This window comes from Acinonyx jubatus, chromosome A1, assembly GCF_027475565.1.
Source record: "Acinonyx jubatus isolate Ajub_Pintada_27869175 chromosome A1, VMU_Ajub_asm_v1.0, whole genome shotgun sequence".
Classification (NCBI taxonomy): Eukaryota; Metazoa; Chordata; class Mammalia; order Carnivora; family Felidae; genus Acinonyx; species Acinonyx jubatus.
Window position 1 is genome coordinate 192,531,484 of NC_069380.1, and position 71,361 is coordinate 192,602,844.

At 42.6% G+C, this 71,361-nt stretch overlaps 2 protein-coding genes and 2 long non-coding RNA genes across 6 annotated transcripts; 2 read left to right on the plus strand and 2 right to left on the minus strand.

Moving 5' to 3' along the window:
• Positions 1–550: 550 nt before the first annotated feature.
• Positions 551–36,409, minus strand: G3BP1 (G3BP stress granule assembly factor 1). Of its 3 annotated transcripts, XM_027077506.2 has the most exons (13): positions 35,623–36,157; positions 32,862–32,974; positions 25,146–25,258; positions 19,954–20,035; positions 19,317–19,490; positions 17,477–17,567; positions 15,983–16,076; positions 13,945–14,146; positions 12,592–12,693; positions 11,848–11,959; positions 11,514–11,642; positions 10,746–10,855; positions 551–7,640 (listed from the first exon to the last, which is right to left on the minus strand). In XM_027077506.2, the coding sequence occupies exons 3-13, from the start codon at positions 25,238–25,240 to the stop codon at positions 7,434–7,436; spliced, it is 1,398 nt and encodes a 465-aa protein (XP_026933307.1). In that variant the 5' UTR covers positions 25,241–25,258; positions 32,862–32,974; positions 35,623–36,157; the 3' UTR covers positions 551–7,433. The 3 variants fall into 3 exon arrangements, with proteins under 3 accessions (XP_026933307.1, XP_026933304.1, XP_026933308.1); XM_027077503.2 differs by lacking the exons at positions 32,862–32,974; positions 35,623–36,157 and adding an exon at positions 36,271–36,409; XM_027077507.2 differs by lacking the exon at positions 32,862–32,974.
• Positions 36,410–36,450: 41 nt separating this feature from the next.
• Positions 36,451–43,586, plus strand: LOC113604764 (uncharacterized). Its single transcript, XR_003426778.2, has 3 exons — positions 36,451–36,590; positions 42,654–42,712; positions 43,272–43,586. It is a non-coding gene; the product is annotated as an uncharacterized LOC113604764 (long non-coding RNA).
• LOC128311112 (uncharacterized) lies at positions 39,485–50,970 on the minus strand. The gene is made up of 4 exons (XR_008289086.1): positions 49,585–50,970; positions 48,653–48,734; positions 45,937–46,169; positions 39,485–40,345 (listed from the first exon to the last, which is right to left on the minus strand). It is a non-coding gene; the product is annotated as an uncharacterized LOC128311112 (long non-coding RNA).
• Positions 50,971–53,508: 2,538 nt separating this feature from the next.
• Positions 53,509–63,750, plus strand: ATOX1 (antioxidant 1 copper chaperone). Its single transcript, XM_053223193.1, has 4 exons — positions 53,509–53,619; positions 57,362–57,437; positions 61,069–61,237; positions 63,612–63,750. The coding sequence occupies exons 1-3, from the start codon at positions 53,509–53,511 to the stop codon at positions 61,191–61,193; spliced, it is 312 nt and encodes a 103-aa protein (XP_053079168.1). The 3' UTR covers positions 61,194–61,237; positions 63,612–63,750.
• The last annotated feature ends 7,611 nt before the right edge of the window (positions 63,751–71,361 follow it).

Consider the following 71,361-nt stretch of genomic DNA (forward strand, 5'->3'; position numbering starts at 1 on the left):
GCTCCTCATCCTTTCCCAGAAGAAAATGTGATAGTATGTCTTTTATATGGAAATTTCTTTGTATATATGTATAAACTTGGTATGGCCTTAATGCTGCAGTTAAGGATTTGTCTGGCTACCACCTTAAGCAGCGTGTTAAGCAATCGCTTCCTTAATGTAACATTTTTACTTCTTACTGGACTCTTAACCTGAAACAACCAATTCCCTTTTGCCCCTTCCTCTTCGCCCTTTTTTGCATGGAATCATAAAAGTTATGGCAGTTATTTTTTGGCTTATAAAAAAATCTATTTCTGCAGTTTGGAGATGTAATGTAAAATTTCTGTGATACATGTATATAAAAATATATTTATTGAACCATCCATATACACATATCCACGCTGATTCCAATGGAAAAAAATTAAAGTTTTCTGAAATTTTCTCTGTGGTCAACTCATAGTTGTCACTATTTAACCAACTTTATCTGTGAAAAAACTTTTGAAGTACTGTGATTATCCCAGAGAGGAACCTACATATAATCTAGAAAACATCATTTCACTAAGACAAGGCTGTGTGTTGTTCATTCAAGAAACATTTATTGATAGGTACTACGGAAGATACAAAGATGACTCCAACACAGACCCTGCCCGTAAGGAGCTTACAGTCTAGTAGGGGAGACAGAACACATCCACGGGATACATGGTCAGAGCTACGTTTCAGTAAGATGAATCTAATATTGTGTATAAGGTAGGCTGGGGGTAAGAACAGGTAAAGGAAGCTGAGAGGCCACTGAAATCATCTAAATGGGGAGGAAAGAGGTGTGAAAGCCTTGAGGTAGCACTGACAGGACTTAGCTAGAATGAGAAAAAAAAGCAGAGGACTTAGACTTTTGGCATGGGTGAGGACACAGAGAGAACAATGGACTAGGTCTGGGAAAAGAAATGAAAGTTGGCACATAAAATTCTGCACAGGAACAAAGTGGGATATACTGGGCACAATCAGAAAGAAATGGCTAATCACCCAGACCAAGGATGGAAGTACCTCTGAGTGTCCCCAGTGACTTCCTCCCTCCTGTGCCCACCCCTCAAAATTTCCCAACAATCCCCTCCACTATGAATTGTGATAGTGCCTAAAAATGTAAGTCCTATCTCTAGGCATGTCCTTACTTGTGAGAATAAAAACAACAAATACATTAATTTATTCAACTCAATGAGTCCTCTTTTAAGGACTCTTTTCATGGAGGTCACTGTACCTTCTGGTGAAATACAGGGATAATGAACCAGTCAGTCCTTGTCCTCGAGGAGCTTATGGTCTAGTAAAGGAGGAGCTGATGGTAGTAAAACTCATACAGGTCATTCTAATTGTAGGTTGAAGGGTAAGTTATATGAGCGAGGAGAAAGGTTAAAAGTGCTCTATGAACACACATTTTTAAAAATGAAGGCTGGGACAGAATCTCACACAGGAAGGACGACGTAGGAGGGAAGGAGATGAGAATGAATTTGCTCCCCACTTCAAATTCTGGCCAAACCAGACCCAAAAAAAGGGGTTCCTCACTCCTGTTGCAAATCTTTTCTCTTAGGGAAAAGGAAAATGGTCTTGAACTGGGTTTTGAAAAAAGCAATTTCGATGGCAAGAGCTTTGGGGACGGGGGGTGTGGATACAAATCTATCTTCAGGGAAGAAAGAAGGCACTTGAAGCCACGAAAATCAGCAATGCCAGGCTTATTAGAAAAACCGTAAGTAGTTCAGCTGGCGCATCACCTCCATGAAGAATGGGAGAAATCACCGCAAAGGAAGATTAGGACCCTGACAGGTATGTGGCGTTGCCAGGCACTGAACAGGGTACATGCCTAAGACCAAATTGCTGCCCCTTAGGAGCTTACAGTTATAACATTACAAGGTGGGAAAAGCACCACAATGTACAGAACGCAAACTGCCGAAGGATTCAGGAGAAAATTACAGCTGAGTTTCAGCTATTAACATTAGGATACCCAATAGCTTTCTGACAGCTAGTAGTAAACCCATCCCTGAGGGGAGCACAAGGTAATAATGTCCTTAGACAACAGGCCCTGGTAGAAGTGGGCATTAAGACAGTTCGAAGAAAACTGAGAACAAGTGGGTATGAAAACTGAGCTACAGAAGCAACCGAGTATGCATATAAAATGTGGCTCCTTCCCTTTTCTCCCCACATCCTGACCTTTAAACAGCTCTGGCTTCCTTCAGTGAACCTAGGGCAGAGTGGTGACCCTCAAGGTGATCCATGTTACTTCTACAAGCCAATGTAGGACTCTGCGCGGATAATCTATTCTCTGAGCCATTTAGCTTTTGAAAAATGAAGAGGCTGTACAAACTTTAGTCCTTCCCAGCACTAACATTCTATGACTCAGAGAATTCTAGGAGTCTCTCCTGTCTCTTATGGCAATAATCAGAATGGGAAGAAACACTTTAAATATTCTGATGTGTCTCACTTAAAATTATGATTTTTTCGTACAAATCACAATGATCCTTATCCCACCAGCTAACTTCTACCTCCACCCATTCTTCATAAACTAACATCTAACGACATGAATTTATTTTCAACATCATGTGTTCTACATAATCTACTTAAGCATACACTGAATCTTCAGAGAAAGGAAGACCCGTTCTTCTCCGCTACTTCCGTATGCCAGCTTTTTGGTATAACGACTTCATTTAAAAGGGCAAAATCAGGGATAAGATATCATAAAAATTTCCTAAAACTATTTAAGAATTTAAACCAAATCCAAACTCAAACAGGTGACATCAAAGCTTGGGGAGAAAATCAGTAACCAAAGTAGTTAATTACATCATATAGTTGAAAGTGTTTATATCCACATTAAACAAGATATAATCATCCCTAACTTACGACCAGAAATGTATGCAAACTTCCCATAAGCAGGTTTCTAAAAAGTAAATACTCGTTAAAGTAATTCAATAGTGAATTTTTGGTAAACATTTGCTTTTTTAAAAGACAAAGACACACCAGATGACTGCAAGTCCCTTATGAATCTGTGACACTGGCCACATTCCAAGGTACTCATATGGATTTCTGTAACTGGCCAGGTCACGTGGTCTATGGAAGTAACCGTGAAATTGATTTCCAATACTATTTTCCTCTCGTAGAGAGCTAAGAAAAGCTACCAGGTTCAAGTGGAAACTGGAGAAGCAGAGACCGTCCGAAGTTTTCAAAACAAGTCATATAATCAAAAAGTGAACAACTTTAATTCTAAGCCAAGACAGAAGTATAATCAAACCAAAGCTGGTTATGGACTTTTTTTAGACCACTGCTAACCAACTTCTTACTTTTTATTCAGGTCATTATGAGACCGTTTCATGAAAGCATTAGCAAAGCACATGAATTTCAGCATTATCCTGAAATAGCTACATAACCACTAAGAAGTAAATAAGTTTCAGCTCACATGTGCTACCATTTCTCCTTTAACATAGTCTCATAAGAGTTCACAAGCCCACCTATGGTCCCCAGAACCTCAGTATCACAGTACAAATCCTAAAACATATTACTATCTTAAAACCATAAATCCTTACTTATCTAGTGCCACATGGCCATTACTTGATCAGCAACTTCCCACGCAAAATGTTGCTAAGTTTCTAAAACTCTAAAAACATTAGGGTTTCTAAAACATTTGTGGAAGACTATCTCTAACTGTCCACTGCCCATCCGTGGCATATTAGGCAGTTCACTAAAACCTCATATTCGAAGAAAAGTTGAAGTTACTTTTTTTAAAAGGTTCATAACTACTGAACCAAAGGTCTTCTCTGTACGCAGTTCCTGCAGAGATTTCTCTTAAGTAGCACAAAAATAAAACTTCAATATAAAGTTATCTTTAGATCAGTAGATTTGACAAATGCAACCATATAGATTCTAACAAATTGCTTTCTATAAAGTGCCACGTTTTCCCACTAAATTATTAAACTCTACAAGGATTTTCAAATAAAAGGATGAAGAAAAGTATCCGAGGATGGCAGTTACAAGCACAAAACACAACTGCTATAAACCCACCTAGATTAAGGTACTACAAAATTATTGTTACCTTCCACATGTAGGTTCAAGGTTATACTACATGTATCAAAAATTCAGGTGAGAAAATAACCCAAGAACAAATCATGATTACTGTTACCACAGTCTATAAACCAAAGTAGCTCTACAAAATCAATGTTTCCTTATCTTGTTTACCTTAAAGGAAATGGAGAAGAGTAATGCTAACCTTTCTCTGAATGTTTTACAGACTCAGGTCTCTGTATTGTGGTAACTTATTATGGTCACGTCTTATTTAATATGTCACTCAAATGTAAAATAGGTAGGCATTAGGGTTCTAGAGAAAAAGCATCAGTTTTGGAGGCCAAGCTGCTTCCTGCTACTTGGATGACTTAGAGGCCTAGTCATTTAACTGCTCTACGCGATTTCTTCTTCATCTATTACTTTGGGAAAAATAGCACCTAATCCACAGGGTAATTGTGAAAATTAGTTTTCTAATCTGAAACTAAAGTGCAGTTCAACTAATACTGCGGTAAGTAACCTACCCATCCAAAGCCAAACAATGATTTTTGGGTTCTCCATTTCACTGCTCCCAGCAAAAGCTCACAAAGTTGACAACACAGGAATACAAGAGCAAAAGAAAACAATGTACTTTTGTAAGGCCCAAGATGTGCTTGCTTTCAAAAGGTCTTACAAGACTAAGACTCACTGACCCAAACTAATCTTACTTAGCTAAAATACTCATGGGTAAAGGGTTTAAAGCTCAATAGAAAAGAACTGTACATTGGGGCATTCTTACAGATGAGAAAAGTACTTTAAAACCCGAAAAGCTTAAATTTGACGAGTTGGTGCTTGCCTAGAGACAATCTTGCCCTAACCTAGTTTCACTTTCTACCTGTGGGAATATATGTGTATCTAGGGTATCGTGCTTATTCTATTGGCAATAATGTAAACAATGATATTGGGATTCTTCATAGTGTTAACCATGATCCTAAATCTGATATATAAAGTCCAATGCTATTTAAAACGCCACAATCATCCCAATTCTGAGGACTTGAAATTACTAAAGCAACCCTTCCCTTCCTAAGCTTATGCAACAAGTTACAAAAAGCACCTAGCATATTACTACCTGTCCAAATGTTTCTTTAAACCCACACATGGGTAAAGGAAAAGTGAGATTATTAATTACCTGCAGATGTAATTCCTGAAAGAGATCTGTTTCATAATTCATTTAATTCATCTAAGGCTAGTTTTCAAATGAAGGAGGCTTCAAGTTGTCCTCATCCACCCCACCCTCCATCCTCCATGCATTATAGGGAATGAGGAATATCCATGATCTCAATGGGGGGGTTGCTTCATTTTTATGGAACATTTAGCGTTGTCAGCCCCACCCACTAAATGGCAGATGTGTGTGGTGTCTCTTCTCCCCTCCCCCCCAAATCTCACCCATTTCCAATGTCCTCTAGGAGGTATTAACAGCCCCAGTTGAGAATCACTGCATCCAGTTAGTGCCCTTAAACCATGGAGTAGGAAAAACACCTATTGTGAAATGTATGGTTTAGCATTTATTTGTGAAAAAGGATTTCTAGGTTATCCATAATTTATGACTTTACAGTTACTACAACTTAAAATTTTTTTTCAAAAATATCTCCAGCTAAGTTTTTTTCTTTCCACCACAGGCTTAATATAAGCTACAAAAGTACAAGCTGAATGTCTTCCAATTATCACTGGCCTGGCCCAAATGAAGTGGTTACCAAATAGTTATTTAAACTAACCCAAAAAACAGTCATGTGACTCAATTATGCAATTTTCTTTATGTGAAGGAGATGTTCCCAATTTTCAAATATTTGAGGTACTGAGGACCGATAATATCAAACTTCATTTTAGTTTAAGACTACACCCTTCAGCAAACCTAGAGTTTCCCAGTAACAACAAAACAAACATTCCTATACCTACTCATATACTGTCCTCAAACAGTCCAAAGGATTGAACACTGTTAAGAAAATAAATAAGTTAAATTTGACAACCTCATTGCCCTTCAGATTAGTAGGACAAGTTATCACACAAAGGCTTGCTTCACAAATGTGCACACAAAACCTTCACCCACCTCACACCCAGCACTCAAGAAATTAACATACTATGTAAAACGAATATTAGTCTATATTGCCAGATTAATTTTTCTTCCAGAAATATTTTAATAAAAATTGGCCATTTCCAAGGAACACCCACTGCATGCCCATCAATAAAAGAGAACCATAACAAAATAGAAAATTTACCATATGCCTATGATTTAAGAAAAAAACTGGCAGACACTCAAGCACAAAGTCCAATATTAAAGTCATATTCCTTCTTACGGGCTATGATTAGGATTCTGAATAGATACCGAAATAAAATACAAATGCTGGACTATTTAGGTCAAAGGACCTCTAAAGAAGCATGTCTGTCCTCAAAGGCATTCCAGTTTGAGACTCAATTTAAGAATAAGGCATAAAACAAAGAACAGAAGACATACAAGGTGAAAGAGGGATTCTTCAATTCCCAACATACTCTACACCTGGTAAAACAAATCTATAGACTTTTTTTTCTTTTTTATTTTTCTTTAAACAATTGCCAAGGCTGGAATCAAAGATAAATAGAAGGCACAACAGTTTTGCTCTGGGTTTTGTGTTCTTCGGATTTTGGGGTTCCTTTTTTTGTCGTTTTTTTGGTTTTTTTTTTTTAAATACAAATTAAACATAAAAGACCCTACTTCAAAAGAAATCTAAATTAGTTGCATCCTAGACATTTAAAACCTATCTCACAAATTTAAATGATAAAAACAGTAGGTTTATAATTGTTTTGTGATCACATATCCAAAGGAAAAAAAAACTCTACTAACACCTTTTATTCAGTTTTTAACCAGACCAGCAAGAATCAAACTGTCAATTTTTCCAATGGCAATTTCTACACACCAGAAGGTAGTCATGACTCTCAAAGAAGAAACAATTTAGATTTTTCCTGCCTTCAAAATGTTTATCAAATCCTGTGTTTCTCACAGGCTTTTGAAACACATAGAAAATAAGAAATATTCCAATGAATGAAACATACCAAATGTCAGTAATAAGGTAAGACACATTCCTTTGGGGAAACGGCTGTTAAAAAAAATCCAGTCTGTATATGCAAAAGTAAAGCAAGGAAATTCAGTCTTTTTCTCTTCTTTAAAAATCTGTTTTTCCTAAAATATCATTCCACAAAATTGGAAGTGAAGGACTAAAAGGTGAGGAGAGGGAAGGGAGGGAGAGGGAGCACACATCATTAACACAAAAAGTAAAATTGTACAAACTTAAGCAGTTTATAATAGACTAGGGTCATACTCCAGGATACCAAACGCTGGTATAAGAAATTCACCATTCTGCAGGAGCTAGAAGATTTGTACTGCTGCGTGAAGATCGACGAAGAGCAATTCACTGCCTTGGGGCAATTCCCCTTCCCACTCCAAATCCTGGTTTCTGCACCATGCCTCCACGGGGCGGGCCTCTCATTCCACCACCCAGCCCACCTCGAGGACCTCCAGGTCCCCGCAGGCGGTTATCTCGACGGTCCCCTTCCCGGGCAGCTCGAGTCTTCTTCTCTTCCACATTCAGACGGACCTCACCTCTGAACATGATGGGCTGTAGAAACAAAGGGGAGCAGACTTAAAGAGTGCTTATGGGATACCAACTACCAAAGATAAAACCAACAAAGCTATCATAAAGAAGCAGCAACTTACACATCAGCTACATTCTCAGTTGTTATTTCAAGCTTAGAACACATCATTAAATAACATGGAAAGGTGGAGCTAGGCATGCAAACTGGTTCAAAAAAAGGACAATTTAAACAACACAGCAGTGCAAGTAACTCTCATTGTACTTCTATGAACAAAACGTATTTTCCCATAGAATTATATAAATAGAACAATATAAGAACGGCCAAAAAAAAAAAAATTGCCACCTTCACCATGGATTTGAAGGCTTAGAATAAACCCCTATCATCACCTAATGTGGAAAGATGGGGCTACACATACTTCTGCAAAGTACATATACATCTCAAAAACATTATTAATTTCATCTTAATAAAACTGTAACAAAATGCTATTTACCTTAACAAAATTTGGGACAATACTGAAGATAATAAAGAGGACCTTAGTGAAGAATAAAAAGATACATCCACACTAAATCTTGGGCCTTGCTTTTAGCCCAATAGATCTGAAGTAGAAAACAAAGGGTTACTCGAGATTTCAACAAATTCAATTTATGCTCCTCATTGGCACACACTGGTTTTCTAAGTGACTTTTTTTTTTTTAACTTATTTTTGAGAGGGGGGCAGAGGGAGAAAGAGAGGGAGGGAGATGGGGAAGGGGCAAAAGGAGAGAGGGAGAATCCCAAGTAGGCTTCCACGCTATCAGCACGGAGCCCAACATGGGGCTTGAACTCTCCATCCATGAGATCATGACCTGAGCTATAAGAGTCGAACGTTTAACAAACTAAGCCACCCAGACACCCCAGTGGCATTTTTTTTTTAAACAAATACCTAAAAGTACTGACTCTAATAAGAAGTGTTCTATATGCCTCACATTTATTTAATGCTCACAACCACCCTTCAAGGGCTGTCATTATACCACTTTAGAGGCCAGCCAACTAAGGGCCAGGAATGTTCAGGAACTTAATGGGTCACAACATAAAGAGCAATGGAAGGAGGAGGAAATGAAGGGATCCTGACAGGCAAGTAAAAGCTCTGAACCATGAGGCTAAACTACAGCGTGTCAAACACCATGGTCAGTCTTACATAAGCTATTTCTGTACTCATAAAAAATTACTGAAGGGAGTATGGCAGAGGTCTGCCAATACAGTAAGAAGGAGGCAAAAGACAAGCTACACCTGAAGCTCCCAAAGTACAAAGGGGTGATGTGAAAGTACACATGAGGAAAGCTACGTAAAGGGTAGGGTGGGGAGGGGAGGCCCCTTTGAGTTGATTTATATTTAAAATTCTGATTAAATACATAAATTTGTATTTGTACATTCATAAATATACTTAACACTAAAACATTTATGTAATGTTTTAATATTCACACTATATTAAATCACTCCACACACATGAATCTGATGCACTGTTCCAGGCAATATTCTACATACAATGGGGAAAATAAAACCATACTAAAGTCTAAAAAGGTAAGAGAAGTTGGAGAGGTTTTAAAAGGCAGTGATTAAAGACATCTCTGGGTAGTTATCACAAGGGTAGAAGCAATTTGAATGAGAAAAAGGTCTCAGACATACAGCCTCTGAGAAAATTTCAAAAAGTTCTTATGCATAAAGATGCCATGGCTTATCCATGTGCATTAAATGAAACAAACCCCCCTTACCTTGGACAATTAACTAAAAAGCCAGTTATCAGGTCTGACCTCTTTTGGCCCACTGGGAGTATCCTACCCTCTAAGGATGAATTCAAGGCTGCACCACAAAGGTGCACTGGACCTTTTGCATGCTAAATTATGGATTTCTGCACAAGACCTCTGGGACATTTCTAGGTTCAGTATTCTGTGCCTATGCTAAGAAAAGCCACTGTTCTCTCCTTACTTCTAAGTGTTTTTGCAGGAGATGCATCATAAAAATACTGGTGAAATAGTTTGAAAGATTAAATACACATTTGCAGATTAAGGCTCACTTAATGTTATGACCACAACAGTAAACTGGACAGTATAACAATCAACATTCTGAAGAACATCAGAAGTTCTACAGAACCTCTGGGAAATAATGACCTACAAGATTTTTATTACATGGTTAAGACAATGTGTAGTTTTAATCTGCAGAGACTGAAAGATGAGTTGTTGTGGGCAACTTTTGATGCAAATGCTTTGTAGACAGACAGGTGATGACGGCGCATCACGTATTACAAGCCATTAATTTTTATACTTTACAATAATGGGAGGCCTGGGTGGCTCAGTCAGATAAGTGTCCAACTCTTGACTTAGGCTCAGGTCATGATCTCTCAGGGTTCATGGCTTCGAGCTCTGCGCTGACATCAGGTACCCTGCTTGGGATGCTCTCTCCCCCTTTCTCTCTGCCCCTCTCCCTCCGGCACTCTCTCAAACTTAAAATGATTAACTTTATGTTATACGAATTTCACCTCAATTTTTTTTTAAGTGAGATTTTTTAAAATCCCACACCCATCACAATAAATTAACAGTATTTATACTTTTGTTCTCTACTACTATTACAGAAAGTGTTTTGTGCTAATGAAAGATGTGGAGGAAGGGAAGGGTTTCTTAAGAACCACACAGTAGTAAGATTCCAAATCTACCAAATCCCTCTATTATTAGAAAGTACCTGTAGGAAGAAGTACTGTTAACAAAATTGGTCCAGGCTGGGTGACTCCAAACCTACACACCTGCCCCGGGAAAATTGGCTCTTAAGTTATCTTAGTTAAAAGCAACACTGTATTTCATCTCCTAAACCAAAAATCACCAAGGAAAGAAATCTGCATAAATTTCAGTGCACTGGTAACTATTAGTTATCTCATTCTCATCATTCGACTCAAAAATAAAGTTATTTAGACAGAAGTTTTGTTACTCTCAACTCCCAGGCAAGTCTTTTAACAATAATGGCCCATCACAATGGAACATACTACCAAAACATGTTGGAATAAATTGTACTTTCCATGTAAGAGATATTTGTAAAACGAATATATTCAAAGATCCAAGTTATACTTATAAAAAAAAAAAAAGATGAAAAACTGCTTACCCTGTTGCTAAGGACCTTCTGAACAGGCTCAGAATCATCAAACACAACAAAACCAAAATTGGGTAATTTCCCGCCACTGTTAATGCGTAGCTCCACCACATTCCCATAACCTGCAAAGGAAACAAAGACTCTCAAGTAACATCTTAGAACATTTCCTTTAAATATTATACACACACTAATCAATGACAGCCGCCAGTCAACATGGGGCTACAGACCGCTTGTAATGTGGCTAGTCCAAAATAAGAAGTGCCGTAAAGATTTAATATGGAAAAATGTAAAACAGCTCTTATTTTTACACATTGAAATGATGTTTTTGACACACTGGGTTAAATCAAATATTAAAATTAAATTATCCAGTTTCTTTTTACCTTTTAAAATGTAACCAGTAAAAAAAATTAATTAAATAAAATAACCACCAGAAAACTTAAAATTACATATGTAATTCACTTAGATGAATGAATCTAGTGTTTAAATCTCAACAGATAGATGTATTAGGTAAATCTAGCACTTAAAACTCAGGAACTTAGGGGCGCCTGGGTGGCTCAGTTGGTTGGGCATCCAACTTCAGCTCAGGTCATGACCTCGCGGTCCATGAGTTCGAGCCCCACATCGGGCTCTGTGCTGACAGCTCAGAGCCTGGAGCCTGTTTCGGATTCTGTGTCTCCCTCTCTCTCTGACCTTCCCCCATTCATGCTCTGTCTCTCTCTGTCTCAAAAATGAATAAACGTTAAAAAAAAAAATTTTTTTTTTAAAAACTCAGGAACTTACTTTGAAAAAAATCTTTAAGTTCCGATTTATCCACTTCATGTGGCAGATTGCCAATGAAAAGTTGGTGACTATCAGGGTGTCTCACAATTCTTCGGGGTTCAACATCACCTTGCTCACCAGCCTCACGGACTTAAGAAAATAAAAAACAGCAGCAATGAAAGAGAAAGACATTTTCAGTGGCTATTTCAATGATTTTTTTCTCCACCCCCAAACACAGGTAATTCCATCAGCCCCATAATTTATTTTTAAAGTAGAAAATATCAACCACCCCTAAAGAACAAGCTCTCACCTCAAAATCCCCCAAACCAGAGAAGTCACCCTTCTGAGCTCTTACTTGGTCTAGGTCCCCTCTGGGGAGGAATATTTATTCGTTGTTCTCGCACTCTTTGATCCCTCTGAGGCCTCTGCGGTGGAATCTGAGATTCAGGCTTAGACTCCGGACGAGGCTGAAAAAATTGTAAGTTAACCTCTGTGTAAAAAGAAAGCAAGCTTACCTTTTTTCCTGTAAAGTTTCTTAGCTAACAATAAGGTTTAAAGAGAAAATGATAGGGGTGCCTGGCTGGCTGAGTCGGTTAAGCGTCCGACTCTTGGTTTCAGGTCATGATCTCACGGCTTTGTGGGTTTGAGCCCCACGTTGGGCTCTGTGCTGGCAATGTGAAGCCTGCTTGAGATTCTCTCTCTCACCCTCTCTCTCTGCCTCTCCCCAACTTGTACTATCTCTGTCTCTCTCAAAATAAACTTTCAGCGTCCAACTTTGGCTCAGATCATGATCTCACAGTTCGTGAGTTCAAGCCCTGCATCGGGCTCTGTGCTCACAGCTCAGAGCCTGGGCCTACTTCAGATTCTGAGTCTTCCTCTCTTTCTCTCTTGAAACTAATTAAACATTAAAAAAAAAAAATTGTTTTAATAAAAATAAAAATAAAAATTGACAACTCTCCAAAAAAGGAAATTATTAATTAAAAACCACCCTGTACTCTTCTCTGCTCTGTGTACCAGTTCCCACATTCTCCAAACCTATGTGAACCACATTGCATGAAATACAAGCAAATGTGCCCAATATACAAGCTTAGAAACCCACCTGCGAAGCTGGTACTTTAACAACGTGAGGTGGTATCCCAGTAACCGGAACAGCTCCACTGGGTGGAAGGTTCTTACTGGTCACAGATGCCCAAGAAAATGTCTAAGGGAACAACATTACTTGATTACCCCTTTCAAAATAATATAAAAGCTATTAGTCCTTAATTTCTTGTACATAATATATGCGTCACATTTTCATACTAGGTAGGATGTTGTTCGTTAAGTATCTTGAGATTCCTTTTTTTCCCCTACTTACAAATTTAGTTTTAAAATCCCCTAGGACTAGTCATCAAGTATCAGCAAAGTAAGAAAAGGTTTAAGGTCTAAGAAGCTACTTTCACTCAATTTCAGGTTTGTGTATCAAAGAAAATTCTCTCTCCTTCAAAACCAGCTTCCTTCTAGGATTCTCCCAATTAATGGTACAAACATCAACCCTGTTACATCAACTTTAGAATTCCCTTGAACACCTTTTTAATCCGTATCAAACTTCCCAATTCTTACTATTTACGGCTTAACTACCTTCACTGCCACAACCTTAATCCCAGGTGTCAAGATTTCTCTCCAGGGCTACAATAGCAGTCACCTAACTAGTCATTCCTTCTCAATCCAGCCAACCTACTTTTCTCCCTGCAAGCTCAAGTCATTTCCTACTCACTTAATCACTGCCCTCTAGAGAGAGACCAAGAACCCTACCTGTTTTACCAATATCTCCCACACCCAAAACAATGACCAGCAGAGATGCTTGAACTATTAAATAAATGATATAAGAAAGAACCTTAAGAATCCTGACCCCATAAATACAGCACAAAACACATTCCTTCACAGAACACCAAATGTAAATGTTCTGTGATCCCAGTTAACATCACCCTGAAATGCCTCAGCAGTAACAGAAAAGCTTTGAACTTTGAAATCAAGTATTCTAATTAGAAAAGTAGCTGTAGTTTGGCAATTTGTTTCTACTTCTACTGTAAAGTTATCCTCAATTAGAGTCAGAAAAAAAGCAGGAAAAAGTCTGTTGTGCCATGATATATTTTTAAAAGGTACATTATCACTTGTTTTTAACAAGCATTATTTTGAAACAAAATATTTAAAAAATGTGAGGTTGTTGATATGGTGATAAAAGAGCACCTGAAATTTCTGGTCTAAAAGTATTCAAGTTTCCTTGGGTGGGGAGGAGAATTACTTTCAGAAAACAATATGCGTCTTAATTCCTATCTGAGGTATGGCTCATTAGGTAGTAAGTTTCCCTGAACAAATGAAAACATACCCATAAAGTCCACCAAACAGTACTATAAAGGAAGAGAGGTTTTTAAAAATCACCTAGAAACAGGAAGAAGGAAGACATACTACATACCCTCAGGTCTTCCTGTACTGTCTGTGCTATGTCTGCAGGTGCTGGGGAAGAACTCTTCTGGGCATCCTCAGGAGCAGTTTCTTCCAACACTGGCTCAGACTTTTCCTCTTGGATTTCAGAAACAGGTTCTTGTTCCGGTTCTGGTTCAGGATCAGGCTCTGGTTCAGCAACAGGTTCCTCTAAATGTTCTTCCAAATCATTGCTTTGGAAAATTTGAGAAACATCATTCTGCCTCCACTGATTTAGCAAGAAACTCCCAAGTATTTATTAACTATAGAGACCTGAACCAAAAAATAGCTCCCTGTCTCCAAAAAAAGATCTGAGTATTAAAACAAGACAACTCCTTAGAAAAGCATTCAATGAGCAAATCAGATTTGCTAAATTCTCCTAAGCAAATACATCAAAAACAGATCAAAATGAACCAAATCGTGGTTTCTGTTACAATCCTGAAACTATCACAATTCACTTAGCTAACCACACATACAAAAAGACTAACAGCTTGTGGGGAAGGGGAAAAGAGTTGTTCAAAGGTTACAGTTTTACTTTTGCAAGATGAAAAGTTCTAGAGACCTGTTGTACAAATATTTGCATATAGTTAACATTACTACTCTGGGGCGGCGCCTGGGTGGCTCAGTCAGTTAAGCGTCCCACTCTTGATTTCAGCTCAGGTCATGATCTCATGGCTTTGTGGGTTTGAGCCCGGCATGGGGCTCCATGCTCACAGAGTGGAGCCTGCTTGGGATTCTCTCTCTCTCTCTCTCTCTCTCTCTCTCTCTCTCTCTGTCCCTACCTGGCTTGCACTGTCAAAATAAACAAACTTTAAAAAGGAAAAAACAAATATTACTACACAGTGCACTTAAAAATGGTTAACAAGGTAAAATTTGTATTACGCAGTTTTTAACATCAAAAAAACCTCTCAGAACTTTAAAAAAAAAAAAAATCACACCAGTAATTCTCGAGAAAGAAGTTATGATTCAGAAGACTTCTTAAACCTTCCAGAAAAATCACAAGGAATGTTTGTTAATGCTGCAAATGATTTCCCCCTGAAATTCTAATTTGGCAGGTTTGTGGTGGGACAACAGATCTTTTTCAACTTGCAACCCAGGTGAGTAATGTGGTTAGTTTGTCACCACACCTGGAGAAACAGGAAAACATCCTTTAAACACTAAGTACTAAGAGTTTCATATCAGATGACAAGTAAATATTTCTATTCCTATCATATTTCTGTTCCGTTGCAGATTAAAAAAAGTTTAAGATATAGTCACACATTTAGTGTCTGAGTTAATGAAATTATTTAATTCATGTCTGAATTTCTATCAAATTATGCTTGATCTCTAAATAAGTCTTTGAATATATTTATTCCCCACAAAGCACTTAATGCAATGCCTTGATGTGTTAAATACTTGATAAGAAATCCCCCAAATCAGGGGCACCTGTCTGTCTCAGTTGGTAAAGCATGAGACTCCTGACAGAGGTTGTGAGTTCCAGCCCCAGGATGGGTATGGAGATTTACTTAAAAATAAAATCTTTGAGGGGCACCTGGGTGGCTCAGTTAGTTAAACGTCCAACTTGACTTCAACTCAGGTCATGATCTCAGGGTTCCTGGGTTCAATCCCCACATTGGGCTCTGTGCGGACAGCATGGAACCTGCTTGGGATTCTCTCCCTCTCTCTCTGCACCCTGACCCCTGAGCTTATGCTCTCTCCCTCTCAAAAAAAAAAAAAAATAATAAACATTTAAAAAAAATAAAATCTTGGAGGAAAAAAAAATTCCAAAATCTATTTTTCACTTATGGCCAAGAAAAAAATGAAACCAAAAAGCAACTGATGGATACTATTTAAGTAAGTTCTCATTGTGCAATAGGAATTAAAACAAGTTATAACATTTTTGTTAGCTCAGAGATACCAAAAGCAAAACCTTTCTTTTAGGAAATTCGTTATTTTCAGAGATAATTCTGAGAATATACGACTGCCCTCCAACAAAGGGAAAGACTAGACAACCCAAATTCTCATGCAGCTCTGGATAAAGTTTTTCTTACCTGACAGTCTGATCATAGAAAGTTCCAGATTCATCAGGTACTACCTCAGGTGTCTGCTGTCTTTCTTCAGGTTCCTCTACCTCTTCCTCAGATTCTAAATGAGTAAAGAAACTTAATTTGTGCTTAATTCTCAAATACAACTGACCCTTAAACAAGACAGGTTTCAACTGTGTGGGTCCACTTATATGTAGATTTTTCTCATTAAATACAGTACGGTACTGTAAATGAATTCTCTTCCTTATGATTTTAATAACATTTCCTTTTCTCTAGCTTACTTTAAGAATACAGCACATAATACATTTAACATACAAAATACATGTTAATCGACTTATATTATCAGTAGTTTCCAGTCAACAGTAGGCTATTAGTAGTTAACAAGTTTATAGAGAGTCTAAAGTTCTATGCAGATTTTTGACTGGGGGGGGGGGGTTAGCACCCCAACACTCATATTGTTCAAAGGTCAACATTATATTCATTTTTACAGTGTTCATCACCATCAAAAAAGTAGTGAGTGGGGGGATGAGTTAAATAGGTGATGGGGATTAAGGGGTACACTTGTACTGAGCACCTAACGTTATATGGAAGTGTGGAATCACTACGGTGTACACATGAAATTAATATTACACTGCATGTTAACTGGAATTTAAATAAAAACTTTAAGAGAAAAAATGAAATAAAAACATATATATAGAAAGTAAATAAAACACAGAAATTTGGTAAAATCATGGGAAAAGCTGTAAGGACAGAATTAAGGCTAATGTAGTAGCTGGGTTAAGAATAAGAACATGGAATCTGAGGTCATTTTGAGGCCCATAATCCAATGCAGGCTCTACCACGTAACTAGCTATATACAACATCAGGCAAATTACTGCTCTGTGTCTCAGTGGCCTCATCTATAAAATGAGAACAGTACTTAAAGTACTTATCTATAAGGCAGTTGTATTATACAATAAATATACAGTACTTAAATTTTTATTTCAGCCATATAAGAAGTACTGATATACTAATTATTATTAGTGTTTAGAGACCATTCTTCAGGTGTCTCTCATGTTTCTTCTGCACATCTTACAACTAAGGCAATGGCTACCTTTTGCTCCAGACTATCCTTTAGAAATATTTATACAGCAGCCTCAGAAAAGCGTCTCCCTCCAGAGCAAAGGGAGCACTTACTCCCTATTGTAAAAGGTTTTGATCCTTGAACTTAAGGTTCTACTCTTGCAATGCACCCTGCTACAATGCAGGTGCCGTGCAGTTCATGAGATCTACCATTGTTGCAGTGAGTAATTACCTACTACTGACTTTGGAGTTTTAGGTCTTCCGTGAAGCAGGTTGACCTGTTAGATTCGAGTAGGTTAAAAACTCAGACATTCCCCTGTCTTGACAATTAGAAGTTATTAATAAAGAATACAGAGTATAATAAACACACTCAAGAAACCCATACTCTCTTCAGGTCAACTTGATGCCATCAAAAAAAAATTTAGACAAGTAACTTACCCTCCTGAGGCTCAGTGACAAAGCCACCAAAGACCTCATCTTGGTATCTGAAGATATCATTGTGAACGTAGAACTTATTTGCAACAGAGCCCTGCAATGCCAACAAAAACTTTTCATTTATTCAGATCTTCACCAAAAGCCAAATCACCCTACACCAATGGTTCTCGACTAAGAGCAATATTGCACCACCCAGACACATCTGGCAATGTCTGAAGATACTTCAGTTTTCACATGGGAGAGTGCAACTGAGAGCTATTGCTTGAGTAGAGGGCAGGGATGCTGCTGAACATCCTACAATGCACAGAACAGCCAGCCACAACAAAGAATTATCTGGTCCAAAATGTTACTAACACCAAGAATGAAAAACCCTGCTCTGCATTATAGCCATTAAAAACTACACTCAAATATATTGCTCCCTTAAAACACCACCAGATGGACAGCCAAATACTGGTAAAGTACGTAACATGTCACCACCTCAAATCTGAACAGTAACTACTTTTACCAACTGCAGCACGTACTTAAAATTCCTTAAATCTGTATCCAAGAATATTGATATAAACACTCAACAGTGCTACAGCTGAAAAGGTCTGCCTAGAAGACTACACCAGAGTATAAATCCAACTATGTCGTTAACTATTCAAGCTCCAACACTGTCTCTTCATCTACATTTAAAAAAAAGGGGGGGGGGGGATATCACATCTCCTATCTACGTAGGAGCTTTGGATATTAAATGAGACAGTTCATAGAACAATGCATTATATAAGGTAACGTTAGATTCTTCCTCTTTAATAGGAAAAGGAAATTTAAGCAAACTTAAAATATTTCTTAATCATATCCCATATGACTCTGTATAGTTAGAAATTCATCAAGTTTTATACTACAGATAATCTAAGCCATCCTCTAAAACTCATGACTAAAATGAAACACGTTAATTTCTCAAAAAGACAACTGAGTTATTATTCAAACAGTAAGATGACAGGGGTTTTAGATTCATTATTTCTGAACAGAAAATTATCTTTTATTCATTCATTCATTCATTCATTTATTTATGGGGGACAGAGAGAGAAAGAGAGAATATTCCAAGCAGCCTCCACACTGAACGTGGAAGGCCAACACAGGGCTCAAACCCACGAACCATGAGATCATGACCTAAGCCAAAATTAAGAGTCGGAACTTAACCAACTGAGCTACCCAGGCTCCCTGAACAGAAAACTATCTTAAGGGTAATGCTAAAGAAAACATCTAATCAGCAGGTCCCTATTGAGCCACTTCCACATGCGTATGCAGATAGGCTTCCTGACTTTGTTCAGTGTGCACCAGTCAGGAAGACAGTACAAGTGCAAACTCTTCAACATAAACCCGTGGCTCCTTTCATGATAAGCAGGAAAAGAAACAGGACTCCCTGAAGAAACAGCTGATTCTAGAACTGGGGCTGGGCTGGGGCTAGGACTAGGGCTGGAGCAAGGAGAGTATCAAATGAGCCTGAAACATCTTGTGCCACAAAAGTTATAAAGTGCTCCCCCTGCCAAAAACAAACAAATAGATAATGGTACTGTAGTTAAGAAAGAGTATTCCTTACGCTTAGGAAAAATGCTCACTGAAGTATCTGAGGATGACTAGGCATGATGTCTCCAACCTACTTATAAATGGTTTTGAATTAAAATGACAGGTAAATAGAAAAAGCATTACTAATGTACAGGCAAGTGTTGGCAATGGCTCTAGGTAAGGAGTATGTATGAGGTATTGTACTATTATTACAACTTTTCTGTAAGCTTGAAATTTCAAAATAAATACTTTCTAAAAAGATTTGTACAACCTTTCGTGGTTTGTTTCTTCATACCTCAGGAGCAAGGACAAATGTCTGCATGAATCTCCTCAAAGCCTGGTTGTTATTGGAGAGCAACCCCATCACCTGGACCACCACCCCATCATTCAGAGTGGCATGAGCATCAACATGGCGAATCTTAGTGTGGCAATTGGTAAAGTTTTGTGACATGACTTTCCTATGGATTTCCTAAAGAATCAAGGGAAGAGTTAATGACTTAAAATTTACAATCTCCAACAAAAACAAGTTTTTAATACAACACAAGTAGAGATAATCTGCATGTTTAAATTACAAACTACACAGACCCTAATTTGCCTTAGAACAGGATATCCCCAGTGACCGCCTTGAGCTTTTTAAAACTGTCCTGAATTGACCTATCTAAAAAAGGTTTACAGTAAACGAGAATGATCCCTGTGCTAAAACCAATTACCTCCTAACAGAAAATTTTCAGAACAAATTATTCAAAATAAGGAAATCTGACACCCTAAGCTTTTCAATGGCTTTACCAAATAGGTACTGAACACCAAAACTGCTAAAAAGAAATTGAAAAACTTCGTCTTTAAATATCAGCAAATCTGTTACGTATGTACCTGCCTCAATATGGGTTATTTTCTAGCTGTGTAACAGCCTACACAAAGCTTGGGATGCTTACTTTCTGTCCATAAACCGCATCTGCTGGCTTTCCATTTGAATCCAATCCCCCGTGGACATAAGAAGAGTTCTTTCCATAAAATCTGTAAAACAGAGAGATAATTTACTTGTCAGGTGCAAGCATCCTAAGCCTTGATATTTATTTTTCATGTTTGGTATCTATTTGCCTCACTGGCAGAATCTTGGAAACAAAGTGTTTTTCTTTTTCATTTTTGTATACAATCAGATCTACTCCCTACATGTCACTCAACATTTGCTGAATAGAAATAAATTTGGTCAATGAGGCAGAACACTTTATAAGTCATAAGCTCCAGATTTCAGAGTAGGATGATTGTGTTGGGAAAGATCTCGTAGGTTCATGTCAGGAAGGCTACTTAGAATAAAACAAGTTCCTGTTTTCACTCAAGAAGAAAACAGGCAGCTTTAATACAGATGAGGACATCTACACTATCCCGTAAGCTTACAAAGTCTAACTAAACCTTTTATATCTGAGAATGCATGTGAGGGGATTCCATTAAAAAATCAGTAATTTAACAACAAAAACAAAACCAGTAACTCCTGCAGGTGAGGTTTAAGAGTAATTTTTAACAATTCTTGCTCATGCATTAAGAGCTTCAGACTTTAATTCCCCATAGCTTGAATTCACCTATATCCTCAATTGCTTTGTTTTTTCATTGTAACACTGGATCAGGGGGGAAAAAAAATACTGGATCAGGAAAGCCAGATGCAGACACAAAGATACACTAACAAGTGCCCCAACCCAGAAATAACTGCTATTAGAATTTCTTGATAACTGGGGCGCCTGGGTGGCTCAGTCAGTTGAGCATCGGACTCTTGATTTCGGCTCAGATCATGATCTCACGGTTCATGGGTTTGAGCCCCACATCTGCACGGATAGTCTAGGGCTTCCTTGGGATTTCTCTCTCTCTGCCCTTCCCCTGCTCACTCACATCTTCTTTCTCAAAATAAATAAACTTAAAAAAAAAAAAAAAAAAGAATTTCAGGGCGCTTGGGCGGCTCAGTCAGTTAAGCATCTGACTCTTGATCTCTGCTCAGGTCAGATCTCACAATTCTTGCGTTTGAGCCCCCATCGGGCTCTGCACTGATGGTACCAAGCCTGCTTGGGATTCTGTCTGTCTTTCTCTGCCCTTCCCCTGCTTGTGCTTTCTCTCTCAAAATTAATAAATATTAAAAAAATTTTTTTCAAATTAAAAAGAATTTCTTGCTACCTATACTACCTACAGATATGCAATTTGTCACAAATGAACCCATACATATCATTCTACATCCTGATTCTGTCCCTCTCTGGCCCCTCAAATAGGACAGTATTGGGCCCACAGGTACCCTAAGTCTACCCTGCAAATTTTAAAGTTATTAAAAGGCTACACATCTGCCAGTGCATCAGTTCAATGCTGGCTAATCCACTTTTCATTACAGGTAAACATCAGAGATATCAGAGTTTGGTTCCAGATCAGTGCAATAAAGAGAATATTGCAATAAATGGAGTCAAATAGGCTTTTTGGTTTTCCAGTGCATATAAAAATTGTTTACACTACACCTCTGTCTATTAAACGTTCAACAGTATTTCTACTACAATGTAAGCAATGTAAGCAATGTACATACCTTAATTAAAAAACACTTTGTTGCTTAAAAAAAAAAAAATGCTAACCATCATCTGCACTTTCAGGGAGTCCTAATCTGTCTATTGGTGGAGGGTCTTGCCTCGATGGATGGCTGCTGACCAGGGTGGTGGTTGCAGAAAACTGGGGTGGCTGTGCCAATTTCTTCAAGTTAAGACAACAATGAAGTTTCTTCCACCAATTAACTTTTCCTTTCACTAAGGATTTTCTGTAGTGTGTGATGCTGTTTGACAGCATTTTACCCACAGTGGAACTACTTTCGAAATTGGAGTCAATCCTCTCAAATCCTGAGAGCCACTGCTTCATCAACTCAAGTCTATGTAATATTCTTTTTTGTTGTTACTCCCAACAATCTTCACAGCATCTTCAGCAGTAGATTCCATCTTAAAAAAAAAAAACACTTCTGGGGCGCCTGGGTGGCTCAGTCAGTTAAGCATCCGACTTCAGCTCAGGTCATGATCTCACAGCTGGTGAGTTCAAGCCCCACCTCGGGCTCTGTGCTGACAGCTCGGAACCTGGAGCCTGCTTCGGGTTCTGTGTCTCCTCCTCTCTCTGCCCGCCCCCCCGCCCCCCCATGCTCATGCTCTATCTCTTAATAATGAATAAACATAAAAAAAAGTTTTAATTAAAACATTTTAAAAAACACTATCTTTGCTCATCTTTAAGAAGCAACTCCTTATCTGTTAACATTTTATCATGAGACTGCAGCAACTCAGTCACATCTTCAGCCTCCACTTCTAATTCTAGTTCTCTTTATATTTCCACCACACCTGCAGTGACTTCCTCCTCTGAAGTCCTGAACCCCTCAAAGTCATCCACGAGGGCTGGGATCTTCTTCTCAACTCCTATTCATCTTGATATTTTGACATCTTCCCATGAATCACGTCCAATATAAAGCTGTTTCATCTACACTGAAAATCTATTATTGTCAGTGTAGCCACCTTCACCACCTACCTTATCTAGATTTTCTGGATGGCTTGCTGCAGCTTCTACATCAGCACTTGCTGCTTCACCTTGTACTTTGATGTTACGGAAACAGCTTCTTTCCTGAAACCTCATCAACTAATTTGTACTAGCTTCAAACTCTTCTTCTGTGGTTTCCTCACCTCTCTCAGCTTTCATAGAATTGAAGAGTTAGGTCCTTACTCTGATCAGGCTTTGGATTAAAGGAATGTTGTGGCTTATTTGACCTTCCATCCCACTACTCAAAGTTCCTCATATCCACAATAAGGCTGCTCTGCTTTCTTATCATGCATGTGTACACTGGAGTAGCACTTTTCATTTCAAAAACGTTTCCTTTTTACTCACAATTTAGCTAATAGGCCAAGAGGCCTAGCTTTTGGCCTATCTCAGCTTTCAACATTCCCTACCAAGCTACTTACAGCTTTTGATGTGAAGGGACAGACAAGTGACTCTTCCTTCCACTTAATACCTAATTAAAGCCATTGTAGGGTTAAGTTAACTGGCCTAATTTGAATACCACTAAGTCTCAGAGAATAGAAGGCCCAAAAAGAGGGAGAGAGATGGGGAACGAGTCAGTGTAAGAGTCAGAAGACATACAGCATTTACTGAACATTAAGTTCATGGTCTTACATGCGTAGGCATATGCCATAAAACAATTATAATAGTACCAACAAAGGTCACTGATCACAGATTACCATTAAAAAATATAATAATGAAAAAGTTTGAAATATTGTGAGAATTAGCAAAATGTTGACAAAGACACAAAATGAGCAAATACTGGAAAAATGGCACCAATAAACTTGCTAGACTGAAGATTGCCACAAACTTATAACTGCCAAAAAACACAGTATTTGCAAAGCACCATAAAGTGAAACACAATAAAATGAGATACGCTTGTATGTATGTTGTACTTCAAGATAAAATGTGAAAAAAAAAAGGTCTTGAGTCAATAAATGTATCGACAAGGACTATATTAATTTCACTTAGTTCTCCTAAGTTTTATGTATTAATTTGAGAGAATGAGAGCAAGCAAGAGCAGGGGAGAGGCAGACAGGGAGAGCAAAAAATCCCAAACAGGCTCCCCGCTGACACTGATGAACTGTGAGATCATGACCTGAGCTGAAATCAAGAGTAGGATGCTTAACTGACTGAGCCACCCAGGCACCCCTTGCTCCTTTTCAAAGTCCAAAGTTACCTAATCTCTGAGGACATAGAAACAAATTTTGACATAAAACACAAAAAGAAAAAAGGGAAAAAAAACATGTGAAAACCTGTTCAATCACTTAAGTCATGTCAACACCAGATTTGTTTTTAATTTTCTATTTATTTTTGAGAGAGAGAAACAGAGAGAGAGAGAGAGAAACAGAGAGAGAGAGAGAGAGAGAGAGAGAGAGAGAGAGAGAGAGAGAGAAAGAGAGAGAATGAGAGGGGGAGGGGCAGAGAGAGGAGATACACAATCTGTGAAGCAGGCTCCAGGCTCTGAGTTGTCAGCACAGGGCCTGACGCTGGCCTGGAACTCATGAACCACAAGATCATGACCTGAGCCAAAGGTGCTTAACCGAATGAGCCAACCCAGGCACCCCTCACCAGCAAATTTTTAACAGCTTACTTACATCCTTACCTGCAAAATAAAGTTAACTACCTAATAATGTCTTACTAAAAGGTTTTAGTAAAGATCAATAGGAAACAGGTGAAAGCAGAAAATTGTAAATTCTCAAAAATATATATATTTTCCATTTTCACAACAAGGACTCAAATTTATAAATTTTCTTTTTCACCCAATAAGGACGTGATATCCAATATGCAAGCTGATCAAAGTAACGAGGGAAATAGTCTGGTCCAGCAAACACACATTTTGGCATCTCTAAGAAATTATTCTAACAAGTCTATAAATCAACCTGTATATTTATAGCTTTGTATAATGCTGGACTGTTTGTAAGAAGAAATAATGGAAGCAACCAACAAATTCACCACCGGGGATTAAAAGATGCTATATATCTCTATAAAATAAAAAATACGTGAATACTAAAATTAATATGATACATGTACTACTCTTATGAGATGACCCCAAATTATCAAGCGAAAAAACTAAAAGACAGTATGTTAAAAATGTTTGCATATACAAAGAAAAATTGTAAACATGGTTTTACTAGAGTTTTTTGTGTTTATTTCATAAACTGTTAATTTACAAGCCTATACCACATTTCCAAGTTACCCTAATTTTTAAAAGCACATGGACACAAAAATGTTACTGTAGGAATAGTCTTCAATACATTCTTACAAAATATTCATGATTCCCCAAAAAACACCATAAAAAACAGAAACAAAAGCATAAATACCATATTTTTACATTTTCAGCCATGATTTTTCTGATAATGTGTAAGTTTAGGTGACTTAGTCTAATTTCTTTATACTTGTATATTCTACTTAAAAATTTAATTTTAATAGCCATCATTTATTGGCTCTTATGTACAAAGCACATATATGCAACAAGTCTACAAAGTGCATGACAAAAGACTCTGAAGGATAAGTAGCTACATACTAAAAAACATTAGATCATGCATGGTTAAAAAAAAAAAAAAAGTTTTACCTGTGTAGCATGTCTGGGGCCTGGTTCAGCAGCGTGTAATACTGCCTCACAAATTCCCGCCCGACCAGCAGGGGACTAGGCTTCTCCATAACCATTGCTTTGGTCAATTCAACCTGGAAAAAAATGTTGAAGATGTTCAACTTGAAAGATCAAGTACACAGGGGAAAAATGGCAGGGGAAAAAACTGAATTATTTAGCTAAAACCAACTCAAAGACAAGACACTTTAGCAATTCTTGGTTTTAAAAAATAAGCATAAGAATAAAACCCCCACAGACCAGGTTAGATTTTTATTCAAGTTTATTGTAATCTGATGAATTCATTATTATTCTCAAAAATTAATTTCTTTAAAATGATTATAAGAACTTCAAAGGTACATATTTCCAGCATGTACCTTATCATAATTTCTCTGAATTTTTTTTAATGTTTATTTTTTATGTTTTGAGAGAAAGACAAAGTGCAAGTGGGGTAGAGGCAGAGAGAGGGAGACACAGAATCCGAAGCAGGCTCCAGGCTCTGAGTTGTCAGAGCCTGACAAATTAATGTTTATTTCTGAGAGAGAGACAGACAGAGTGTGAGCAGAGGAGGGGCAGTGAGACAGGGAGACCTAGAACTCAAACTGGGCTCCAGGCTCCGCGCGGTAAGCACAGAGCCTGACGCAGGGCTCGAACTCACAAAGTGTGAGATCATGACCTGAGCCAAAGTCGGACCCTTAACCGACTGAGCCACCCAGGCACCCCTCTCTAAATTTCTAAACCCAATTAAGAGTGTTCCACTTCTAAGATTACAAGCACATTCTTATTTGTTGCAATACTAGATTCAAGGGTGATAAATATAGCTCTGACATACAGGAGGCACATGTGATCACATTTTTAGTCAGTATCAGGGAAAACTTCTAATATCTTTAAGAGAAACCATAAAAATCTAAAAATGCTATGCTTAGTTCATTTCTTGATGAAACCAAATATCATCTGAAAAAGGGTGAGCTAACAAAATGTTTTTTTTACTCAAAAAAATTATCTACCACCTCAAAGTCCTCACAATGACAAAGTTAGTATCTTTTGAGTATTAAGAAAGGCAGCAAACACTGAGTCCTCAATTATTGTTATTATCAAAATAAAACTTTTTGGGAAAAATATCTGGTAGGAGATAATCCAACTTTTCATTTGAGGAATAAAATCATCCTCAAATTAAACATACAGGCAAACACATATGTACAGATCAATTACAGTAAAAAAGGCAAGACATTTTATTTCAGTTTTCTCAAAGGACAGGCAAAACAATTTGATTGGTTAATTCCTGAACAATTTGTGGACATGTTTATCTTCATCTAGTGCATCTGCCATTATCCTTTTATCTTAAAAAGTTTATTTTGAGAGAGAGGGAGAGAGAGAGAGAGAGAATGCGCGCGCGCGAGCATGTGCACATGGGCACACGAGCAGGGAAGGGGCAGAGAGACAATCCCAAGCAGGTTCCAAAGCTGTCTACACAGAGCTGGGCATGGGGCTCGAACTCGCAGAATGTGAGATCATGAACTGAGCCGAAACCTAGAGCCAGACACTCAACTCAGTCACACAGGCACCCCTGCGTTATTCTTGAATATCTGTCCAATTTACTACCTGTTTCACTGAAACCTAAGAAATTAGTTCAAGGCCAGTCCACATTTTCCCCAGATTACAGGCACTAGATCAATACAGAATACCTTCCTAGTCATACTGGAGAGTAGTTTACCTGTAGGCATGGTTACTAGAGTATCAGTAAAAAGAATTTGGATCCTAGGTCTTAAACAAATATACTTAGACTAAACCAGAATGAGAAATTGCTATATTTTTCCCTGGATCATAGTCAAACAAAAAAAAAAAAAAAAGAAGAAGATAATTTCAGATGTTCTTACTGATCCTAAATTCTTCAGAACTTCAAAGTTACAGTTGGACGTGAGATCACGTCATATAACTTGTGGTTTTCAAGTTTTAAGATTTCCCATTACTATGGTACTATTACTATGATCTGATGTAAACCAGATCAACTACACTTAAAAAAATTTTTTTTAATGTTTTTATTTCTTTTTGAGACAGAGACAGAGAGGAGAGAGACAGAGTCAGAGAGAGGGAGACACAGAATCCAAAGCAGGCTCCAGGCTCTGAGCTGTCAGCATAGAGCCCAACGCGGGGGCTTGAACTCATGAGCTGTGAGACCATGACCTGAGCTGAAGTCAGATGCTTATCTGACTGAGCCACCCAAGCACCCTTCCACCTGAATTTTTAATGGAAGGGCTTACTCTAGGCAAAGTCAAAAGAGCAAAATATCTTATGATCTGCCTTAAGAATGCATATGGAACTCTCATACAAATCACTAAAATAAAGAATAACCCAAGACAAAAACAGGCAAAGGAAATGGAAGAGCCAATTCTCAGGAAAGTAAATGGGCAAAAAATGATAAACTAAGTAACCAATAAAATGCAAACTAAAACCTATCACTTCTCACAGAAGATCCCCTGAAATATTAAAATATCAGTCAATGTTCAACACTGTCAAGAAGTTGGGAAAAGTGAACCGGCAAAGCTGAAGAAATGCCAACTGCTGCCACCACAGTGGAGAAGTTATCTAATAAAATCAACAATGCTCCAATGAATCCAGCAATCTTTTCTAGACACATACACAAGAGAAACACCCATAGGCACAAGAGATAAAGCGAGAAATTAACTGCCACCCTATTTCTGAAACATAACACAAATAACCTATGCTATCTGTCAAACAGGAAATGGATTAGGGTGCAGTTTATACAGATCATTCAAACACTGTATCTAAGATAATCACATGGGGCACTGACAAGATTGAAAAGCAGTACTATTTATAATTATGCCAGGTTAACTGGAGTGAATTAGGGCTGTCCCTAGGAAACCAAGACATAAAGTCATCCTATTTATAGTGGTCAAAGTCAGCATGAAATAGATCTCAAAAACAATGTTAAAATGAAAAGTCAGTTGCTGAGTATGTACTGTATAATAGCTTTTAAACTTTTAAAAGTGTTTTTAGTATACACAAAACATTAGATATTGTTCATAGTACTTTTCTACTTATGAAAAACTTTATTAACATTATGCTGTCATATACAGTACACAATAAATACTTGAGTCCTAACTTTGAAGTACTTGTTACTTCCATTGGATCAGATTTTCTTCTTTTAATATTTAAGGCCTAAAAATTAGCCTGATACATGGAGTATCCCAGCAGAAATTCCATTTGGACAAGAAAACCATTCAAATTATTCTGCTTATATGTAAAAATCTTACTATATGTCATCAACTGTGATACTTAGTTTATGTAAAAAGATGCTTTTACTTGGTAGAATTAATTTTAAAAATACACCCATAGGAGCATAACTGATTATCTAATTTATGCTTTAAACTATAGTTTGACTGCAAACGAGGTACTTTGGAATAACGTCATCATCTATGATAACTCTCACTCCAATCTACCCTTTTGGTTTCCTTCATCTGTTTTTGTTTTTATCATGATTTGTATTCTGCAGCCATTTCCAGTTTTTTTCTTCCAAGATTTAATTTAAATTCAAGTTAGTTAACATATAGTGTAGTATTAGTTTCAGAAGTGTATTTTCATGATTCATCACTTACATAACACCCAGTACTCATCCCAACAAGTGCCCTCCTTAATGCCCATCACCCATTTAGACCATCCCCCACCCACCTCCCTCCATCAATCCTCAGTTTGTTCTCTATAGTTAAAAGTCTCTTATGGTTTGCTTCCCTCTGCTTTCATCTTATTTTTCCTTCCCCTATGTTCATCTGTTTTGTTTCTTAAATTTCACATTTGAACGAAATCATACGATATTTGTCTTTGACTAACTTATTTCACTCAGAATAAGGGAAAGAGCCAGGGTACGTGGGTGGCTCAGCTGGTTAAGCTCCTTGTGGGGCCTGCACTGAGCGTGGAGCCTGCTTAGCGTTCTCTCCCTCCCTCTCCCTCTGCCCTTCCCTTACTTGCGTGGGCACACACACGCTCTCTCAAAAAATATATACAATAAACTTTTTCAAAATAAAAAAAATAAAAATAAAAAAAATTATGGAAAGAGCCCAAATGTCCATCGACTAATGAATGGATAAGGATGTGGTGTGTGCATACACATACACACACACAAAATGGAACATTATCAGCCATCAAAAGGAATGAAATCTTGCCATTTGCAAGGGCATGGAAAGAATAGAGCATTGGTATATTTATTTTTAAAATAGTCTGGAAGTAAAAACAGACAAATAGATCCATAGAACAAAATAGCTAAGAAATATACCCACACATAAAAGGACAACTGGGATTTTTAACGTAAATGCAGATAACTCGGTAGAAAAAGGATACTCTGTTCAACAAATGGTGGAAGAATTGCATATCCATACATTGGAAAAAATGAACCTCACTTCACGCACCACATTAAGTTTACTCGAAATGGTTTTATGTAAAATCTAGAACTATAAAATCTGCATGACCTTGGGTTGAGCAAAGATTCTAGTTACACTGAAAACATAACCTATATGAACACTGATACTGTAGATTCTGTAAAACTTTCTGCCCTGCCAGACACTTTTAAGAGAATGAAAACACGAGCTAGACTGGGGGATAAATATTTCAAAGCATATATCTGATAGGAAAACTTGTTATCTATAAGAACTCTCATAACTGAATAACAATCCCATAAAATATGAGCAAAAGATATGAAAAAACACTCCACCAAAGAAATTATTTGAATGCCAAATGAGCCCATGAAAAATGCTAAACATCCTTAGTAATCAAAGAAATGCAAATTAAAACCACAGTAAGGTACCACTACACCTGTCAGAACGACCAAAATAAATGCTGACCGAGGTTGGCCAGGATATACAGAAACTCTCAGGATATACTCAAAATTCTGCTGGTGGGAGTGTCAAGTGGTGCAACCACTTAAGAAAAGTTAGTCAGTTTCTTAGAAAGCTTTATTTGTAACACCCTAAAGCTGAAAACCAACCAAACATCCATCAACAGGTGAATGGATAACATTTCGGTGTATTTACAGAATGTAACTTTTTTCACAAGCACATATTGTATGATACAGCTTACATAAAAATTCTAGAAAACATAGGGGGCACCTGGGGGGGCTCAGTTGGTAAAGCTTCCATCTCTTTGATTTCAGCTCAGGTCATGATCTACATACAGTTCATGGTATGGAGCTCCATGCCTGCTTGGGATTCTCTCTCCCCCTCTCCTTGCCCCTCCACCCCCAAGCTCTCTCTAAATAAGGAAAGAAAGAGAGAAAAAGAGAGAGAGAAAGAGAGAGAGAAAGAAAGAAAAGAAAGAAAGAAAAAACAAGGAGTCCTACTTAAAAAAGTGATGCAAATTGTTAACTGTCAATTCTAAGTACTAGGACGTTTAAGTCGTCTTTTTGCCCTATCTTAATAATTTATCAAAAACACTAAGAAAAAAAACACCAAGGGTTTGTGTGCACTAATATGAATATATATTAAATTATCATAAATTTTGTAGCAAGGTTATGCTATGTATTCAAACATTTGAAATTAAGGCAGTAAGAGAAACCAAAATGTTTTCCCAAAACAAGAGAAACTTTAATACAAAAGCCACTGTCTGTACTCATAGCAAGAGCAGTATCACCATCACGGGATCTACTGTTCAATCTGTTTTCTAAACTCTACACGTTTACCACCTGCACCTCCCTTTAATTCTTCCTGATAGTTCCTTGGAGAAATGGTTGACTTTAGGGCAGGAAAGGCAAAATACAAGGTGAGCCTGAACTACCCGGTAAATAAAGAAAATGCTTTAAGGGGTGGCTCAGTCAGTTAAGCATCCGACTTCGGCTCAGGTGATGATCTCTCGGTTCGTGAGTTCGAGCCCCTCTCGGGGCTCTGTGTTGACAGCTCAGAGCCTGGAGCCTGTTTCAGATTCTGTGTCTCCCTCTCCCTGCCCCTCCCCTGCTTGAGCTCTGTCTCTCCCTCTCTCAAAAACAATTAAAAATTTTTTTTTAAAAAATGAAAGTGTTTAAAAAAAAAAAACCTCAGGGCAATGTTAAAAGGACACAAGAGCCAAAACTGCACCAATTTGAGCAGTAAGTAAAAAAGCAAAAAAAACTTAGATAACATTGGATTACAAACCAAAGAATAAAATATCCATGGCTCCATAGTAACAAAAATAAATGCCTAAATAAAAAATTTAATGAGTAAGAAAATAAAGTCAATAAAAAAATAAAGGGGAAGGAGACAAAGCTGCCTTACAGAAGAATTTCAAACAGAGGGAACAAAGGAAATAAAGAATCACCATTACACTAAGATAATAGCCACAAGCAAGATCCAGTAATAAATGCTATAAGGAACCTTTAAAGAAACATATTAACATATGCTAAGAAACATAGAAACAAATTAACATATGCTTAAGAAACCTTTAAGAAACAGAGCTAACATATATTAGCATAACTTTGAAGTGTCTCCCCCCCCCCCAATATTTAGTAATTACAATAATAGCTTTAATACATAGCTAATTTATGTCCACAAATTCTGATTCTCCTCTTCCTTGGGGACTGGTTTGTAACAAAGAAAACAAGGGGAAAAATCCTAACCTGGTAGACACCACTTAATCGACCAAGGTTAAATTCAACCAGTACATTATGTACCCCTTGATGTGATCAGAAGGCTAAGTCACCTTTATTCTTCCCCCAAATCCATAACCTCAGTCTACCCATAACACCAAGTGTACCCAAATTTAGATCAAGTGTCAAGGTCATAAAAGACAAAGAAAGAAAAGAAACTGTGACAGATCAGAGAGAGACTCAAGAGACTGCAATGTGTTATCTTAGATTGGATCCTGGAACAGATAAAGGATGTTAGTGGAAAAACTAAGGAAATCTAAGGGCAATCATTTCGTTAATAGTATTTTATTCAACATCAATTTCTAGCTATCTCAAACTCAAGTTTTCTCAAAAGAAAAAAACTTCAAAAGGAACTGAAAAAAACTAACAATTTACTAGCTTTTCTTGGTTTTTTAACATCCATCCATTCCCCACTCCAAAGTTAAAAGCTAATCGGCTGGACTTATAATTGGGCAACAGTCTATGTTCTTTCTCAGTGAGGTGAAAAAACACTTTATGGTTAATACTACTGCCTCATCTATGAAATTCCTGAAAACATGAATTTCCCATCCTTTAGATTTCACAAATCACAGAGCAGGCTCAGAGAGTCCATGAACACAGGGTATACTTGAGTCACAGCCTAAAAAAGCCTGGAAAGGTTTTGGACTCCAGATTCTGAATCCTACAAACTTTTTTGAATAAGGAAATAGCTACACTCTACAGTTCACTGCTAGACATATAAGCTTTACAAAACAGACAACTTTTTGGGTTTCAGAGCCTCAATTCCCTTTGTAAGTAAAAACATAAGACTACTAAGACATGTAAGAGCACTTTTAGAATATATAAAGGGCTATACAAATACACAATGATGCTGTTAAGTAGCCATTTAACATCCCCAGAGTTGCAGCGTGCCCCATCTAGGAAGCCACTTTCTCTGAGCCATCTCTAGCATTTACTTTTTTAAATACCTGAAACACAACAAGCTGAGCAGCTGAACAATAGTACAACATGACAAACTGCCAGAGGATGAAAGGGGAAATCAATTCATCTAAACACACTAAGGCCACAATCTGTGAGAAAAATGTTTTAACTACTTTGTTTTATAAAGGCCACTCTTCATGTGCAGATTATTCCTGGCTCTTCACCATTATCACCTGGCTTGCAATTCAGCTTTCCCCACCCAGGCCAAACAGGGTGTCCAAGGATACTTAAAAAAAAATAAACAGGTGATTTTTAAGATTTGAAAAACATAATAAACCTAGTTAACCACCAGTGTGATCAGCAACCACAAGTGAGATTACAGTTGCTGAATCTAAATTTAACTCCATGGCTGGAAGGGCAGTGTTGCAACTAAAGGTTTTTCCTACTAGCTATGAACTGACTAGCCGGGGGGGGGGGGGGGGGGAAGCAGTTTTTAAACCTACTTACTCTGACAATTCTCTTTGCAAAAGAACACACAATGCATGTGTGAATTCTGAAATATCATTAAAAAAAAAAAACCAATCTAATTACAAAATGTTGAACGATCAAGGAGGTAATTAAACTGGCAAAAAGAAAAAATTGGTTTTGGTCACAAATTCAGGCTTTATATTAAATATCATCTTTTAACATTGCCCCAACCATCCTAAGAACCACATAAAATTCATAAACCTATAAAAATTTAAGTTTAAGGCATGAACCTATAAAAATTTAAAACTAACCTCCACCCTTTACTTTCTATGCAAAGTACTAAAAGAACAAAATAATAATGTAAATTACAAGGAAAGAAAAAAGAAAAAACGACCGCAAGTAGGTCAGCAACAAACATTACCAAATCTTCTGATGCACCCTTAGCAGACTGTCAGCTGAGAACAGCCAACTGAATGTGAGTTAAAGAACAAAGAAGTGCCTACTTTTCTATCAGTTAGAAGCACAAGAGCTTAGACACACAGGATTTAATAACAAAAGTAACGTGACTTGGCTGGGAAGAGGGAGGCTCACCAGCCTTGTATTATCACAATTTGCTTCGTTTGTTCCTAATAAACGCACGCACAAGAGATCAACCAGGCTACCAATCTGTAAAATACCTCGGTTTTCATATTCCTGACCAACTGATAACCATTCGCCTGAGGCAAAGAACAGGTTAAGAAATACTTGAAAGAGAAACAAGTTTCTCTCAATGCATAAGGATATTTCATTCTGATACATTCTACTCCGAGCAGTGATACCATCAGCTGGATTTAAAAAATTAACAGTTTCTATGTCATGTTTTAACATTTGAAACCTAATGCTAACTCAATAGGCAACCCCAACTAAATAAAGGTAACTAAAATGGCTACATGAGAAGGCCAGTTCTAAGTAAAACAATGTTACATTCTAAAGCAATCTGTTATTTATGGCAACGTCAACAAAAAACTTGGCCATACAGTGTTTTGATTTATCTATTGCTACTTTCTGTTAACAAACATGGAAAGTACTGGGAAATGGAAACACTTACAAATATTGATTCTTTGTAGTTTTTTAATTTCCTAACAAGGATGTAAATTATGTATTCCCTCCTACTACAAAAAAATTCTTTAAAGACCAATCCTAAAAGCTCTGAAGGAAGGCTGAAAGCCATCCCAAGCAAAATTAATTCACAAGAGCTAGTCCCAAAACTTTTATTGTAGTTTTTTTCTCTCAAGTAGAGATATTTGTGATGTCAAGTAATGATCTGAACCTACAACTATATTTTTTAAGTTTAGTTAGAAAGTGAGGACGAGCAGGGGAGGGGCAGAGAGGGAGAGAGAGAATCCCAAGCAGGCTCTGCACCGTCAGCGCAGAGAGGCCGAGGGGGAACTCCAACTCACCAACAGATCGTGACTTGAGCCCAAATCCAGTCGGGCACTTAACCAACAGCCATCCAGGCGCCCCTGGACCTACAACTATTTTATTAAGCCAAGGAGCATACTGCCTTTCAAATATCGCAAACCTATACTCGTCTTTGAAGGTATCTTCTGTATTTGCTGCATACAGACAGGAACCTAACAGGAAACGCTCAACACATGAAATGAATGCAGAGAGGCTTTCATCCGCAGAAGATCCCGACTGCCAGGTCCCGACTGGCGTAAGGGCAAGACTTCCAACACCTCTCAATCACCCGTAATTCACCTAGCATAAGCTCCAGTGGTTAAATTTACGTTGTAACTGGGCACCATCCTTTCCGTCCCATCTTCGCATCTCAACCCACGCAGGCGGGCGAGATGTGAAACTCATCGCTCTGACTCGCATTTTCTCCAACTACAAAACGAGGAAGTTAAACGATCCTCCCGAAGGTCCTTCTCAAAAGCCTGCCCCGGTGAAGACAAGAAAAAGGCTTCAAGGTCTAGACCAATTTCGGAGCCTAACTGGCTGCTGGCGGGACTTTCCCACCACCAGTATCAAATCCGAGGAGGAACACCTTCCACGTTCATTCGCACGTATTCATTCGATTCTATCCTTTTTCCGGAAGCGTGGAGGGAGGCACGTCCCTCCGTGCGAATACACGTAGAAAGGAAAGCCCAAAGCCTCTCGTGTCCTTTGTCATAATCCCACTTCCAACCCGCGTCTCCCTGAAGCCCACAAGTGGCTCCAGTACAAACGCCAATGCACTCTTCGCAGCAGTTGGCCTCGCCAGGCTGATGCTGCTGCCCCCAGGGACCAGGACTCCGGGGACAGCGGCGCCCTGGAGCCGCGCAGGGCGCTGGCACAAGGACGAAAGGAGGCTGCGGGACTAGGAGTCAGACGGCCCGCGAGTTCCAACCAGCACCTGCCTCTTACCGTCTGTGTGCCTTTGAGCACGCCTCTCCACCGCGGGCCCACCGAATCCACTGCCATAGGGCAAATCCCCGCACCTACCTCCTCGGATCCTCGTGGGAGCGCATGAGAGCCACACAAGTTGCTCAGCACAGTGCCTGGCACACAGTGGGGGCTTAGAAAACACAAGGGTTATTATCTCCTCTCCCTAACCATGCGTTCGCTGCTCCCCCTTTAACTCCCTGCGAAGCCGAAGCGCTGCACTTCTGCTTCCCGAGTCGAAAAACCCTCATCGCGCTTTCGTGTCGCCCCGCCCCAAAATAAAAGCCTCCTCGGGTCCGGGCCAAACTGGAGCCCCTCGCCAGGGGAGGGAAGGCTCTGCGGGCGCGCGGGGGGGTGGCGGCGGGCGGGAAAGGCCGGCGAGACCGCCGCGCGAGGCCCCAGGCCCCCGAGATCGCTCTGGAGCCCGGGCGGCGGCCGCGGCTCGCTCTCGCCCCGCGCGGCCGTTGGGCGTGGCACGCGCACGAGGCGGCCGCGGACACGGCCACGCGCGCCGACCGGTGGGAGCGCGGCAAAGAGGGGGCGGGGAAACTCCGCGCGCCCGTGCGCCCGCCTGCGGCCGTTTGGGGGGGTGGTGTGCACGCCTCGCGCGGCCGCCGCCGCCGTCGTTCGGACTTCTCCTCCCTCTCACAACCGTCCCAGCTCGTCTTCGTCCCTGGGCCGCCCCGCCCCGCCCACACCCCAGAGTACCTGCGCGGCTGAGCGGGAGAGGAACAAGCTTTGCTCCACAGCACGGCACAAGGCAAAAACCCCTCACGCAACTGCGTCCGCACACACGCGTGCTCCGTCGCCGGTCTATATAACCGCGACTCAGCCTAACTTGTTGCGGCCAGGTCGAGCAGGCTGGTGACCAATCCCGACTGCGTCCTCCGGGCTCTTCGAGCAGCAATTGGGTACTGCCGCAGGATGAAGGCGTGGCTCTTGATTGGCTTAGACTCATGCCTATGAGACTGTGAGGATCTCGTTTCCCTAGTAACGGATTGGCATTGAGAGAGACCAATTACTTAAAGGTACGTCAAAAAGAGGGTGGGGAGTTCTTTAACCGATACCCATAGTAGCCAATAAGTGCGTGGGGCCGCTCCCATTCGATAAAATGTGTTCCCCTGGGCGGAGATCGGTTTTCCATGCAGGAGCGGTTGCTCCACAAGGTGGGGCCCGTGTACTTTGGGGAAGTAAACCCCAAGCAACTAGGAGGTGGGCGCCAGGGAGGCCAAGGGAGCCCCTGGCCAATCACAAAGCGAGAAGGAGCTGATTGACGCGGGGGTTGGACAGTGCCAAGGAGACCGAGCCCCAGGGCCTCCGTGCCCTCTGGGGAGATCCTGAGGCTCTTTCTGGCCCCGGCTTCCGTCCTCTTTCCTTTCTCTCCCCCACTTGTTGGGTATGGCCCTGAGGCCCCTCTCCCGCCCCCTCTCCCGCCTGTTCTGCAGTTTGGTACCAGGGAAGCCAAGTGGTAAAGTTCCCGTTGTTTGGGTTTTTTCTTCTTATAGCAACTTTTTTATTTCCATACGGCCGCCTAAGGGCACTTGCTGGCTCTCACCATTAGTCAGCACTATTGTTGGACCACAGTGAAGGGAACACCGAAGGGGAAAGTAGCGGCCGTCGCGTACCTAAGATCGTGTAAAGAGGTCGCCCGTGAAAACTGCTGCCGAGTTTGAGGACACAGATGTCCACCCTGCTGTTCGTGGCAAGTGCTGCGGCAGGCCGGCCCCATGGCGGGCTCGTGGGAGTTCGCTGAGTTCTTCCCTCTCTCTTGCTGCCAAGGAACCGTAAAGTCTCCGCTCGGCTTGGTCCTTTAGTGCAACATCCTGTGCGTCACCCCCATTGCTATTCAGTGTTCGAATTGCTGGGGGTGTGGGGGCCCCTTTAGTGTCGTTACTACTTTAAAAGGTAATTTGTCAAACTCCTACACGGACCCCCCCCCCCCCAAAGATTGCCCGAAGCACTTCAGGGGCTAAGTGGTGCTCCAGCCCGGTCCTGTCCACGTCCCTCGGTGTGTCATTGGGCCCTCTGTTGGTCACCATGAGCATTCTGTAAGGCAATACACAGACGCCTCGGTCAGTTCTCATTCCAGGCATGTGGTCTCCCGTTAAGTTTTGCAGAGAATTTGGTTAAAGGAGCACCTGGAGTGTCTCCGTGGAGGGGACCGGCAGCAGCCTGCTGAGACCCGGGCGCGTCCCCTGTCGCTCCCTGAGCAGGGTCTGGCCCCAGACTGGAGACTCGCGGCCGCCCCAGGAGCCAAGTGAGAGCGTCCCTCTGCCCCCTCCAGGGCCCACTGCCGCATCGGCCTAGCTCATTCAGCATTTAGGAGGTTCCTATTAAGGGCTGGGATCAGAGATGATCTGGATGCCGTCTCTGTTCTCCGTCACCCATCCAACAGACTGGGGCACTTTGCTGGCCCCGGAGCCCCCAACCAGGCATCTGGGACTAAGAAAGCTTCGGATGAAATTTAACCCAGAGAGAAAAGCTGCTAAAATTTTCTACAGTAAGGACACCCACCCACCTATTCCAACACCCCACCCATTCCATCCCACCCCCGCACCCCTCTGCCCGGATCGTGCCAGCTATGCTAAGGGTTTGGAGTTTATTCTGTTGGCAATGAAGAGCCCCTGGAAGAGTTCTTAAAGGGTGGACTAAGAGATTTGCCTTTTACAAATTGACTCTCCAAATTGAAATGCTAATGAGAGCAGATTTGCAAAACTTTAAATTTACAGATTGTAATTGAACCCAGATGGCCTATGATAACAGTCTTGGCTATTCTTAATCACGTTTGGAGGGAATTTTAAGTGAAACGGCTCTTTGTGTAAGGCTATTTGGCAATCACTATTAAAATTGTGTATCACCCAAAACAATAATAGCACTTCTTGGTTGATAGCCACTTTTTTTTTTTTAACAAAGAAGCCTATACCACGGTGTTCAACTGCAGCATTGTCAGCTTTGTTAAAATATTTAAAAACTAAAAATGTAATTGCTCATCAATTGGCAAAGTGATTAGTGATACGCACATAATATAGAATACCATGCAGTAGTTTAAAAAGTAATGAGGTAGAATTACACAGATACGGATGGGTCTCCATTTGTTATTTGGACTGTTAATTGAAAAAAAAAAAAAAGAAAATCAAGTTCAACAAAGCAAAAAACAAAACTCCTGATTTCTGTATGTGAAAATCAGTATGTAAGTGCATAGGAAGGGTTCTAAATTTAAAACAATAGTTATTGCCCCTAGAGAATCTCCGAGCTTGGGAGCGATGAGGACAATGTATTCTGTGAAAGTTTTACGAGACCGTATTTATGTACTGTGTTGTGTAACGGGAGGTAGGAAGGAAGGAAGAGGAAACGGATTACCAGAGGGTGAATGTAGACAAGAACCCTCAAGTGGCTGTTACTGTCTTCCAAAGGAGAGAGCAAGTTGGCACTCTCCTGTGCTAGCCTCCCCACTCAGATCATGAAACCCTCAGGCCCCAGGTGCTGGATACTTAGTAAATGTTCAGTGAATGATTTACCACCAGTGAACTGTCAAGGCAGGGGAGTCCGAGGAGATTCCCCCCCAGGGGACTTAACAGGTTTAGTTACAACCGAGTAGAGGGACGGCTGGCATCCGGTGGGCAAAGGCCAGGGATTCACAGACGCAGAAGAGAGAGACCCCACCACCACCACCACGCCCCTGCCATGACAAAGGACTTTCTGACCAAAAAGTCAATAGTGCCAAGGCTGAGAGACCCGGATCTGGCTATCTGAGTCAGCTAGGGGAGAGTCCCCAGCCTTCTGCTTCTCTTTCCACTGCCAAGCAAAAGCTGGATACCCCTCTTCTACACTACCTCACCCTTTCTTCCTGCCAATTCTCCTCAAAGCTATGAGAAACAGGGAAGGAAGAAACATGGGCAAAATCCCAGAAAACTCAGCCTCGTGGTGGTGGAGGAAGTTGGGGAACAGGGAATATTAGGAAAGGAATGATCCTAAGAATATCAAGTGGATCAGTTTTTCCCAAACATAGCTAATCACTTATGAAGGGCGATTAAAAATACATGCCTGTGTGTATCTTTCACTGTTAAATTCTCACCTGCGAACAAAGCTCTAATGTAATAACATGGATTGCAGCACTGCTCCTACTAGAAAGAGAGGAAACAACCCAAATCTAGAGCTGTATGGAACTGGTTAGGTATAGTACTGCAGTACAATGCACTCTTACAGTGGACTGTCATGCAGCCATAGAGAAAATGAGGCAGATCTATGTGTACAGTCACAGAGCAATTTCCAAGAGATACCAGTAGATGGAGAAAGCAAAGTGCAGAAATGGAAAGAGTAAGGAAGGGGAACCAATGCCATGGGGCGATTATTTCTATTAAGGTATACTCTATTGCTCTAGTTATCTCTGCACATATCTGGATGGTTTTGCTGTACATGCACAGGTTATGTCTATGTCTGGAAGGAGTCATAAGAAACTGTTAATGATTGTTAACGAGGTGAACTTGGGCCAGGGTGGGAGAACAGCTTAGTTTTCATTCATCCAAAGTACCCTTGGGAACTGACAATTTTTTAAACATGTACATGTATTATTTTTCAAAAGAAATTCAGTGTTAAGGATAGATTTTAATACATATACATTTTCCATAATACAAATATGGAAACTTTGATCCTCAAAACAGAGATTACTGGGGCACCTGGGTGGCTCAGGTGGTTAAGCGTCCGACTCTTGATCTCAGTTCAGGTCTTGATCTCAGGGTCATGAGTTCAAACCCCACATTGGGCCCCAGGCTGGGTGTGAAACCTATTTAAAAAAAAAAAAAGAAAAGGAAAACCAGGGAAAGAGAGTACACTTTTCTTGAGGAGCACTGAGTAATATATGGATTTGTTGAATCACTGTATTGTATACCCAAAACTAATGTAACACTGTATGTTAATTACACTGGAATTAAAATAGGAGTGCCCAGGTGGTTCAGTGGGTGGTGCATGTGACTCTTGATCTTGGAGTTGTGAGTTTGAGCCCCACGTTGAGTGTGGAGATTACTTAAAAATAAAATCTTTAGGGGCGCCTGGGTGGCTCAGTCGGTTAGGCGTCTGTCTGACTTCAGCTCAGGTCATGATCTCACCGTTTGTGAGTTTGAGCCCTGAACCCGGGCTCTGTGCTGACAGCTCAGAGCCTGGAGCCTGGTTCGGATTCTGTCTTCTTCCCTCTCTGCCCCTCCCCACTCATGTTCTCTCTGTCTCTCTCTCTCTCTCTCTCTCTCTCTCTCTCTCTGTCTCTCTCTCTTTCAAAAATAAATAAGCATTAAAAATAAAAAACCTAGTACACTAGTGATACCTCTTTAAAAAGTAAATAAAATCTTTAAAATAAATAAATAAATAAATAAATAAATAAATAAAAATAAAACAGGATAGAATACTACACATTATCCCTTTAGGTATTTGAGGGATTTTGAAAATTAGTCACTGGGGCACCCGGGTGGCTCAGTTGGTTAAGCATCTGACTCTTGATTTTGGCTCAGGTCACGATCTTCATGAGTTGGAGCTTGGGATTCTCTCCTTCCCCCTTTTCTCTGTTCCTCCCCCAGCGTTCACACCTCCCTCTCTCAAAATAAGTAAATAACATTAAAAAAAAAAAAAAAAGAAAAGAAAAGCCACCCTGAATGTTTTAATTGGCCTGCCTGCCAGACTGCTAACATCTTTTCCTTTTGCTCCTTTCCATATAAAAGTCTAAAGAGACCCTTTACTGGCTTAGAAATGCATGCCTAATTGGATTCCTCCCTTCTTTGACATTGACTGTCTGCAAACATATCACCTCCTGAAACTCTACGGAATGCTGCCCATGAGCCAGGCAACCTTACTAATATTCTCTATAAAGATGATCTCATTTAATATTCACAATAACCATGGTTCTCACTTCTCAGAAACAGGCTCACAGAGGGTAAGCAAGTGGCCCAAGGTCTCACAGCTAGGACTGGAAACTAGGACTCTGACTTCAAGTCCTTGTTCATTTACCTACTTGTCAATACTGCCCAGGGAAGAAGAATATAGCCCCAAGTAGGAAAAGGGGTTTGGCCTCCTCAGACACCCCTGAAGGGCTGGAATATTCTTTTATGCCCTTAAGCAAACCACCAGGTAATGCAACAGAGATAGCTTTCCAGGTGGTTTGAGAGTTCTGGGATCCATGGGAAATCCTAGTAATCTGCAGGATTTAAATTTTTTTTAAAAATATATATTACAAGACTACACATATATAACAGAAATCCCCAGAGCATGTTGTTCATTAAAAAGAGCATCTTGCAGGGTCACCTGGGTGGCTTAGTTGGTTGAGCCTCCTACTTCAGCTCAGGTCACAATCTCATGGTTCCTGGTTTATAAGTTCAAGCCCTGCATTGGTCTCTGCACTGACAACGTGGGCCTGCTTTAGATTCTCTGTCTCTCTCTCTCTCTCTCTCTAAAGAATAAATAAACGTTAAAAAGTTAAAAAAAAAAAAAGAGCATCTTGCAAATTACATACAGTATATATGCTTAAAAATATACCAAAACCTATATATGCATATGTGTTTGTCAGCATTTGTGAAACCACAGAACAAGGTCTAGAAAGAATGCACAGCAATCTGATAGTAGTTACTGCCTCTGTGGAAGACAATAATATAAAGATCTGAAGGAAACTTTCACTTTTTCTGGATTGTTTAAAAATGTTTACATAGGGGCACCTGGGTAGCTCAGTCGGCTAAGCATCTGACTTAGGCTCTGGTCATGATCTCATGGTTTGCGAGTTCGAGCCCCATGTCGGGCTCTGTGCTGATAGCTCAGAGCCTGGAGCCTGCTTCAGATTCTGTGTCTCCCTCTCTCTCTGCCCCTCCCCTGCTCATGCTCTGTCTCTCTCTGTCTCAAAAATAAATAAAAACATTAAAACAAATTTTTTTGAATGTTTACATTAAGAAACTTTCTATGTATTATGTGATTTAAAAACTAACTTGGCATAATCCTAAGAGTGGCTTCTGAGTGCTTATTATATACCAGGCACTGAACTGAATGTTTTATGAACATTGCCTTATTTCTCACAATAATGCTATGAGATTGGTCTAATTATTATCTTTATCTTACAGGGAAAGAAAGCGAGGTTCAGAGAGGTTTATTGCCCTCAGCAGCCAGGCATTGAACACAGGTTTGTCTAGATTATCTCACTAAATACAACTTCAACTCCTTGATCCCCAGAGAAGTCTGGCATAGAATAAAAGCACCAGGGGACAGCATGACAGTTGTCCTCTGACCTTTGGCTGCAGTGCTAGGAGTTCACTAAGGAGTGTGGAGGACCGTGGTGGCCCAAAGAGCTCGTGCCTTATCTAAAGAGTCCTTAGTGGTCATTTGACTATGTTTTTGTTTTAAAATTTTATTTATTTTTTTAAGTAACCTCTACACTCAACGTGGGGCTTGAACTCACAACAGGAGTTGCATGCTCTACTGACTGAGCCAGCCAGGTGCCCCATGTATGTTTTGTTCTTTTTTTTAATTGAAGTAGGGTTGACATGCAATGTTATGTTTGTTTCAGGCATATCACACAGTGATTCGACAATTCCATGCATTACTCAGTGCTCATCATGATAAATACTTACCATATAACACTATTACAATATTATTGACCCTATTCCCTATGTTGTACTTTTCATTTGTATGATTTATTTTATTGTGTTGTTTTCTGACATAGCTGTTTCCCCTCCTTCCAGGTGCCCGGCAGGATTGTACTTTCCTGCCCCCTTTAAAGACCAGCATGACCACATGCCCTGCTTTGGCCAAAACAACGTGAGGAGAAATGACATATATCTCTTCCAGGAAGAGAAGTCTTTGGAGCTTGTGATTATTTGCTCAGGTCTTCCCTCGGCACACTAGCCCCCATATTCAAGATCCATTTGGGACCCCATTTGGGGTCCCTCAACCTGGGTCTCTGAGCAAAACTATTTACATAGAGCCATTCCTCCAAACTGCCCAACAGGCAATGGTCACATGACGGGAACAAGAAGTAAATCTGTTGTTTTAAACCATTGAGGTTTTGTGATTATTTGTTGCAATAGCATTAACCTGGCCTTTCTTGCCAGTTACAGATAAGTTTCTAGATCTTCCAGTTTTTCAGCAGACATTCAAAATCTGGATCACCCACTGTTCTTTTTTTTAACATTTTATTAACAGTATAAAAGTGTTTGGCTCTCACTTTTAAAAATACAATGAAAATATTCTTTCCAAGAGGACTATAGTTGAATGTATTCCTTTTTGAAACTTTGTTTGGAATTGTTATTTTTTAAAATGCTTTTCTTGGTCTTGTAACAAAGAAATAACTACATTTACATGTCAATCTACAAATGGATTTTTTTTTTTTTTTTTACTGTTTATTTTTTGAGGGGCACCTGTGTGGCTCAGTCATCCGACTTTGGCTCAAGTCATAATCTCATGGTTTGTGAGTTCAAGCCCCACATCGGGCTCACTGCTGTCCGCGCAGAGCCAGCTTTGGATCCTCTATCTCCCCCTCTCTCTCTCTCTGCCCCTCCCTGCTAGGGCAGAGAGAGGGACAAAGGATCAGAAGCAGGCTCTGCACTGACAGCTAAGAGCCCAACACGGGGCTCGAACTCACAACCTGTGAGATCATGACCTTAGCCAAAGTCGGATGATCAGGTGCTCAACCAACTGAGCCACTCACACGCCCCACAAATGGATTTTAAAGAACATAAAATTTACCATTTTAACCGTTTTGAAATGTCCAATTCAGTGGCATTAAATGTTCATTCATACTGTCATGCAACCGAACTCAATGTTTATAAATGTCAACTAATCAAAAAATATTTTGAGCACTTTAGGAACTAAATAAAATATGGCTGTAGGCCAGCTTCAGGCAATTTGCAACTCTGCCTGATGCCATGCTACCACTCCCAAGCCTGCACCCTAAGCCTCCTGCGCTTTGCAGCCGCTCTCTTCTCTTGCCTGGGCTTCTCTGTGGACCCTTGCATCTCAGAACATTTGACCTAGGCTAAGGATTTCTTGGTGGATAAAGCAGTGAGGCAGCTAACACATACCTGTGTTATAACACAAAAAACCAGACACTCAATATTCCAGAGGCAGTAGACAACAGCTACAAAGGCCTTTCTATCCAAAGCTTAACCCCAGAATCTGCTGAAGGGCCGACTATTCGCGTAGGTGGGGTCCAGGCGTAAGGTCTGCCGGGACGAAGGTACCTAACCACTATCTGTGAACTTGTCACCTACACATTCCTATCCTCACAACACTGTTGGCCAGAGAGGGCCCATTTCTCAAACCTGCTGGTTTAATGATAAAGTGACTTATCCAAGTTTGCAAGGCTAGTAAGACTGCTGGGTAGTCTAGAACTCAGAATTCCTAAATTCTGCTTTTTAAAAAATATTTTTCACTGTGATTCTTAATACATACTTATTGTAGAAAAAGTGGCAAAGGTAGAAAAAAATGGAAATAAAAATCACCTATAATATTGGAACTGGTAACGGTAGTACACATAGATCTGAAGATATAAAAATGTAGTTAATAAAGCTTTGAGAGGCAAAAAAAAAGTTTTTTTTTTTAGTTTATTTTTGAGAGAGAGAGAGAGAGAGATCATGTAAGTTGGGGGGTGGGAAGAGAGAGGGGGGAGAGAGAATCCCAAGCCCCGATGTGGGGCTCAAACTTACAAACCATCAGATCAGAACTCACGAACCATCAGATCATGACCTGAGCTGAAGTCAGATGCTTAACTAACTGAGCCACCCAGGCGCCCCCAAGAAAACCTTCCTTAAGAGGCAATCTGACTCTATCAAAATTGAAAATGAATAGCAATTTCACATTAGGCATTTATTTTACTTTTTTTTTTTTTTAATTTGAGAGAGAGACTGTGCACAACCTGGGGAGAGGGGTGAGGAAGAGAGAGAGAGACAGACAGACAGACAGAGAATCCTAAGTAGGCTCCACAGTCAGTACAAGGTGCTCCACCCCATGACCCTGAGATCATGCATGACCTGAGCCGAAATCAAGAGTCAGACTATGCAACCAACTGAGCCACCTCGGCACCCCTTTCCTGCATAAAATTTTAAGCAACAACCTAGGTATATGGATTGTTATGTAATCATTATCAGCACCATCTCACAGTCCGTGAGTTCAAGCCCCGTGATGGGGTCTGTGCTGACAGCTCAGAGCCTGGAGCCTGCTTCGGATTCTGGGTCTCCCTCTCTCTCTCTGCCCCTCCCACGCTCAGGCTCTGTTTCTCTCTCTCTCTAAAATAGTAAAACATTAAAAAAAAAAAGACACATTAAAAAAAAGAGAAAGAAAAAGAATGTGTCAGGAGCAAGTCTGAGTAGCAGTAACTGAAATAAAGAAGGAATTATATTTCTCACATACCAAGTCTGGAGGCAAGCTGCCGTGGGCATTGGTTGAGTGAGCACACAGTCAGAACAAGCGTCTCTGTGATTCTCTTGGCATTTCTTTCCTGGTTACAGTCTAGATATCACATCAATATTCTGGTCAGGAAGGGGAAAGGAGTGGTATCTGTTCCCCTTGTGAAGAAAGCAAGAGCTTTCCAGAAACCTTGTAGCAGACTTCTGCTTCTGACTCATTGGCCAGGGCACAGTTGGCTGCAAGGGAGGATGGGAAAGCAAATATTTAGGGGATGCAGGGATCTGGCCTCTACAGGAGCAAGAGTGAAAAGACTGGGAATGAGTATTGGATTAGCCAGCCAATGGTTTCTGCCACAGGGACTGGTGGAATAAATTATAGTACAACTGAATAATATAACATTATGTATCACTGAACAGAACAAAGGGAATATGTACAAGAATAAACTCTGATATTTTGTAAAGTGAGAAAAGCAAGTTGCAAAATTGTGTATAGTATGCCTTCTGTTTAAAAAGGGGTAGTCAGGGGCATCTGGGTTTCTCAGTCCATTAAGCAGCTGATCCTTCATTTCAGCTCAGGTTGTGATCTCTCAGTTCGTGAGTCCAAGCCCCTCATCAGGCTCTGTGCTGATGTATGGAGCCTGCTTAGGATTGTCTCCTTTCTCTCTGTCCCCCCGCTCAAAAATAAATAAATGAACCCCCCCAAAATTAAAAAGGGGTAAATAGGGTAGACGAGGGAAACTTGCTTTTCCCTGTATACCCTTTTGTGCTATTTGAGATTTTTATGTATTTATCTTTTTAAGGGAATTTAGTGTTTGAGGACTTAATTTCTTTTTTTAAATTAAAAAAAAATGTTTATTTATTTTTGACAGAGAGACAGAGCACGGGGGAGGAGCAGAGAGAGGAGACACAGAATCGGAAGCAGGCTCCAGGCTCTGAGCTGTCAGCACAGAGCTCGACATGGGGCTTGAACTTACAAACCATGAGATCATGACCTGAGCTGAAGCTGGACGCTCAACCGACTGAGCCCCCCGGGGAACCCCTATTGAAATTTTTCAAATTTTGGGATTTTGCCTGTAATCCTACACGCATGCCAGATAACTTCTATTAACATTTGCTGCAGTGCATTTCAGGCTTATTTGTATGTAAATAAATGGAATTTATGCATATATTTGCATATAAGAACTATAATCCTATACATTTTCCCCTCTTCACTGATCAACCTTCATTTGTCCTATCTAATGAGTTTCCATAATGTTGCCTGTCATTAAATTGTGCTCTCTCTGTTTAACCTCCCTCTTCCTCAATTCTCTAACCTGTTCAGTCTTCCTCTGCCTTTCCTTTAATATCCTCCACCCCTTTCCCCTCTGCAGTGATCTTGCTTTCCCAGCCCCAGTGCACAGTTGGCCCCAGTGTTACCAAGATTTTAAGCCTTGCCTTCACTGGACCTAAGGAAATGCCTGGCAGGTGGGAAGGAGATGAAGGGCTAAGGCGTGAGCATTTTGCCCATAGGGGAAGAGACAGTGCCAGGGAAGCAAGGAGAAATTCCAGCAATTATAAGAAGAATTCTAATGTTTTTGATGCCTATCCTGTGCCAAGTAATGTGCTAGGGGTTTGCATACAGAATCCTACTTATTCTTCCCAAGAATACCACAAATAGGTTGCTTTGAGGAACCCATACGTCCCGGTTTGCCTGGAACAGTCATGGTATATGCCCTATAGCCCTGGTATCCCCTTTCGCTCTCAGAAGGTTTGGATAAAAAATTGTGTAGTCACGTGGGGCATCTGGATGGCTCAGTCAGTTGAATGTCTGACTCTTGGTTTCAGCTCAGGTCATGATCTCATGGTTGGTCAGTTCAAGTCCCCCTTCGGGATCTGCACTGACAGTACGGAACCTGCTTGGGATTTTCTCTCTCCGTCTCTCTCTGCTCCTCCCCTGCTCTCATGCTCTTTCTCTAAATAAATAAACTTAAATTGTAAAGTCACCTTAACTATCCCTGTTTTATAAATGAGGGTATTAAGGCTTCGAGAGGTAAAGAAATCTGCCCAAGGTTATACAGCTGCAAATGAAAGGGCTTAAATTCAAACTCTGGTCTATATGGCTTTGTATGGTCTGCGTAGACTGAAATTTCTTCCCCCAAAATTCACATGTAGAGGCCCTAACCCCCAAAATGACTGTGTTTGGAGATGGGCCTTTGAGAAGCTGATAAAGGTTAGATGCGCTCCTAAGCATGGAGCACTAATCCAATAGGGCTGGTGCCCTTATGAAAGGAGGAAGAGGGGCACCTGGGTGGCTTAGCTGGTCAAGCACCCAACTCTTAATTTTGGCTCAGGTCATGATCTCACGGTCATGGGATCGAGCCCTGTGGCCTCTACACTGAGCACGGAGCCTGCTTGGTCTCTTACCCTCTCTCTCTGCCCCTTGCCTTCTTGCTCTTTCTAGATAAAAATAAATAAACATTTAAAAAATAATAAAAGGGGGAAGAGACATCAGAGCTAGCTCTGTCTGCCATGTCTGCTAGCAAGAATGCAACCACTGCAAGCCAGGAAGAGAGATCTCACTGAGAACCGAACCAGCCAGCTCTTTGATCTTGGATTTTCCAGCCTCCAGAGCCATGAGAATTGAGAAATCAGTGTTGTTTAAGCCACCCAGTCTGTGATATTTTGTTATAGCAGCCTGAGCAGACTAACATAGGCTCCAATTTCCATGCTTTACCACTCACCATGCTGGAAGTGGACCTCCTCATTCAGAGCTGGCGTGAGTCAGTGGCCTAGATTTATCCCTTCCATTTCATGTTCTTGAACCTAGACCAAGGATAGATCCATTATCCTCTTTCCTAAACCAAAGTAGGCAGGTTGTTGCCACTCCCTGTGTCAGCGTGAGTCTAATCAGGAGAGAGAAACCACACCATAATTTGAACAAGGAGAGTTTAAAGATTATAATGAGTCTGTGATAATGAGGCATCAGCTTGGAAGAAGGAAAGAGAACTCTGAAGAATATAGAAACAGCAGGTACAAGGAGCAGCCACCGCTGGTAGGGCCAAGACAGTAACATAGAGCATCCAAGGGAGAATCCCCCAATCCCCATGCTAGGCTGAGATCCCAGGCCTCGTGGCCCACTGAGTGGCAGAGAAGTAGTTATGATGTCATGCAGGTGGAACTTGCTAGAAAGCCACACTCTAGGCTGGAAATTTTCCCTCGAGGGTACCGAAAAAGCTATTCAAAGAGAGGCACTTCACTGTAGGGGGACAGATTCTGAGGGAAGCTGCTGGCCTCATGGTACTGCCCATTCCTGTTACACAGCAGGAGTCCGGTGCTGAGGAAGCTGTCCTCAGAAGCTGGCCATGAGGCAACCACACACACTGCAAGGACCTGGTGAGTGAACACACTGGAACCAGGAAGGAAAACCTTTCCCCTTCCAGTGCCTCTCCAGAGCCTTCACTGACAAGGTTTAACATCCTGCCAGTGGGGAAAGGAAAAAAATATTTAAAGGGTCCAGATCCATTTTCATAAAGCAAGCCCAAAAAAGATGAATTGGAGGTGAGACACTAAATTATGAACACACCTTCTCAAAAACGTTTCATGTATTAAGACGTTAGTTTTCCTCAACCAGTGGTTCCCCAAACCAAAAGGGGGAGGGGTACTAAAAGTATACCTTGAAATTAAGGGGCAGTGAATCTAGGATGAAGCCTAGAAATCTGGGTTATTAGTAGGCTGTCCAAGCAGTTCTGTTGATGAGACAGCTTTGAAACTACTAACTCCGGGGGAGGCTGGGTGACTCAGTCGGTTAAGCACATGACTCTTGGTTTCAGCTCAGGTCATGATCTCTCTGGGATTGAGCCCCAGTTGGGCTCTGCAATGACAGCACAGAGCCTGCTTGGGATTCTCTCTCTCCCTCTCTGTCTACCTCTCCCCTGCTTGTGTGCACCTGTGTGGCTTGCTCTCTTTCTCTCTCGCTCTCTCTCAAAATAAACATTGAAACTAGTAACTCAGACTGGGCTCCTCTAGCAAATTCCTTGGATATTCCAAGAAGTCCTCCCCGATGCTTGTGTGTGTGCAGAGGGGTGTATGTGACTGAAGTTCTGAGTCTTGCCATGCCTGTTTCTCTGTTAGTGTCCTAGAGCATCTCTGCCTTCATCTGTCTTCACCCATGGCTGTGGGTCTCATATCCTTGTCGCTTCATTTCTCCACCTCTCTTTGTCCCTGCCTCTCAGTCTGAATAACTGCCTCTCAAGCCCTGCCCACTCTTGTCTTCCAACTTTTGTACTTGCTGTCCCCTCTGCCTCCCTCCTTCCCAAATAGCTCATCTTCCTTCATCAGATAAACGTGTACTCTCCGTCCTTGACTCAGATTAGCTCCTCCTGAAACCTACTGTCAGCCAGAACCCCTCTCCCGCCCCCCAACAGGCTCCAGTTCGAGATCCTTTCTCTGCACCCGTGATACCGTCCATCCCTTTAACACTGCATTTTCATCGCCTGCTTCCTCCGCTCCCTGCCAGGCTGTCTCTTTCACCACTGCGCCTTGGATACCTAGCACACAGTGCTGGCTCACGGATGGGACTCAACTCAATATTGACTGAGTCAAGAAATGTTTGTCCTTTTTAGGGAGGTGTGGGGTTTGTCGTGTTCACTGCCGGGTCCTTGTATTCCCAGCCCCTAATACAGGCCTGAGACTGAGCAGGTGGTCTAAACGTGGTCTGTAGGCGTTGCAGGCTGGCCCCGGGGGCTGCAGAAGCGTGCGGAATCCCAGAGCCCCGCCCGCTCAAAGGGTGAGTGGCGGCCAACGGCGGTCCCGCGGCTCCCGGCCGCGCGGCCAGGGAGGCGGGGCCTAACTGCGGGCCGCGGCGAAGGGGGCGGGGTTTCGCGTGAGGGGCGGCGCTTCTCGGCACCCAGCCCCGGAAGCACAGCGGCGCTAGAGCTCAGAGCCAGCCCAGGCGTCGCTACCACCACATCCACGGTCATGCCGGTAAGTCCCTGCTAGCTCCCGCCCCGCGCAGACCCGGGCCCCCGGCTTGCGCCTCCGCTGCACCGCCGATCGGCCACACGTCGCTCTTCAAGGGCTCAGGCCGCAGCCGGAGTTATTGTCTCTCTTCTCACTCTCTTCCCATCTACTCCCAGCTTCTGCGACCTTCCAGAAAATCCGATCCGAAAGGGGTTTTATGTAGGAGTCAGGCTTCAGGACATTGGAGCTGCGGGCCTCCAGTGGTTACAAGCCCAGCCCTTCCTTGCATAGATGGGGAAACTGAGACCCAGGGAAGGGCACAGTCGCCGAGCGGGTGGCGAGCTGGAAATGGGACGTCTAGTCCTGCGCCTTCACCCTGCTTGTGCCGGTCCGCGGACCTGGCCTGAAAGGGGGAATGGGGGAGGGGGGAAGGTGGTGGGGGGAGGGGAAGGGTGGCTGTGGCCTCCGGGACGCGGCAGGTTTTCAGAGGTCCGTGGTTTCCTTCCCTTCCCCTGCCCACTCTGGCCGATTTTCAGTTCAGCGCTGAATGGAGACCGTGCTTTTAACTTTTCCTACAGATCACTTTTTGAAACTGAACCCCTAAGCCCTAGAGAGGTTAAGGGACCTGCTCAAAGTTGCCAGTTGCTCAATGACAGAGTTTGGAGAGGAATGAGCCGGTCTTAGCCGCCTTTGAAGTTCACTCAGTCTTAAAGCACATACGTGGTTGCCCAAGGCCTCATTTTGTAGATAAGGAATTAAGGACTTTCACAGATAAGAAAAAGAAAAAGCCCAGTAACTTACTGGAGGGAGGTCTCGGAGGCGTTGGGTGGAGCCAGGATTAAGCCCCTTATCTTTAGTCTCCCAGTCTCTCCTGGCCTGATCACTTGGGAAGTGCCAGACAAAAGTGGTCACACCGGCTTGGGAATAAACTGTGATGTCAGTTACATCCTGTAGATCCTGGTTGGGGTCATGTGGTGTTTACCAATTTCCTCCAGGGTGCCTAGTAAATGGCTCTGCTTCAAGAGTATACGCAGATGTGTCCCACAGATACCCTGTGTCTTAGCAGCCTAGCTTTGGGGAGCTGACAGGTAAGCAAGAAGTTCCCTGGGCCAAGCCACAAACATCTCAGGTGTCATTTCCCTAGGGTTTTGCCAAGTGCCTTGAGACAAATCCTCAGACAACACAAAGTATGGACAAAGAACCTGACAGAATCAGCCCTCCTACTTGAGCAGATCTGCCTTTAGCAATGTTAAGAGGACAGCATTAATCCCCCTGGGACTGGGATAGTGATGGTTTTTGTAGGGGGTGGCAGTGAAGGAAAGGCCAGCTTGAGAATCACTCTATTCTGGGTTCGCTTCTGGGGATTTTGACAAGCGAAAGACCCTCCAGAGCGGTTGATCAGAATGAAGGCACCATATCACAAGAAGAGCAGCTGAAGGAAGGCGGTATTAGTTCAGGGGCCCGTGGTCAAAACTGAGAGGGGAAAGAGCGTGTCACACGAGAGGATTCTCCAACAAAAACTTGGAATCTCAGAAGCCTCTGAAAAATCTGTGCCCTCGCCTGTCAACCTCAGGCCTGAGGTGACCTCAGGCAAGTTGCTTTGCCTCTCTGTGCCTTGATTTCCTCATCTGTAAAATGGGAATAAAAACCGTGATCTCAGAGGACTATTGTTAGTATTACCTGGGAAAATGACAGGTAAAATATAAAATATGTAGCATAGCCACTGACATAGCTAGTCCCCAAGAAATGGTAGCTCTTGTGTAGACATCGGACAAATAGGGTAGGACCTATAGGCGGGCAAGTGTTAACCCCACTTTAACAAGGACCACAGTGGTTGAGAGGTTAGGCTTGGAAGAGACATTTTCAGTCTAGGCCCTGCTACTCACTAGCTGTGTCATCCTGAGTGAGTGACCTAACGTCTGAACTTAAGCTCCCTCTTCTGTCAAGAAGGGATAATGAGGCCATCTCCTGGGAACATTGTGGTGATTAAACACAGTAATGCACACAGAGGGTTTCGAGCAATGCCTGACATGTAGTTTGCACTCAAATATTAGCGTTAGTAAACTCCTTATCGACATTGTGCTTAAAGACTGAATAGCCTGGATTTTCGAGAAAGAATTCCTTCCCTGGGAGGGGGCTGGACAATGTGACCCCACTGCTTTCCTGCCCTTCCAGTTCTGAGATTCAATTAAGGAGTTGTACAGTTTACTAGACTTTTTTTCATTGCTTTCAAGGACCCGTCTTAGAGGTGATGTGGGGAGGCTCTGAGGGACTGAGGCAACAGGGGGCCAGCCGGCCTTGGGCTTCTCTGTAAAGAATAGATATTCTGCCCATTAAGTAGATTTTTCTCCCACCCCCAAATCGACTTTTGCAACTCCGACTAGAGGAGAAGAGCACTGAATTGTAACATTTGCCACCCAGAAGCCGCCTTCTGGCTTCTGACCTCTGTACTGTGGAGGCTGAAAGGGGGCCTGCTCTCTGTAGTCAGCAGCAGAAAGCTGCCTGTGTTTGTTGACTTTAGGTTCTTGGGCAGCATAAACTTGTGCTTTTTCGCAAGGTGTCCCACTCCCAGAGCTACTGCTGAGAGTCACGGTCATGGACTGGCAGCTGGCAGTGTGTTGGCTGCTCCACAGCTAAAATGGCCCTGAAGCCAGGAGGGCCTGGGTTCACATCCCAAGCCTCAGCACAGACTTACCACGTGACCATGGGCAGCTCAGTGAACCCCTGGGAACTTCAGGAGAAAACCAGGGTGACTAGCTCCTTTTCCAAGCTGAGTGAGGACTAACTCAAGATACCGTACAAAGTGCATTTGGCACATATGGGCACTCAATAAATAGATTCAGGTATTATCTTGGTCTTGTGAACCCTTTAAAGCTTTGATTGGGTATTGATAAATACCCAATCGATAAACCGATTGTCTGATGGTTATTCTAGAGCAGGGGTCAGCACACTTTTTCTTAAAGGGCCAGGTAAATACTTAAAAATGCTTTAGGCTTGGGGCACCTGGGTGGCTCAGTCGGTTGAGCGTCTGACTTCGGCTCAGGTCATGGTCTTGAAGTTTGTGAGTTTGGGCCCCGCGTCAGGCTCTGTGCTAACAGCTCAGAGCCTGGAGCTTCCTTCAGATTCTGTATCTCTCTCTCTCTTTCCCCCTCCCCTGCTCATGTTCTGCTTCTCTCTGTCTCTAAAAAATAAATAAATGTTAAAACAAATTTTTTTAAATAAAAAAAAATGCCTTAGGCTTCATGAACCATGTGGTCCATTACAACTACTCAGCTCTGCCATTCCAATGTGAAAGTGCACCAACGAGCTTAGCTGTGTTTCAGTAAAACCTCATGAGACCAGGTCACAGGCAGGCTTTAGTTTGCCAATTCACGTTCTAGAACAGCATCTCAAACTGTAATGTGGGTAGAAATAAACTGGGTGTCTTTTTAATTTTTATTTATTTTTATTTTTAAAGTAAAACCCAACATGGGGCTCAAAACTCACCGCCCCGGGATCAAGAGTCGCATATTCCACCGACTGAGCCAGCCAGGTGCCCCCTGGATGTCTTGTTAAAATGAAGATTCTGATTCAGGAGGCCTGCGGTGGGACCTAAGATTTTGCATTTTTGCAAGCTCCCAGGTCATGCTGTTAGTGTCCTCTAACAAGCTGAAGGAATGAGTGGGGTTTAACTAGAAGAAAAGAAAAACTGACCATTTTCTTTAAGGCAGTGTTTGCAGATCTGGCCTCAATAAAATAGTTGAAAACCAAACTCCTAACTCTTGGTCTTAGTTTCCCGTGGACCCCATGATGATAAGCCAGACCCAAAGATGTTCTGAGACTTGGAAAGAGCTTGAGAAGCCATTGGTCCAATTTTTTTTTTTTAATTTTTTTTAACGTTTATTGATTTTTGAGACAGAGAGAGACAGAGCATGAACGGGGGAGGGTCAGAGAGAGGGAGACACAGAATCTGAAACAGGCTCCAGGCTCTGAGCCGTCAGCACAGGGCCCGACACGGGGCTCGAACTCACGGACCGCGAGATCATGACCTGAGCCGATGTCGGACGCTTAACCGACAGCCACCCAGGCGCCCCAGTCCAATTTTTTTAAATTTATTTATTTTTGATCGAGAGAAGGCACAAGCAGAGGAGGGGCAGAGAGAGAGACACACAGAATCTGAAGCAGGCTCCAGGCTCTGAGCTGTCAGCACAGAGCCCAATGCAGGGCTCAAACCCACAAACCGTGACATCATGACCTGAACTGAAGTCAGAGACTCAACAGACTGAGCCATCTAGGCACCGCCATTAGTCTAATTTTTTGCAGGGGTGTGGTCTTGCCTCCTGGTGTCCCCCCAGTGAGTTAAAAATGGAGGGGCTCAGGGCCCACCCCAGAGCCTCAATGCAGATTGAGGCAGCCACCTGCAGAGTCCCATGTTCTCAAGCCCCCAGGTGATTCCTGTGTGCACGGAGGGTGAGAAAACTTGAGTTGGCTAATACTTTTTTGGTATGGATAAGGTATTATATACCCCTGACTGGGGCCAGTAAGGCACAGGGATTTTTGCCTGGGGTCTTCCAGCAAGAAACATTGCTGTGTCCAGAATTCCAACTGAGATAACAAATTTGAAATATTTTGAAGTGCTCTATGAAAAATGTAGCCATTTTTTTTGAAGTTAAAAAAAAAAAAGATTGGAACAAACTAAAAATAATAATCCAACAACTAATTTTTCACCCGTGGAAACTACTGGTAGGCTCCAACCTCTTTACTTCACGTTTTAGTTATATGTTGCTCCTGAGTAATTATCTCAAAACCTTGGTAGTTTAAAACAATAAACATTCATTAATTCATAGTTTCTGAGAGTCAGGAATCTGGGAGCAGCTCAGTGGGGTGTTCCTGGCTCAGGGTCTCTGGTGAAGCTGTAATGAAGATGTTGGCCCAGACTGTACTCATCTTAAGGAGCATCTGCTTCCACGATGGCTCCCTCACCTAGCTGTTGGCTGGAGACTTAGTTCCTCAACATGAGCACCTCTCTATAGGGTTGCTTGAGGGTCTTTAAGATTTTGCAGCCAGAGGCACCTGGGTTAAGCATCCGACTCTTGATTTCGGCTCAGGTCATGGTCTCACCGTAGTGAGATCGAACCCCGTGTCGGGCTCCACACTGTGTGTGTAGCCTGCTTAGGATTCTCTCCTACTTTCTGTCTCTCTTCCCCTCCCCACACCCAAAATTAAAAAAAAAAAAAAAAAGTCACAGCCAGCTTCCTCCAGAGTGAATGATCCCAGAGAGAGAGCAAGGAAGTAGCCACAATGTCTTTTATGACCTAGTCTCAGAAGTCACATAACATCACTTCAACCATATTCTACTGGACACCCAGCCCTGAGACATAGTGGAATGGGACTTCTCAAGGGCATAAATACTCAGGACTTGGAGATCACTGGGGCCATCTTGGATGCTGGCCAGCACACTTAAAATGTTTGTCCCATTCACTAACCTGGAGAGGTACTCTCATCCCCATTTTGCAGATGTAGAAACCTAGGCAAGAGGAGTTCAGTAACTCAGTCATACAGCTTGTAAGTGCTAGACCTGGGAACTGAAGCTCATCTTATTTCCAGAGATTTTAAAATAAAGGATGTATTGGTATAAGTAATCCTTGTCTGAAAGCAAAGGAAGGACCCAGAGACCGTCAACCAGCCATGTCAATCATCCATTCACTCAACTCAAGCACCTACTCTGTGCCAGGCACTCACTGTTCAAGTATTGGATTGCGGCAATGAACTGAACAAAGCTTGCCTTCATGCACTTGGTTTGTCAGATACCCTGGAGACTATAGGATGTTGAGCCTGTATGAAGAGTCCAGGAGTCTGGGTCCCCTTACTGGCCCAGCCTCCAACTCACTGGGAGCCCAGGCAAATCCCTTCCCTTCCCAGGACTCAGGGGCTGCCTCTGGCAGTGAGGCATGTGGATGACAACAGTGAGCTCTATGCATCCGAACACCAGGGAAGCTTATTAGCCACAACAGACGCCCCAGCCCAGACTTGTTGATCAGAACTGGTGGTTTTTGGAAGTTCTCAAGGGCTTCTAATGCAGAAGGTGATCTTCCGATGCGTAGATAAGACCACCAGATCAGCATTGCTCAGAGTGCGTGGGCCCACCCCATATCAGAGTTATCAATGTCTTGAGACAACCCCATAACTCAAGAATCAAGATTTTGAAGGTAAGACTAGAAACCAATATTTGAAACTAGCTTCTCATGTGGTTCTACTCATCATGTGCTAGACACTCCTAACGGATTTATATGGATTACCTCATTTAATACAACAACCTGTAAGATGGAGAAACCCTTCCTTCCTCCACTTTACAGTTTACTAGGAGGGCTCAGAACCAAGCCACTGGTGAGTCTGATGACAGATCTTGCCCTCTCTGCCCTTTGTCTTGGTCTCTGGGTGGACCTGCACACTGCTGGGGTATCTGGGTCGCTCTGCACGACTTAGCTCATGGTCCCCTTTGTCTGTTTTAGAAACACGAGTTCTCTGTGGACATGACCTGTGAAGGCTGCTCCAATGCGGTCAGTCGGGTGCTCAACAAGCTGGGAGGTGAGTGAGAGGCCCAGGGTTAGGAGCGAGGTGGGGGAGACCGAGGCACTTCTGTCATGCTCAAGTGCATGCAGAGGTGGGGCAGAAGCTTGAGTTGAAGCTGATAGCAACAGTAAAACTACGATGTAGTGAGTACTTAGCATGTGTCAAATATTCTGCTTAGTGGCTTCTGAGGATCAAGTCATCTACCTGTCACCACAACCATTTCGGTAGCTTCTTGGATTATCTCCATTATAAGCAGGAGGAACTGAAGTTCAGAGAGGTTAAGCAATGTGGCTGAGATCACACAGTAAGTGGCACAGCTGGGATTTGGCCCCGCAGTCTAGCTCAGAGTCCTGGCAGAGCTAGTTAATACGTTGGTGATCTTCAGTGTGGTAACTTTTGATGATACATTTGAGTGTCATTTTCTATTAACATTTTTAAAATTGTAATACTAAAAAAAAATAAACTTTGGCTCAAGTCATGTGCAGAACTCCTAACACACCCCTTTTGGACGTATTTAGAAAGTGATTACTCTCGGGGCGCCTGGGTGGCTCAGTCAGTCAAGCGTCCGACTTTGGCTCAGGCCATGATCTCGCGGTCTGTGAGTTCGAGCCCTGCATCGGGCTCAGCGCTGACAGCTCAGAGCCTGGGGCCTGCTTTGGATTCTGTGTCTCCCTCGCTCTCTGCCCCTCCCCCGCTCATGTTCTATCTCTGTCTCAAAATAAACAAACGGTAAAAAATAAATAAAAAAGAAAACGATTATTCTCGTCCAGCCTCCTCAGTTCTCAGCTGGGGAAACTGAAGCCCAGAGAGGGCTGGGATCTGGCCCTGGGGCTCCATGAGGTAATTAGTTTTATTTTATTTCTTGATAAGATTTTCATTTTTACGACCCTAGATAATACCCGGTTTTCAGAGGGCTTCCACATGGATGTGCTCTCACTAGCACTTGGAACATTTCCTCTGAGCTGTCCTTTCCATCTGTGGAATGGGGATGTTGACACCAGTGCCCAAGAGGGGAAGTGACTTGCCCGAAGTGAGTCAATGGCTGGTTTCGAGTCCCCTAAACTGGAATCTTAGCTTGAAAGCATCTGAAGCAGTGGGGAAAACGTGACTGCTGACTTTTCTTGTGTAACTGTGGCCTCTTCTCCCGGGGGCCTGAGTTTCCCCAGCTGTGGTATGGGCCTGTCAGCCTGTGTCAGCTTTCACCGTGGATATTTTAAGAATGAAACTGCTCAAAAGCCCCTCGGATACCAAGAGGCACACTCTGGATGAAGGGAGGGTGGGTCTATGTCACTTGACACCCGACCTGGAATCTGGGCTGCAGGGAAAACAGTTTGAAACCCACTGGATTAGATGACCCTAGAGTTTCCTCCAGCTCTACGATGCCACCAAAATATTTATTCCAAAGAGGAGGGAGACACTTCTGAAATGAAAGACAAAAATCCAGCGTGTAGCAAGGACACATTGCATTCTTTTTTTTTCCTCCCTTGGTATCCATTAGGTACAAATTCAGACATTATGATAAAATCCTGTGCTTGGGTGGCTCAGTCGGTTAAGTGTCTGACTTCAGATCAGGTCATGATCTCACGGTTCATGAGTTCAGGCCCCGCGTTAGGCTCTGTGCTGACAGCTCAGAGCCTGGAGCCTGCTTCAGATTCTGTGTCTCCCTCCCTGCCTGCCTCTCCCCCATTCATGCTCTATCTCTCTTTCTCTCAAAAATAAATAAACATAAAAATAAAAAAATCCTGTGTCATGGGCTTTTTAAGGCTCTTCAAGCATTTGGGGATCTCCCTTTGAACTGGGACAGGTTTCTCCCTGTCTTTCACTACTGACCCCTCCTGGGTGGCCTCTTGAGGTGAGGTAGAAGGGTTTTCTGAGTTGGGGTCTTAGATGAACAGTTCTGGGCCTGAGGATTCACAAACTAATGGCATATGTGAACCAGAGAGACCATAGGGGCTGGCCACCCCCAATTCCTTCATGTACAGATGGGGAGACGGAGGCCTCTAATGGGCAGGACCCGCCTGTGGCCATCCAACAAGTCAATAATGAAGCCAGGCCTGGAACCTATCAGGGGCTTTCCCTCTGCATTCTGTCATCTCAACAAAACACATTATAGGTACTCCCATGTACTGCTCTGGGGGCGAGGTGGGTGGCTTGAAATTGGCACCGTCCTTCTGGAGGGTGGTTTTACATTTAACACGTGCCAGTCTGTTGCCCCACAGTTTCCATCCTGTAAATTCATGGCATATAAATGGTTGGACAAGTTCTATAAGCTATGCTCAAGTGTGTTTACTACAGCCATTGTGTGATAATAGTGCAAAATTGGAGGCAGCAATGTCAGTGTCCCTCAGCAGGGGACTGAGTGGGTGTATGGTACATCCACACTGGGGAATGCAGTGTAGCTGCTAAAAAATGATGTAAGTCTGTGTATACTAAGATGGGCAAGGTATCCCGGACATCGGAAAGTGAAATATAGCAAGACCTGTGTATACAGTATGATGCCCTTTAGGGGAATTATTTTTCATTTGTCTGTCTGCAAAAAAGACTGGGTAGATGCCGTGCTGTTTGTAGTGACTTCTGGAGGTAGAAGATAGTAGGGAGCCTTACGCTCTAGTTTTTTTCAGACACGTTTGCCTTTTTTTAATGGTGTATCTGTATTATTATTATTTTTTTTTTAGTTTATTTATTTGAGAGGGTGAGGAGGGGCAGAGAGAGAGGGTGAGAGAAAATCCCAAGCAGGCTCCACCCTGCGAGTGCAGAGCCCAAAATGAGGCTTGATCTCACAAACTGTGAGATTATGACTTGAGCTGACATCAAGAGTTGAACACTTAGGGGCGCCTGGGTGGCTCAGTCGGTTGAGCGTCCGACTTCGGCTCAGGTCATGATCTCGGGTTTCGTGAGTTTGAGCCCCGCGTCGGGCTCTGTGCTGACAGCATAGAGCCTGGAGCCGGCTTCGAATTCTGTGTCTCCCTCTCTCTCTGCTCCTCCCCCGCTCATGCTCTGTCTCTCTCTCTCTCTCTCTCCTTCAAAAATAAATTAAAAAAACATTAAAAAGAAAAAAAACGAGTTGGACACTTAACCGACTGAGCCACCCAGGCATACCTGTATTTTACTTTTGAAATTAAAAAGAAGAAAAAAAAACTTGAAAGAAGCCCAATCTAGAGTAGGGATTGGCAAACTACAGCCCATGGGCCAAATCTGGCCAACAGTCTGTTTTTGTACAGCTGAAAATGGTTTTTGCATTTTTTTAAAGTTTATTTATTTTTTCTGAGAGAGAGAGAATCCCAGGTAGGCTCCGTGCTGTCAGTGCAGAGCCTGACGCAGAGCTCGACCTCACGAACTGTGAGAACATGACCTGAGCTGAAACCTAGAGTTAGATGCTTAACCGACTGAGCCACCCAAGTGCCCTGGTTTTTTACATTTTTAAAGGACTGTAAAAGCAATACACACAGAGAAGAATATGCAGCTGAGTCCATGTGGCCCAAAATGCGTAACACATGTCCTCTGGCCCTAAGATTTTGCTGGCACCTGGTGTGGAGGAAAGGGGAAGGCGGTTGTGAATAAGAATTTTGTAGCCTGGACTCTTTCTTGCTCTGACTGGGATGATCTCTGCTTCCTCCCCACACCCCCCGACTTCCTCTTCCTGCAGGAGTTGAGTTTGACATTGACCTACCCAACAAGAAGGTTTGCATCAACTCTGAGCACAGCGTGGACCTTCTGCTGGAGACGCTGGGAAAAACAGGAAAAGCTGTTTCCTACCTCGGCCCCAAGTAATGAGGGCCTGGACCCCTGGGCCCAAGATGGACCAACGGGGGCAGGTGGGTGAGGCCCCTTTTACAAAATATTTCATTATCTAATGCAAATCCTAAGTTCAGGAATCCTCACAGCCTTCCTAGAGCACACAGAACACTGTGTTAGATGTCTCCCAGGGTCCCTTTTATGACTTGGGGAGTGCATCTCATGATCAGCGGGGTTTAAATATAGAGCGTATGACCCTGAGCAATGCTTTGATAAACTGTCCCATCCGAGAGGACGCCTGTGCCCTGGGTCTCATGCTCCTGTGCACTGACCAGGTAAGTTAATTCAACTTGGTCTCTCTTCCCACTCGGAACGGCTGTCAGCTTCCTGACCGTGCCCTCTGCCCAGATGAGTACAAAAACAATCCTCGTGTCCAAGCTGGATGCCCCCTTTAATTTTACACAATGCAGAGAGGCACGTAAGGTGCCATGTGCCAGAATCATTCACCGTGGAACCAGATAGACGCGATTTATGGAGCCAACACTCCTTCCCTCTGTGCCCAGCCACAGCTTCAGAATCCTCCACAGCACGGCCCTCCCTAGCTGTCACTGCCCAGGTAGTGCCTTTGGTGTTTCAGTTCCAGTGATTGCCACGTCCCTGATGTGGATCAGTGCTCTCAGTGCCGTGGAGAAACACAAGGCTGGAGAGGGAAAGTGACGTGATCCCAGCCACGCACAGGCGAGCGGCAGAGGCAGGATGAAAGGCATCCCAAATCCGAAAAGAAGTTATTTTTTATTTGAGGGAGAGAGAGCGCGTGTGCGCACACAGGGCTGGGGGCAGAGAGAGGTTGAGAATCTTAAGCAGGCTCCACCTTTCAGCACAGAGCCCAGTGATGCAGGGCTCGAATTCACGAACTGTGAGATCATGACCTGAGCTGAAACCAAGAGTCAGATGCTCAGTGGGCCTGAGCCACCCGGGCACCGCTGAAGTGTACCACTTAGTGGCATCCACTGTGTTCAGGATGTTGTGCAACTCTCTGGTTTCAAAGCTTTATCACCCCAGAAAAACGCCCCGAACCCGTTAAGTAGTCACTCTACACGCCCCCCTCTCCCAGCCCCTGGGAACCACTAATCGGCCTTCTGCCTCTGTGAATTTGCCAATTCTGGATGTATCATTTAAGAGAAGCCATACGAAGGGTGGTTTCTGGGTGGCTCAGTCAGTTGGGTGTTTGACTCTTGGTTTCGGCCCCAGGTCATGATCTCGCGGTTCGAGAGTTGGAGCCCAGCATCAGGCTCTGTGCTGACAGTGCAGAGCCTACATGGGATTCTCTCTCTCCTTTCTCTGCCCCTCCTGTGTGTGCTCTCTCTCAAAATAAATAAATAAATAAATAAATAAATAAATAAATAAATAAATAAATAAGGGGGGGGGGACCATACGATTTCCATTAGCGTAATATTTTCAGGATTCATCCGAGCCCTAGCATGTATCAGTACTTTATTCCTTTCTGTGGCTGAATAATTCTCATAGTTTTTAATTAACTTATTTATCTTTGCTTTTTTATTGTGCAAATTTTAAATGTACGAGTAGGAAAATGAATCCCTATCTACCATCACCCAGATCCAATTATAAGCCCTTGCCATCGTTGTCTCAGCTATGCTCCACCAACCGTACCCACCCCCCCACCCCCCCCGCCATTTTGAAGCAAATTCTGGATAGCAGCTAATTTTATCTGGGTGTGTGTGAGCAAACACGTGTAGTGTGGAAAGACTCAGATGCACAGATTCTCGGTGAGAATCACCTATCAGGTGAACTTTACCCCACACATCCCTGCAGCATCTGCCTCAGTCTGTTTTAAGAGGTTCTCCAGTGACGGATTTGAAGCCAGGTTTGGGAATCAGAGAGAGCATTTCTTAAACAATTTTTTATGTTCATTTATTTTTGAGAAAGAGAGAGAGAGAGAGAGAGTGTGAGCCGGGTGGGGGCAGAGAGAGAGGGAGACACCGAATCCAAAGCGAGCTCCAGGCTCCAAGCTGTCAGCACAGAGCCCGACGTGAGGCTTGAACCCACAAACTGTGAGATCATGACCTGAGCTGAAGTCGGAGGCTCAACCGACTGAGCCACCCAGGTGCCCCAGCATTTCTTGGTTACAAAGTCACCTCGACTATCTGTTCCTTGGCAGATTTGTTTGCTTGTGACTTTGTTCACTGCCTTCCCAACGTGAATTAAAACAGGACAGGGAGTTCCATCCCAGCAGCCCTGGAAGTTTCCCAGAAAGGCCTCAGTGGTGATTGGCTGAGCTAGGTTAATGCATTCCAGCCAACCCAGAATAACAGACTTAGTTGGCGGGGTGTGCACCCCCACAGCTGCCTCTTAGTGAACCTCTACTGCTTTGCAATGCCTCCATGTGCACAGCAGATGGCACTCTTGCCCCACCTAATTTCTCCTCTCTTCCAGGTCGCTGATCCTCTCCTGCCTTCCAGACAGACCTGGGGCCTGGCAGTCCTACTTGGCAATGGGGGTTCCCACAGAGACCCTCACTTGCTCTGCTCCTCCCTACCTTCCCTGCAATAAAATCGAGCCACTTTGGTTGGAAGTGTTGTCTCTTGCAATGTCTGCATGTTACTCGTTCACATGCTGTGGAAAAGGTAATTACAATGCTTTCTTGGGTTGGAGTTCTAAGAGCTCCCAACCGGGAGCAAGAGGCCTGGCAGATTCTGATTCTTTGCTCTGTGACCTTTGGCAAGTCACTTCCCCTCTCCAGGCTTCACTTTTCCTCATCTGTAAAGTGAAGATGTTGGGCCAGATTGGCGATCCCCTTTGTTTTCAATATTTTGAAAGACTTCTGTCCATCCTTAAGTGCATTGCATTTCAAGGATGTTAAATCTTAAACAGTTAGAATAGTGGCTAGAGGCTTAAAGACAGACTGCCTGGGATAGAGTCCAAGCTCCGGTACCTCCCAGCTGGGCCATTATGTCAAAACAAAGGGAATGTTTTAGTGTGTGTAGCTTTATTTTATTAAAAGAAAAATACATTTCTGTACACGTCTCAGACTCTTAAAAATTATTGAGTTCCTCAGAGAGCTTTTGGCTCTATACGTTGTGCCATATTAGAAATGAAAACAAATTTGTGACACGCAAGAATACACAAGCACACCTCCCATTAATTAGCCTTCGGGACTAGATGAAGCCACTGTATGTCGTTCAGGTTCTGGAAAATTTCACCATATGATTGGCATCTCCTGGAAATAGTTTTTTCCGCCTTTGCCTTCGGAAAGGGTCTTGGGTAACACACGCTGAGAAAGGCTTTAACCCTTTATGGGGCACGCATGGAGGAGACCCAGCTGTGACCTTAGATCGGTCACCTAATCTCAGAGGCAGCTTCCTCCTCTGCACACTCATAATGCCTTCAACTCAGGGAACTTGGTAGCCAGACTTATATAAGACTTTGTTTCAACTCTAGACTGTGTGAGAGCAAAATTTTGGTCCCATTATGCCGTTATTAAACAAGTCTCTACCATTTGTGCCTTTGTGGCCCTCAGGGGCCTCTGCCAACCCTCATGGTATCTGGCTCTTTGGCCACCAGATGGCAGTGTCATTTGGGCTTGACCAGCAGGAGTTTAAGACCCATCCTGTGGGTTCTGGGCGGATGAACTTGAGGGTTTTTCCGTTTTCACGGTCTCCCAGGAGACCAGGTTCAGGCTGGCTGGCCCATTGGGAACACCCCAGGATTGAGGCCCCATGGCTGCCTAGGACGAGTGGCCCTTGGAGGAGTTCTTCCCCACCCAGTTTCCAGCTGAGGCCCTCAGGTTCGATCTCTGAGGCTCCAGAGGAGCTGGGGAAGCTGCCACGCCTACCAGCAGCCCAGCTGGCCGTCCATGGAGCAAGTAAGATCACACAGCAGAGTGTGGGCCTCTGCAGGGGTGGGAGCGGGGAGCCGATGTGTCTGCATACTATTGGGGTGCTTCCTCCAGAGCCTGACCCCGCAGCCCTTGCTGCAGCCGGGCCACTCCTGTGTCCTCTAGGTGTCTCGCTTGCGTCTGTGCTGCCCCACCCTCCCCACCCCCATCCTGTCTCCATGTACAAATTCCTTTCCCTCCCTTACATACCACAGCCTCCATGAAACCTCTCCACAACTGGAAGTAATTTATTTCTTCTCTTGGCCCTCACAGCATTTATCCCACCAGCTTCAGTGTTTTGACAAAGCTTTTTGTCCACGTGTCTTTCCTGCCCTCAAGGATCAGGCCAAGCAGAGAAAAGGCACTGGGGATATTTGATGGCTGTGTAATAGGTACCCTTGGGGGGATGTTTACTGAGTGCCATGCCCTTACATTAATGTCACTCTATCCTCTGATCCACATGAGAGAGCGGACCGGGACGCAGTGTGTGCACAGTTGACACTGAGTTCATCCTTCAGAGGAGAAGGTTGCCTGGTCTGGTCCTTTTCCACAGGCTTGCATTTTTGTCAAGGTCCCAGGTTGTGAGTACAGCAGTCTAGAGTGACCCCTGGGGGTTCCCAGGAACTGTCGTTGTCATGGTTTCTGGGACCGGTGGGGTAAAGCTCCCAGCCACTTTGCCTCGGTCAACCTGCCCATCCTGTGGCCAAAGCCTTGGTTTGTCCAGTGCAGACAGAGCCCACGGTTGCAGAGAAGCCGTTTGTGGCTGCGGTGCTGGAGGCAGAGCCTGGGGGCTGGACCCGAGCGAGGCTGTAACCCCCATGGTGGTGTGGGCCACAGAGGGAGCCCCTCCACATGCTGAGTGAGCTCAAGCAAGTCCCCTGTCTCTGCCTCCTGTTAAATACTAGATTTTTGCTTTCAAATGTGTTTTAAAAGAACAGTGTTGTCGAGGTATAATTCCATTCAATAAATTGCATACATTCTAAGTGTATGATTTTTTTTAACTATTAATTAATTAATGTATTTATTTATAGAGTTGGGGAAGGGCAGAGAGAGGGAGAGAGAGAATCCCCAAGCAAGCTCCCTGCCATCAGGGCAGAGTCCAGTGCGGGGCTCAATCTCATGAACCGTGAGATCGTGACCTGGGTTAAAATCAAGATTTGGATGCTCTCTCTCTTTTTTTTTTTTTCATTTCGTTTCATTTCATTTCATCACGGAAAGTATACTCTTTAATCCCCATTCCCCTATTTCACCTCCTTTTTTTTTTCTTTTCTTTTCTTGTTTTTAATTCTCAAGTTGGATGCTTAACTGACTGAGCCACCCAGGCGCCCCTTGCATGTCTGATTTTTTCACACACTCATGAAACCATCACCACAACCAAGATAGTGACTATGTCACGCTAGAAAGTTTCCTCAGGTCTCTTGGCCATCCCTCCCATCCCTCTCTCCACCCCAAGCAACTACCATTCTGCTTTCTGTCACAATTACTGTAGTTTGAATTTTCTAGACTTTTATATAAATGCAATCATATAGTACATACTCATTTTTGTCTGGCTTCTTCCACTCCACATGATTTTTTTGAAATTCATCTATGTTATTATGGGTATCAGTAGCTTGTTTTTCTTTATCACCAAGTAGTAAGCATTCCATTGTAGGGCTGTACCACAAGCCATGAATGGTTATTCGTTCGCCTGTTGATGGACATTTGAGTTGTTTCCAGTTTTTTAAACGGCTCTCTGGTGCTGGTAAGGTTCTCCAAGGGCTCTGTGTGCACAAGAGAGAGCCTCAGTGGGCAGGTCTCTTCCAACCGAAAACCCCCAGACCCAAACCAAGGGAGTTCAAGTCATAGTTTTATCAACTTGGCTTCCTCCTACATCCTCTGGACTTCAGCAAATCTAGATTCAAATTCTCCCTCCACCACCTAATAACCGTATAACATCGGGAAAGCTACTGATTCTTTTGTGTAACTCAAGTTTCCTCATCTGTAGAATGGAAACCATAACAGTACCTACCCCATGTGGCTATTGTGAGCCTTAAGCAAGATGATCCCATGCCAAATGCTTGATGACGGCATTGCACAAATGCAGCTTTTTGTTTGAATGAAAAGTTTCACCATTACGCTATTGGAAGTTGGAAAACTGAAATTTGAAAAATGTCAGAGATTTGACCATGGCAGACGACGGAAAGTAAAAACGAAATCTCAGCATTGCACTGTGTGGCTGTGAGCGGTTGGTTGAGTCAAGGTCCTCTCTTGTGTTCTCCTTTAATCAGTGCCAGTCTCTTAAAAACCTCAAGTCTGCAATTTCTGGGGAGTGTCTGTAGAGATGATTTTAGATTTCCATGTCCTTAGGGGCTGTGGCTACTTGGCTTAAGCGGCCGAGTTTCTTAATCTGCTACCTAAGATGGGAAGGTCTGCAAATCTCCTGATTGCCTTGAAATAAGATATCAAAGTTTCTGGAAATAAGGATCTACCTCTCATTGGTCTGCTTATCTTGGGTTCCTGGCATCCTGATCCTTTTTGAATGATGGTCCCCAGACTTGAAAAAGAACATAGGCTTTACAGACAAACAGGTTCAGTCCCAGCCTGGCTGTTTACCAGCTCTGGGAACTTGGGCAAGCTGCTTAACTGTCCAGGATTTCGGTTTTCTCATCTGTAAAATAGAAATAATTAATAACAATACCATTTTCTTTTTTAAAAAATATCTTTATTTATTTTTGTGAGAGAGAGAGGGAGAGAGAGAGACACACAGAATCCGAAGCAGGTTCCAGGCTCTGAGCTGTCATCACAGACCTTGACGCGGGGCTTGAACCCATGAACCGTGAGATCAGGACCTGAGCCGAAGACAGATGCTCAACCGACTGAGCCGCACAGGTGCCCCAACAATACTTTTTTTCTTAAAGCGAGGTAATGCACACACACAAAGGTGCTCAGCTTGGCTATGGTTATCCTTGCAGGATCTTAGGGAAGGAGAAGACCTGGTTGGTCATCCAACCAAAAGTCCACATCCCCTCCCTCTGATGGGTGGCCCCAGGCCTTAGCGTGTATACCAGCCCTACGAGGGAGCACCACCAGCAGCTTGCTCTGCCCTGGACAGCCCTGTGAGGGAAGATTCTGGTGTTGAAATCACCCTTACATCCCTGGCACTTCTCATGACTGGAGCTTGGTTAGTCCTGCCATGTGGGTCATCAGTCTATCCGTTCCCTGTGGTGGCTCCTCAGAGACAGAACATGCTTTTCCTTTCTGATCCCTCCCATTCCTCCCTGGCCTACTTCACTAAATCAGTATCCCGAATACCCTCCTCCACCTTTCCTCAGGGACAGAGCTGGAGTTACCAGACCACCTGATCACTAGCCTCTTCATCGATGCCTTCCTGAGAGTGGAGGCTAAGAGAACATGAACCCTGGACCCTACTGCTCCTATGCCAGCCCACGTGGTTCCCGGCTCAGCATGGAAAGAGCTGGACTGAGTTGGGAGAGCATGAGTTCCTCGAATAGAGGGAATCTGGACAAGCTACTCAATCTTCCTTCATCTAGGAGATGTGGCCCAGATGGCACCCACTTCATAGGTAATGTGCACAAAATGCCCAGGGCAGAGTAGACCCTCAGCCGCCGCATCCCCAAATTCACATTTTTGAGGACGTGTCCTTGAGTCCTACCACTCTGTAAAAGGGCTGGGCCTGCCTGGTCTGGTCACACCCAACAGCAGACCTGGCCCCAACTCTGCTGGATCACTGCCCCTCCCAGGGTCTAATTTGGAAATAGCCTTAACCCAGGCAGTCGTTTGTGGGTATCTAACTCCTTTTTTGCTCTAAACAGAAACTGTGGTTCCCTTTATGCTCCTGGTAATTAGAGAGGCCAGAAAAGCCATTGAGGTGGTAAGAAGGGCTAGAGGGAGAGGTGAAGCCTTCCGGTCAACAGCTGGCTATTAGTAAAGCTTTGGGAGGGTCAAAAGTTATAGGAAGATTCTCAGCTGTGCAGGGGGTTGGCGCCCCAACCCCCAAGCTGTTCACAGGTCAACTGTCTATATAAGGAAACATAAATGGTTTCCCTATCGGTAAATTAGAGATCACACTTGTATCACAGAGTGGTTCTGACAATGAAGGAAGATAATCCATGTACATCATTTACTACAGTGGCTGGTTGTAGAAAGCATTCAACAAGCATTAGCCATTTTATTAGTAGTGGTGTTTTGTAACCTGCTTTCACTAAATAGTTCCTGGACACACCTTCATCTCCAATGTCTGTTATCTGGGGCTGCTTCTGCACTGTATTGGCCAAGTTGAAGAGTTGCAACAGAGACCGTATGACCCACAAGGCCTAGAATGTTCACTGTCTTGCCCTTTCCAGAAAAATGTGTTGATTCATGATTTAGATCAGTGATCTCAAGCTGTGTTCTATGGAAATCTAAGGTTCCATGCAGATACCTTGGGAAAACAAAGAGTGGTAGATGGTGAGCGTCTTTCTAGAGACTAATCCTCTTATCTGTTAAAATTAACGAGTTGTTTTATCAAAGATGTAAGGAAGAAATTATACCAATTCTCTACAATCTCTCTTAGAGGATACTATAAGGCCAGCAATACCCTAACACCAAAACCAGACAGACATTCCAAGGAGAGAAAACTATGGACCAACATCTCTTATGAACACTGAACCAAAAATCCTTGACAAAATACTAGCAAATCAAAGCCAATGATGTCTAAAAGGAATTATACACCACAACCAAGTGGGATTTATTCTAGGTATGCAAGGCTGGTTCAATATTTGAAAATCAATTAATGTAATCTATTATATCAATAAGCTAAAAAAGAAAAATCACATGATCATATCAGTAGGTGCAGAAAAAGCATTTGACAAAACCCAAAACCCATTCATGATAAAAAAAAAGAACTGTCAGTAAACTAGAATAGAGGGGAATAGCTCACCTGATGAATAATATCTACAAAAAACCTACAGCAAATCAATAGTGAGAAACTTGAAGCTTTCCCACTAAAATCAGGTATGAGATAAGGATGTCCCCTCTCACCACTGCTTTCCAACATTGTACAGAAAGCTCTTGATAATACTATAAGATAAGAAAAGGAAATGAAAGGTACACAGGGGCACCTGGGTGGCTCAGTCAGTTAAGTGTCTGACTCTTGATTTCAGCTCAGGGTCATGATCTTGTGGTTTGTGAGTTCGAGCCCCATATGGGGCTCCAAGCTGATGGTGGGGAGCCTGCTTGGGATTCTCTGTTTCCCTCCCTCTCTGCCCCTCCTCCGCTTGCTCTCTCTCTCAAAATAACTAATAATAATAATAAATTAAAAAAAAAAAAAGAAAATCCAAGAGAGTTGGGGTTCAGAGAACTTCCAGGTTGGTGAACACATCCAGGTATCAAGAAGGTGGTGCACCCCAGCTCCACAAGGACAGAAGCTCCTGCACCCAGGACTCTCCCTGTCCTCACCCTATGTATCTCTACATCTGGCTCTTCAAGTGCATCCTTTATCATTTCCTTCAATAAACTGGTAAACGTGTTTTCCTGAGTTCGATGAGCTATTGTCATAAATAATCACACCTAGAGAGGAGGGAGAAATGAGAACCTCCAATTTGTAGCCAAGTCAGGTGAAAGTTGTGGGTAAGCCTGGGAGTCTACCACAGATCTATTACTTGGGACTGGCATTTGGGTAGGGGGAGTCTTGTCGGACTGAGACCTTGACCTATGGGATCTGACGCTGTCTCCAGAGAGTGTCAGAATTGAGTTACATTTTAGGACACTCAGCTGGTGTCACAGAATTGCTTGTTGTGGGGAAAAACCAGGACCCACACACAAAACCCACACATCTGATGACCGCAAGTGTCCAGAGTGTTCTGTGTGAAAGTAGAGGAGAAAGACACAAGAAGGGAGCTGTGGGGTTGTCCAGTACAGCCATCTATGGCAAAATGTTATGATTTGTCAAAGCTAACAGGTAGATACAAAGATATTAACCTTATTATTCTGTATACTTTCTTTGTACACTTGCCATATTTCACAAATTAGAAGAAAAAGGACCTGACGTACACCGTGGAAAATATTGCCAACAGTTCAAGAGGCTGTACAATGAAAAATAAATACCTGTTCATTTCAGATCTGTGATCCTCCTCAGAGACGCTCGTGGGCTGTGGTCAATTTCATATGCATCTTTCAGGAGCAGTCTGCAAACGCAAGCTGTAGTATCCGCAAGACCTGCTCCCCTTGGAAGCATACATACACACATACATCCTTACTCACCTAGATGTCTGATCTTACCCATGTGGGAAGCAGACCTGCACATTGAAGCCTTCCATTTGGAAAGTCTAC

Excerpts from the sequence above, each read along its gene's own strand:
- G3BP1 (XM_027077503.2), bottom strand. The coding sequence starts at position 25,240 with ATGGTTATGGAGAAGCCTAGTCCCCTGCTGGTCGGGCGGGAATTTGTG. Across the intron at positions 20,036-25,145 it reads GCCCCAGACATGCTACACAG|ATTTTATGGAAAGAACTCTT; the intron begins GTAAAACTTTTT and ends TCTGTTTTACAG. Across the intron at positions 12,694-13,944 it reads CAGTACAGGAAGACCTGAGG|ACATTTTCTTGGGCATCTGT; the intron begins GTATGTAGTATG and ends TTGTTCCCTTAG.
- ATOX1 (XM_053223193.1), top strand. The coding sequence starts at position 53,509 with ATGGCCCTGAAGCCAGGAGGGCCTGGGTTCACATCCCAAGCCTCAGCA. Across the intron at positions 53,620-57,361 it reads AACTTCAGGAGAAAACCAGG|AAACACGAGTTCTCTGTGGA; the intron begins GTGACTAGCTCC and ends TGTCTGTTTTAG. Across the intron at positions 57,438-61,068 it reads GGTGCTCAACAAGCTGGGAG|GAGTTGAGTTTGACATTGAC; the intron begins GTGAGTGAGAGG and ends CTCTTCCTGCAG.